This window comes from Malus sylvestris, chromosome 15 (assembly GCF_916048215.2).
Source record: "Malus sylvestris chromosome 15, drMalSylv7.2, whole genome shotgun sequence".
Taxonomy (NCBI): Eukaryota; Viridiplantae; Streptophyta; class Magnoliopsida; order Rosales; family Rosaceae; genus Malus; species Malus sylvestris.
The window spans coordinates 51518671-51581705 of NC_062274.1; the positions used below are offsets into that span (position 1 = coordinate 51518671).

Sequence of the window (63035 nt, forward strand, 5' to 3'; positions counted from 1 at the left end):
TATTTTAAGGAAAACTAATGAAAAAACTTAAAAATTTTGAGTTTTAACGATAAGGACAAAATAAAGGGTAAAATGAATAGTATCATGGTTGACTTTTTAGTGTAAAAATGTAGTTTTTCATTAAAGTGAATAATACTGGAAGTTTTTTGTTAAAGTTCTATGTATTTTATTTGTTTTAAGTTTTTTTGTTAATTACTACTAATCCCTATATCAGCGAGCCTGCAATGGTCTTTCTCCTTTTTCCACTTAGGATGATGACATGTATTTAATGTCGATATAAACGACACTAAATCGCAAGTTGTTTTAGTGCATAGTTTGCGTGGCTAGATAGCAGCTAGCTAGTTAAGCAGAGGCTGGCATGATTTCACGTAAACAACATAAAGCAATTTCAAGAACCGATGTCAAGATTATAAGAGTTGAGTGTATTTGTGGTACTCTTAAGTGTTTTACAAGTTTTGTCAAGAGCATTGAAATCTTTTCTTTTCTGTTATGTGAATTGTGAATGACTGAAGAGATAAACTTTTAGTACCCATTTGAATGGAGGAATTCCAAATCTATGGATTTTTTTGATAAAATTAAAAGATTAAATTGGTTGTTTCAACTATTACAATCATTATATGCGACTATTTAAATAAGTGAAGGAAGAAAACAAATGAGTTTCAAATAATTCCTTGCATATTGTTATTTCAAATTCATTTAAACGTACTACTTTGTGTGTAGTTGTAATCTTATTTGTCAATTCCAAAACGTTTCTCTTAAACTTCTTCCATGCGAAGAGAGAGCATTTTAATACTTCTCTTCAATTCTTAAAAGGTTTCCACAACTCGAAGCCTCTGGGCCAGTCAAAAAATGCAGAGAAGTTGAAGGTCAAATGGTCCATCTAGCTTCCGTGATATAGATGCAACATGATCGAAATTTCCTTTTGTTTGCTTTCAGGTCTATATGGTTGCGTTTGCATGTGCTGCTGTGCATGCACTTATATGTTGTCGGTGTAGTGACATTGTGTGAAAGCATGAAGGCAGTTGTATGAGTCATGTGGCTGCTTTTTCTACAGGATCTGAAGAAAATTCTCTCTGTCACCTCGCCATGTAAGGTTACTAATTTATTTATGCTATAACATTTATGTACTTATTCAAAATTATATTCTCTAGGTCCCTAATATTCATCAATTATGTTATTCATGTAGATGGTTTAGTAGCACTTTGGGATAGTGTCACACCACAAAGTTCACGATGAAGAGATTTTTTATTTGACGTCACTTCACCTGGAGGTCACAAATCTACTCATTAGGTTGTTAATGGATACCTATTAAGACTCATTTAGTTTAATTTCACCTTACATTATCGTCACCACTATCAATCTTACATTTATATTATAATGATATCAAATTAAACAGGTCTTAATGGATACCCGTTAACAATCTAATGAATTGACTAGCAGCCTCTAACTTCACCAAGTAGCTAGAGTTATCATTACTTACAACTATAACACATACATACTTATTTATTATATTAATCTTAAGTTCCAAATTAATCATTTATCATGTTCTTTATACAGCCTACAAAATTACATGAATTAGTAACATAGTCACACTACAAAGTTTCTGAAGATTCTCTTCTGCAATTTTGTACCTCAGCCTTTCAACTTGTGGGACATTCTGTTGACTCTTTGTATAACTACCCTAGTCAGCGAGATGAAGTAAAGCCAGACTTCTATGCATTTCACAACATAAAGCATAACATAGTATCAAGGCATGCATGTGGACACAATTAAGTATTCCGTTACATTTTGCAAGTGGTTTTGTACTGGTCCTAGCATATATGTTCACGAGCAGTATATAAAGTCGACATTATGATGAGATCCCTGGTTGATCTCTGCGGCTCTGCCGACATGTTCTTCACAGCTTAGGGTATTGACAAAGATAAAATATAGTTGTTTTTCTTTATTTTTATACCAGCACCAGTGTGGTGAAATTGAGCTCAACACATCCAATGCATATTAAATATTTTTAACCAATTAAGCTACGAATTTCTTACAATATTATTATTATATATTGTTAAAATTTTAGAAATGCGAGCTTAATGGTTCAACACCAATATTATTCTCAAGTTAACCATTTGTAGCCTAAGAGGTGAAAGATTTTTTCCTTAAGACCTCGGCGTACTTAGGATAAAACTATTGTACATAATTTGTAATATTTTGTCAAATCTTCATTGTGGGATTTCCGCGCTACCTCATGTGGAACCATATCTCCAATCGGCCACACGTGAAGAGAACTTCAACATTGGGAATGGAAAGACAAGCACGTGAATGTTGAATATAAGTCCCACATTGGAGAATTAACAATATATAAGTATATGAGTTCACTCCGAAAAATAAAGACGTCTTTGTAATAAAACCCAACAACCACTAATAGGTGATTCAATTAGGATAATATTGGCGTGGTTAGGAGTGGGCCAGTGACTGGTCTCCTTGATGATCAGACATTGTACCAAAGCAGGTTTGATTATGAGTCATGTGGGTATCATGCTTGAGTTATTGTGATTAATGTACCACCATGCTTCCACACTTAATCTCGAATGTGGGATCGGCTGCACTTGTGGCCCACTATGTTTTGGTCACATGAGAGGGGGCATGTTGAATATAAGTCTCAAATCGGGAGATTGTAATACCCCGTATTTAAAAAATTGGAGAACTTGAGTATGTAATTTTGGATATCTCCACTTTAGATATTTTTGTGGTATCTTATGTGGCAATTTGCAATCATCAGAAACTCATTATTATGGTGATTATTCACTACTCTATAGTGATGGAGTGGAAGTCTATATAGCATAAGTGCATGTGTCTAAGTGCATGAGTTTGGCTTTATTTTCTCACAAAGGCTAAGTAGAGTTTTGCCAACCATTAGAGAATAAAGAGGAGGGGTTAGTCACCACTCTAGATAGGTTGAGGTGAAAGTTGGTAATTAATAGAAGCTAATAATTAGGGTGTGGAGGTGGGAAGCCTTTGGCTTATACGTATGGCTAAGTGTTGAGTTTGGTTTGCTATTTTTTCCAAGTAGAAGTGAGTTGGCAAGTTGAGTTAATGTAGAGAGATTACTCACCCCTAAACATTTGAGAGGTGTGAGTCTATATAGAGCCATAGACTAGGTATGTGTATGTATTGGCATGCATGTGGCAATATGTTGTTGTTTTAGAGTGCTTACTCACTAGCCTAGGAGAATTTTAATTAATTGTCTATATTCTCTCTTCAATGCTTCAATCTATCATTCCAAATTTTCTAATGAGGTGAGAACGGGTGGGATGCATATTCCTTAGAGATGAACATGGCCTTGGATGCTTGTATCCACCTTGCATAATATTGATTAGCTTCACACATGTCTCTTTGCCATTTGAACACATATTAGAGCTAAGGTTTTGCTTAACATTTGTTGCCTTGTGATTGGAACAATTTCATGGTGATGATTAGGCTTTAAGCCATCCTCCCTTTCATATTACCCAATTACCTTTCTTTTACTTATTGTTAAGGCTTTAAGCCATCTTTCATTGTATTTGTATGACCCTCATATATAGTGAAATACAATGAAAGCAAACACCAATGGATGTAGTCGATTTGGTGAACCACTTAAATCTTGTGTTGTTTACATTTTGAGATCATTGTTATGAAAGCACTCTCACTAAACCATCAAAAATATCCATTTACTTCCCTTGAGAATATTGTAAAATAAGGGGGGAACAAATCCCAGAGAAATACATGAAACCTTGCCCAACCAATCTCCACCAAACTCCATCTATCAAAAGAAAGATATCCAAAAACTAGAAATTCGTCCAGCCTATTTAACAGACTAAAACACCATCATCCATAGATTATATCATAATACTTTCTTCAGGAGAGTTGTTTATCTGTCTCTCTACCATGATGTATCAAAATGTCAGTAAAATCCAACGGTGCGATCTTCCAATATGTTGAAATTACAAACTCAGTCTCTAATCCCGCAGGAAACTGGACAGCCAAGTTATGAGCACTAAAACCCCATTTTTCGTAGCTCGGGTCGAAACACTTCCTTAACAAAAGTTATTCCTTATCATCTCCTCTATAACATATCCAAAAACCACGATAATCTAATCTATGTGATGACTTATATTCCAGTTCGAACAGCTGACAGTTTCAGCTGTATTAAAGAAGAAGAAGTAGAAGTGGTGGGCTAAAATAAAAAATAAAAGATGATGTTTAGAAAGGGAAAAGCTAGAAACATGATTCCATGCCCTGTGGCCTTTGAGACATATATTTCACTCTAAAAATTATTTTCTCTAACATGGATGTCTATTCTTTTCTAATAAAAACAGGTTGCTTGACCAAGATGGATGAGACGTTGGAAAAACATATATTGAGTGAGCAACATTATATATGATGGATTATAAATTATTACTTTGTTATTAATATTATGATTATATTATTCTTGTTACTAATCAATTTGATTTATGTTGAAGCTTGTAGGCTTGTAAGATAAAGTGTGAGTATTGATATCTATGTGAACATGACATATACATATGCATTGCAAAGCAAGAAAAAGAGTTGTGTTGAGTTTGTAAGGTGTTTGAGTTGTGAGGATATTCAAGGGCTGAAGTTTGACTTGAATAATAATGAACCTTGTATATGTTAGGCGTAGGGTGCAAGGCTTGAGTATACAAATTGGTTGATTATAAAATAATGAAATCTTGTATATGTCAGGCATAGGGTGCAGGGCTTGAATATACAATTGGGCGTCAAGGGAAGTGCATGTTTAATAAAGTGGAAATTGAGAGTTTAATTACAAAAATTGGGTTTAAGTGATGAACGGGAGTTAACTAATATTCTAACGTACTCGGAGCCAAGTGGTATAAGCATGGTATGGGACGTGCATGCTTAGGTGCCTTAGGTATGTGTTGACGGGATTAGAAGGGAGTAAGTACATTCATCCATCTCATTTGCATATATTTTATGTATTCAAAAGAATTGTTACAATTTAATTATTATTTTGTTAGTAGTTTTTGTTGTGAATTAGTTTGTGCACTATAGTTATTCCGATGCGTATTATAAAAAAAATTTGTATGTAAGATTTTGTTGATGTATGGTGTAATTGTTATAATTTTTATTTTCCACCATATCTTGGTTGTAGAATTTATTCCTATAGTTAAGATATGGCTCACACCCTAGCTCGTGAATAGTCTTTATTCGCAGGTCGGGGTGTGACAAAGATTAAGAAAATAAGGTAGAATAAGTGTATGAATTCACTCTTAAAAATATCACGGCCTTTTGTGATAAACCCAATACTTAGTAATAGGTGATTAAGATGAGACAATGTTGTGAAAAACTCATTGGCGCCAAGTGCTATATGAAATATGAATATTAAGTAATAATAGTATGGCACTTCGAATTTGATATGAGAAATTTTTTTAACCCTTAATTTATGTATCAAAAGAGTAGTGTGAGATAAAAGGTTCTTTTGATTTTATCCCATCTATCAGGAGGCCTGTTTCAAAGTAATAAATTTTTTCGCACCAGGAGGCTCTTAAAAATATTTATGTTATGAAAGAACATGAAAATAAAAAATAAACAAATTCTTATTTTCTTAAAATCTGCTATATTTATTTGATATTTAAGTAAGGTAAAAATTCCAGATGTACCCGTTCAATTATATATTGTAACAAAGGAATACCTTTTTATGTGAAAAATGCCTGTATCAATAATTATGATTTTATGTATGGACAATTCCTTAATATTTTGTTCATTTGCAACTATATTTTCTTTGTGCGGCAGTAAAACAAATATACTTTTTTGGAGAGAGATACTATTTCACTAATCGAGTTACAAGTGTCCAACATATTCATACCTAATGATTTGCCACAAAATGGTGACGAACAGATAACTTGTACAAATCTTACATTTTCCAATTCGATCTGATCTATTCATTTGTAGAGCTATTTACTTGATTGCGGACATATATGGTACATTCCTAACAGAGGGATAAATAGTCAATTTTGAAAAAACTTATTGTCAACCTCTTTTAGATATGAATCTGTCTGATTCAGAAGGAAAGAACTTACATCAGTATCTCAATTTCAATTCAAACATGGGTTTGATTCACAATTCATGTTCTAAGAAATATTTATCATCTGAAAAGAGGAAAAACTGGGTCTTTGTCTAAAGAAATGCCTTGAGAAATGGCAGATGTATAGAACCTTTCAACGAGATTGTATTTTTTCAACTCTCAAAATGGAATATAACACAACATATATGTCAAGGTTTCATACTTCGACAGGATACAAACATCTAAATTTGATATTTTTGGAATCTTTTTTAGACCCGTTGCCAATACTAAGTAACAGCCAAAAAAATTGTATCAAATTTTTATGATATTATGCATGGATCAGATATATCATGGCAAATTCTTCTATATGAAGAAATGATTCATCAAAATAATGAGTCACCCTTGATATCGACACATCTGGGATCACCAAATATCTGAGAGTTCCTCTATTCAATCATTTTCCTTATTGCTGCTCGATATCTTGTTTGTACACATCTATAATGAGTTACAGATAGAGTTCAAAAAGTACTAACATTCTTTTTGAACAAGAGACACAGTATGGACAAATAAAAAAAACAAGAGGAAACAAAACGGAATTTTTTTCATATACTTTTTATACATAACATATATAAAGGGTGTATCTCCGACATTTAGATGAATAAATGTGTATCATGATTTACTGAATATGTACGTCGACTTCATATCAATTAATTTTTAGAAAATATTCATATAAATTACTGATGTGCCTGGAACTGAAATTGTGTAAAATTGCCTCTTTCACTAATGAATCATAATTACAGTACTGAAAGGACAAATATAGCATTTGCTATGTACAAAAGAACTCCTAACAACCTTATATAAATTACACACAATTGTAAGAAGGACAGAGATCCTAGCTGGATCTCCCCCACCAAGTCCTAAGGATCTGGAGATCTGGACCCTTGAAATTTGATCAAATGGCTACAATTATTATTACTTTTAGAAGGCCCCCTGTTTGTAGTTGTTGAATCAAATTTCAATGATCCGGATTTCCAAATCCTTAGGATTTGGTGGGGTGAGATCCGGCTGGGATCTTTGTCCTTTTAAGAAATCTACTTGCTGACTAGACTAGATAATAACAAATTATGATGACTAGGCATTTTCATCTCTAGTGCTAAATTTTAGCACGGCAGGGTTAGGGAAAAAAAGGAGGAAAAGGGGGAAAAGTACAACAAAAATAATAAAACCTTATATCATCAAGTGGGATCGGTTATATGAATCCTAGAACGTTATTGCGCTCGCATGTCTTTTGTTAGATCCAAGTATTCCAAATCTTTTCTTACATTCTCTTTCCAAGTATTCCTAGATCCTCCTCAACATTTTAGCATGCTATTCATAATGCTATAAAATGTCAAAATGCCACATTGGTTGAAAGGGTGAGTAAGAAAAGGGATGGGTGGGCCTAAATAAAATGAAATGACACTCCTGCACAGCAGCAGTAGAAACCAAAAAACCGACACCAGGCTGAGCAGCCATTAATTCCGATAGGACCAGAGGGGTGGAACCACGCTCTTGGGCTTGATTTCCGGCGAGGGGAGGGGCCCTGTCCCTCTGTAGCTTCGCCATTGTGGGTGGCATGTGTAGCATTATAACAACACAAAGGGAATAATTTCTACTCGATCCTTTCTTCTTCTGCGCACGCTGTTTTTTTTTTTCTCTTAATTCTTTCTTTGACTTGATCAATCCAAATGTCCAAAATAAATATGAATGCGGAGAGGCAAAAAAAAGTGTGAAAATCACTCAGACAAGAAACATCCGTTATCACTTCTTGAGAGTCAGTCTCCATCGAGTCCCCTTTGATTCTGTAATTTAATTCACAACAATTGTGCATTGCACCAATGTACTGGTATTTTCCCAATGCACCAATGCAGAACATCTTAAAACGACTGCCTTCTTGATTTCAGGTATCGAATTTGGAGCGCGCACAGACCAACTTACACAATCTAGTGGTGGTACCTCATAGCTTAGGGGCAGGAGCTGTGACTTTACGCAAGGCAACTGTTGTCTTTGAACCAGATGAGCGCCCCAGGTGCTTGCAGATAAAGTCCCCAGCCAACATGAGCTTTTTAAGATCTACATGGGTCTTCAGTCCAAGTCCATTAAGCATGTACACAACATCTTCCGTGGCAACATTTCCGGAAGCTCCCTCCTTTAGCATACGGACAACCCCCAAGACCTGATACTGATGAATCCACTGTGAGGATTCCTATCTGCCAAGATGAAAAATGTCATTCCAGTTCGATTATCCTTTTTTCTTAATATATGCAGTTCTATTATCCTTAAACATTAAGATCAGTCAGAATTCTAGAAGTATGGTCCGCTAAATCATGTAGTCACAAGAAAGGGAATCAACTTGTGTTGGAGTGGCCCTAAAAACCTATTGTCTCAAGTTTTAATTTATACTTTGGATAGTGCACCTTTTTCACGAGCTCCATTTGCTTATTTTGATGTCCATCACGCTCTACTGTGACAAGCTCAGCACTATGTAGATGACTTCCAATCCAATACTGCATGTTCGTACCAATTTCATTGAGCTTGTTAGTATGCACGTATCCACAAGCACTGCTAGCACTCCAAAGTATTCCTCTCAGACCATTGAGTAGGCAAAGGCGTATTGAGTACCCTCCTTTACTTGTCCCTCGATAAGTGCCAAATGTACTTTGGCTTCGTTTTCGTACTTGCCTTTTACTTTTTTAAATAATTATTATGGAGGCCTTTCAATCATGAATTGTTTATTGATAGTGGTAATTGGGTCGAAAATCCAAGACAAAAACAATCGTTTGAAGACTTATACTTTGATTTTGACTGATCTAATCATGTCAAAAATTGCAACTACCTACATTTGGTTTAATTTTCCTGCTAAATTCAAGAGCAGTGTGGATTACCTGGAGTGACGCTAGTATGTTTGAAATAGCTTGCCCATACGTGTCATGAAAATGGACAGCAAGCTTCAGTGGGGACCACACCAACAACAGCCTCAAGCATTGGAATGACACTATCTAGAGTGGAAAAAAAAAAAGAATTTTAACGAAAAATCTACGATACTGTTTAATTTAACGAAAAATCATATTTTTATACTAAAAAGTCAAACTTGATAACAAACAAACAAAATACACTACCCAATCCTCTTCCTCCGCATCATTAAGATAACAACGCAAACTACCATCACAATCACTGGACTTAAAAAGACAGGGTCTGAAGTTTTTACTGTTAGGAACTTATGACATCTTTTGGGGATGTTTTATTTTATATTTTCACAGCGTCAGTGTTTATCCCAGAAAGCATAAGCCTTGAGGAATACACCACAGCCAAATAGTGTCTACTATATGGGATAAACGCTAAACAAATGAGACTAGTCAAAATAAGTGAATGGCACACTACAAGCCGAGCCTCATGCTGCACATTTCTGTAACTTTTCGGTCTTGAACTTCTAGTTTGGCTTTCCAACTTCTTTGTTTACCCAAATGAAATTAGCCCAAGCAAAATTTAACTTTCCCAAAGTCAAAACACGCAATCACTGGCCGGCAAACCCACATCATAGCATGAAAGCTTAGAAAGTTTCTTTTTTCCTCCCATTTTGATGAATACGCTAAAAGCCTAATAGAGAATTTAGGATGGCAGAAGGAAGTAGTATAAGTTCAACAAGAGCCAAGGCATGAGCCAACTAAATCAACAAGAAGAAAGGCGGACAAAATTACCTGGAGTACCAACACCAATTGTATCACCAAGAGAAATTTCTGAGCAACCCATGTCATAAAGTTCTTTCGCCACATATGCTACTTGTGATGGGGATATCTTTCCTTCCACTGGACACCCCACAACACACGATATGTATCTAAAAGGATTAGAAAGGTATAATATTGGAATACTGCTCAGAAAAACAATAGAAATTAAATAGTTCCATATAAAAATATTATTTAGAAAGAAAGTAATTTAGTTCCACTGGGAGTGAGAAGAACCCATACCACCCTCCCCGACCCCCAAAGCGCAGAAAACAAAAAGTAGTTAGAAAATATACCCACAAAGAGGAATTAAAAGCTTTCTGGCAGCAATAGCAACATCACTATGACAAACGAGACTATCTTCAATACTGCAGTTTATATTTGATTTTGAAAAAGATTGAGAAGCCGAGGCAAATATGCCAACTTCTTTTGCACCAGAAGCAATAGCTGCCATTTCATCGGATGAGGATCCTCTCCGGATTCTCTTTGTGAGGATCTCGGAGATCCTCCAATTATGTTTGTTTATCGTATATTGTGAGACTAGAAGTACTGTTTATATTTAATTTTAAATAAAAAAAATTAAAATGATTTATGACCGTACGATATACGATGAACGGACACAATTGAAGGATCGCAGGGTTTCTCACAAAAAGGATCCTCATTCGTCTCTCTCTTCTTCAAATCTTTTCTTCTCCCATTTTAGTGCAGTTTAGAGTGGAAATGTCATTTGCAAAACTGCAAAGGGTTTGGTCTAATGAAAAGTGAGCAAAAGTTTGGAATTTCTAACTCGAATTTGAGCTCTCACAAATGCATTTTTTGAGCAACCGGCCCCTATTTTGGTGTATTGTTTGAACCGAGGCCAAAAGTTCAATAGCCTTATTATTCTTGCATTAAGTTCCCTGATTTAGTGAATCATGAGAAAAATAATATTGGATGAGACTATTCAAAACCCTAGAATACAGAAGTTGGCCTCATCACCTTGTCCTTCTTGTACGTTGGATTATATAGTCATTCATTTTACGGGGCAAGAGATTTGACATTTATGGATTAATCAACTGCGCTTCTAAGTTAGGTTGGACGAACGCACCGAAATCCCAAAGTGTCAGAGTGTCGGACACTCCGACACAGGTTGAACATGATCAAGACACTGGTCAAGGGGCGGGCATTTTTATAAATTTGAAAAATATTTAGAGTCAGTTTTGGAAACATAAAAACATTGAAAGATTTGGGGCAATTTGGAAATACAAAAACTAAAGCCTAAAAGCAACCCGTCCTAACCCAACTTCAATCTCTTATATGCGCCTCCTTCCACTTCTCTTCTTCCCCTCTTCGCAACCGATGCAGCCTCTTCTCTACGGCCTTCACTCTAGTTGCATTCTATTTTAATTGGTTGTTTAATTTGTTATTGAGCATAAACATATCTCTTCTTGTTTTTTTTTTTCTTTTTTAAAAGGAACAACTGGTTACAAGTCACGGTTATACATATTTTTTAGAAGCCGAAAAGACTTACATAGTCATTTCAGCTTCCCTCTAGCTTCTTGTTTTAATTATTATACTTGTTTTGTTTTAATTATTATACTTGTATTGTTTTAATTATTATGTTTTGTGTTATTTTAGTTATTATGTATAATGAACGAATTTGATAAACACAGTTATTTTGTTATATTATAATCCACTATTATTTTTAATATATGCAATATTTACTATAAATTTATTATATTTTAAACAATGTTTCCATGTCCTATTTTTTAAGATTTTTCATGTTCTTGTCGCCTGTATTCGTGTCCATATCCGTGCATCCTTGTAATAGTGTAGGATAACTATTTTGGAGTGGGAAATGTTTTGCCACTCTATCCCTTATCAAACTTTAACTTGAATTTTAACCATTGCTTGTTATTGACTAACATTTTGGGAATTCCAACTGGATCATCAGCTTCCAGACTCTGTAACCCTCCACCTCCCTAAAGGAAGAAATGGCAAACAAGTGAGTTCGAGTATGTAGTGCAGCTACATCAACACTTGAGCACGACAAACGTTACATAAGATCAACCTTTCCACCGTACGTCAGCTACATCATGCCTGCCTCCTTTCTTACTTCAAACATTCATTCATCGTATCCTTACTTGTTGTGGCCAGTCGACGGAATTTGGAAATATAGCATGCTTAGTTTGCGTCAATTTCAATAGGGATTCAACACAATCCAATCCATCATGTTAAATTCAGAAAATTTGGACCCCAAATAGAATTATAACTACCTTTTACATTTGCTATAATTATAACAAAAAATTGATATAAAAGTACTAATATAACATTAAAGGTTTTCTACAAGAACCAAAAAGCAAAATTAAAACGAACATCGGGTGTCTAGATCTTAGTGACACTTATAAGCTTCTTGTTGTTAGTAAAAGGAAGGCATTTTTCTGGTGTGGTTGCAGAAAAATGGATTGGGAAGAACTCTTCGAAAGTTGGAGAAGATTTGAAGGTCTTGCTCTCACAGTTATCTGGTACTCGAGGGCTTGAGCAATCACCAAGCGCTTTGTATGAGGAGTTGGAGGAAGAAAGAAATGCTTCTACAATCGCTTCAGATCAAACAATGGCCATGATTACAAGACTGCAAGAGAAGAAGGCAGTGCTCCATATGGAAGCACTCCAGCAATTAAGGGCTGATTTGGTATTGATGTGCTTTGAAAAAAAAAACTGTTTCTGCTGTGCTGTGAGAATAAGCAGCTGTGAAATAAAACTGTAGAGTATTTGGTAAACTTTTTTGTAAAAATGCATTTGAAAAAAAAAACAGTAGTATAGTATTTGGTAAATTTTTATGTAAAACAGATGTGAAAAAAATTCGGTTTTTCAAAGCTGAGTTTTGCAGCTTCTTGTTTTTGGCTTTTTTTCATCAAAAACTGTGAAAAAAAATCTAAAGCTGAATGTTTATCAAACACAAAATAGCTCCCAACTTTTTTTTATACCAATTTTTTTCAGAATCACCTTACTACCAAACCAGGCCTAAGAATGATGGAAGAGCAAGGCGAGTACGATAATGAACCGCTGCGAAAGATAGACAACCTTCTTGTCGAGAAGAAGGAAATACAAGATTTAGAAGCAGAGGCTGAGGGCACTCCATGCATACTGAGGGTTTCTTGAACACACGATTAACCCGATTCTCGTTTCTCTTCATACTTCCTTCCTCCACTCATCTTCATCCTTCATTTTTTATTTTGTCTTCATGTTGCACTCCATGGCTAATGAAAAAAAAAATGAAAACTAACAAAAAGTCCAAAAAAACTTCCCTTTTAATAAAAAGTCATTTTTAAAGGTATAGTGAATAGAATCAGGGAAAGGTATAAATCTGGTTTTTCGTTAAAAGTGAACAGTACCGAAAGTGTTTTGTTAAAACTGTAAACAGTAAACTAAAAAATGCACATGGAAACCTAATAGTAAGCCAACAAAAATGAATTCAGCCGTACATTCTATTATTCTTGAATCTTCAACTTGCCAGGGGTGGTACAATATATATTTGTTGTACGTTTGTTTATTTCTCTACTCTTTTTTGTTCCACATGAAAATAAATCTACATGAAAATTCAGAGGGAAGAGAAAATAGGAACACCCGGCAAGGTGGCTCCTGCATCAACAATATAAATGTTGCCAGAGACATATTCAGAAGAGTCATGTACCAAATATCGAACTAGCGATGTCAATGCTGGATCTGAAGTGCCAAATGTTCTTAAAGGGGCAGTTTTCATAGCCACATTGTGCAGCCAGTCTTTTTCCATTAGACGCTCCGTAATTTCCGATCTGAAAAGTCCAGGTGATATTGCATTCACTCTGATTTTGTGTACCCCCAGCTCCATAGCCATAGTCTGGTTAACATAACAAGATTCAGTATAGTACCATAGAAGCTTTCACCTACACTACCAAGTGCAGAGAACTACAGAACATATTCCTTAAGAGAATACTCATAATCAAATATAGATAATGAAACTTATGAGAGAAGAAGAGAAGAAGAAAAGAATAAGCAAAGGTAGTGTCGGTGACATGACAAAGTTGAGGATAAAATCTTAAAATGGCAACTGATAAACCAGCAGTTAAAATGTAAAACTTCGTTTGAAGTTAGATCATCAATTCATATGTCATTCCCAGAAATCCTCCGGTGCAACAAAAAGCAAAATGTGGTTGAGTGCAATAACACGTTGGTCAAAACAGTCTGTTGGTTATACGACAATAGAGCCGCTCAGACCATGAGCTTGTGATAACCACAGCCTTGCGTCAACACACTTTATTGACAGATGATAACAGCACATGAAGATGACAAGCATTTTGGCAATCAGACTTAGAACTAACGAACTAAAGAGACCAAGAATCAAAACCGGCTTATAATGGGGGTGATAGAATTTGGGTCAACGGGCCGAGGGCCCCACTCCAACAACATTGATATTGTCCCCAACTTGGTAATTACCACCTGTCCAATCCATCAGGTGTAGGGTTTTATCACAAAAGGTCTCGGTACTAGTTAGAGTGGGGGTAATCATATTTAAACTCTTTTCTTTCTTCTTTCTCTCACCTATGTGGGATAGCCAACAGGGGCATAAGAGAAAGTACACAGTATAGCCCACTAGCAATATTCCTCTACTAGACTAAAAAAGAACTGAAATACTCCTAGGCTGATTTAAGTCCCTAAGTCTATCTTTCCCAGGAAACTGTTATTGGCACTCCAAAAAAGTCATCTCGTACAATTTCTGCCTTATGTTTCCCAGGAGGCAGGCATCCCTTCAAGTTCTTATATTTCATTTAAAGGCCAAAAGGAACAAAAACATAATTCCTTTTCCTTACGCAATTAATATGATTTTCCTGATTAGCATGTTAAAGATAATACCTTTGTTAAGGTGTTTACACCAGCCTTTGAACAATTGTATGCTGTAGCTCCAGGCAAATATCCACGATTAAGACCAGCAATGGAAGATATATTGACGATTGACCCTCCCTGATCAGCATCTCGCATGCGTATAGCAACAAACTTTGATACCAACCAGGAACCCGTTAAATTTGTCCTGAAAACATGATTCCATTCCTCCTCAGACAGGTCCAATGCAGAACTCACATTACCTAAGAAACACAGATGGTAGTAAGCATTTATGATACACCAACACAGACCTATAGACCAACTAGTTGCGTGTGCCTGTGAGGTCAACAATTGGTGATTGGTACAAGACAGGAATCAGGATTGGGACTGAGTCTAGTCCAGTCCGAATCCGATAGTCCCACCCGCACCCCCTGTGGAGGTAAGAGGTAGAGAGCACATGATGATGTTGTATACAATACTTGGGACAGTAGTCCAATTCAATAGTCGAGTATCGTCATTGTTAAGTTCATGAACTGAAAGAACAGTCAAATAAGTAATTTGCATTACCAAACATATAATTGTAAAACAAAGGTATATTTGTTAATTCCCCCCTCCCCTAACTAACTTGTATAGAGCTGCAAATTTCTTCCTCAACTTTAATTTTTGACAATTACCCTCCTGAAATTCTCTAATTAGCCAATTTTCTCTTTGAATTTTAATGCCAATTAGCCCATGAACTTTTATAAATAGTCAATTTCTCTAGATTTTAAAAAATTCTCATCCAATTTTTCATCTATTTTGATCACGTGTAGAAGACGTGACAACTCTATGAGAGCAAAAAGAATGGAAAACTAACAACAACAACAACAACAAAATTTTTTCCCACTAAGTGAGGTCGGCTATATAAATCCTAGAACGTCATTGCGCTGGGTTCTATGTCATGTACTCCATTAGATCCAAGTACTCTAAGTCTTTTCTTAGGTCTCTTCCAAAGTTTTCCTAGATCTTCCTCTACCCCTCAGCTAGATGAATGAAAATTTTAAAATCTAACCCTAAGCGAAATTGGCTATTTATAAAATTAGAAAGGGCTAAAGTTAAATTCAGAAAGAAATTTGCTAATTACAAAAGCTTAAGAAGTAATCAGGAATAAATTTGAGGACAATCCGACAAATACCTCTAAAACAAATAATATAAAAGGCAGAAAGCCAGCCAAACCAACCTCTAATACCGGCATTGTTAACAAGGGCATCGATGAGCCCAAACGCGTCCCAAGCCTTGTTCACAGACTTCTCGATAGCTGGGCCATCGGCGCTGACATCCAGCTCCACGGCCACAGCCCTCGGGCCTCCACCAGTCCCACTATCAGCAACAGAAGATGATGAAGAAGGAGCGGTGATGGAGAGCTGGTTGATTTGATCGCACACGGACTGAAGGCGGTCGATGCGGCGAGCGGCGGCTACGATTCTGCAGCCGGCTTTAGCTAAGTCTAAGCACAACTCGCGGCCGAGGCCAGAGGAAGCGCCGGTAACCATGACGACTTTGCCGTGGAGGTGGCTCCAGGGCTCCAGGTTGTCCGACAATCGATGAGGATTCTCCATGTTTGATAATCTGTACTCAACTATGAGCTATGAATTATATAGAACAAGGAAGAAGAGACTTACATGTGAATGTGTGATACTGCGAAATCTTGACCGTTGGTGGCTTCGATATGGACGGTCATGATTTGGGGTGATATATTTGTAGTTGCTGGACGAAAGCATGTTTGGTGAGGTAGTCGGCTTGACTTGACCCACTTCGATTATAGGAACGGAAAGAGATGATATATTTGCAGTTGCTGGACAAAAGCACGTTTGGTGGGGTAGTCGGCTTGACTTACCCACTTTGATGATAGAAACTGAAAGAGATCCGTCCGGATCTCTTTCGCCAAGCTTACCAGATCAAGTGATCCAAAATTTTGAATTTTCATCTAATAGTAAAAAATTATTATAGTTTTTAAGGGATCAAAATAGGTGGATCGTTGAGAAAAATAATATTGGATGAGATTATTCAAAACCCTATAATATAGAAGTTGGCCTCATCATCTAGTCCTTCTTGTACGTCGGATTATATTGTCATTCCTTTTACGGGGCAAGAGATTTGACATTTATGGATTAATCAACTACGCTTCTAAACTAGGTTGGACAAACACTCCGAAACCCAAAGCGTCGGAGTGTCGAACATTCTGACACGCCGACGCGCCTCCAACACAAGTTGAACATGGTCAAGACACTGGTCAAGGGGCAGGGGCATTTTTATAAATTGAAAAATATTTTGAGTCAGTTTTGAAAACATAAAAACATTGAAAGATTTGGGGCAATTTGGAAATACAAAAACTAAAGCCTAAAGCCAACCCGTCCTAACCCAACTTCAATCTCTTATATGCGCCTCCTTTCACTTCTCTTCTTCCTCTCTTCGCAACCGATGCAGCCTCTTCTCTACGGCCTCCACTCCAGTTGCATTCTATTTTAGTTGGTTGTTTAATTTGTTATTGAGCATAAATATATATCTCTTCTTGTTTTTTTTTTTAAAGGGAACAATTAGTGACAAGTCACGGTTATACACGTCTTTCGGGAGCCGAAAAGACTCACATAGTCATTTCAGCTTCTTCTTGTTTTAATTATTATACTTGTTTTGTTTTAATTATTATACTTGTATTGTTTTAATTATTATGTTTTGTGTTATTTTAGTTATTATGTATAATGAATGAATTTGATAAACACGATTATTTTGTTATATTATAATCCACTATTATTTTTAATATATGCAATATTTACTATAAATTTAGGGGTGTGATATCTACACATCCCTTTTTACTTTTCCCACACATTTTTTGTTTTCTGTCATCGGATGTGATAATTGAAGAAAATCAACGGACATAAATTAATAAGGAGTGTGTGAGAAGTAAAAAGGGGTGTGCCACACACCCCTAAATTTATTATATTTTAAACAATGTGTCCATGTCCTATTTTTTAAGATTTGCCATGTTCCTGTCGCAGTGTCGTTGTATCCGTGTCCATATCCGTGCAACCTTGTAATAGTGTAGGATAACTATTTTGGAGTGGGAAATGTTTTGCCACTTTATCCCTTTCAAACTTAAACTTGAATTTTAACCATTGCTTGTTATTGACTAACATTTTGGGAATTCCAACTGGATCATCAGCTTCTAGACTCTGTAAGCCTCCACCTCCCCAAAGGAAGAAATGGCAAACAAGTGAGTTCGAGTATGTAGTGCAGCTACATCAACACTTGAGCACAACAAACGTTACATAAGATCAACCTTTCCACCGTACGTCAGCTACATCATGCCTGCCTCTTTTCTTTCTTCAAACATTGATTCATCGTATCCTTACTTCTTGTGGCCAGTCGACGGGATTTGGAAATATAGCATGCTTAGTTTGCGTCAATTTCAATAGAGATTCAACACAATCCAATCCATCATGTTAAATTCAGATAATTTGGACCCCAAATAGAATTATAACTAAAGGAAATCTGAAGGCAAAGGTATAGCAGGTTGATGAATTGTATAAGCTCAACTCAATGTCGAGTGAGTATTCATTCACTTCTTTATATAGAGTTACAAAAGATAAGGTTGTTACACTTGATAAACATTTGAATCAGAAAAATAAATACAAACAGGTTGAATCAGATACAAACTGACACGCCCCGACCCTGATATTCCCCGAATACCAGGACCGACACGTGCTGGCCGACACCCGGGGGTGACGAAAGCCATTAATTGATACAAAAGCTAAGAATAAGAAATAAATACAGGTTATGAATTTAAAAACAATGAATTAACAATTTAGGAACGTGTTCAGAGCATACAACTAAACCTAGTCACTAACAAGAATTAAGATAAGATTAAATGAACAAAGGAGTGGGTCCTACCCCGAGAGGACTCGAAGATGCCGCTGCGGAAGTACCTTAATGCCAGGATTCTATGCCTCGTTTCTAAGACCTGAATGGGGGCGCAAAACAAGGGTGAGTGGACCAAGTTTATATACATACATAGTACGAAAACAGTTATGAACATACTAACCCCCACAGTTTAATAATGAAAACTACTAGAATAATAAGTGATAAGCTTTTCAGAAACCTTTAGCATGCCATAAAACAATTCATATATCCATCTGCAAATCAATCTCAGAAAATCATATCAGAAATTATCTCAGCAATCATGTCAGGAAGCATAACACAAGTTGTGCTGCTAGTGAGTGCACTGAATAACAATACTCCCGGCCCAATGCCTGCACCTCAGTCTCTGTGCCCGTAGCCAGAGATATCTCCCTCCCGGCCCAATGCCTGTCTCCGTGTCCCTCAGCCTTTCGCTAGGGATTATTTCTCCCGGCCCCAATGCCAACACCAGATCCTCGCCCCAGGCGGCATAGTGTTCACTAGGTACGCACAAAACATAATTCATCTCTAAAATACAACTTCGTAGCATAAATTCATCGATCCTCTATACTACGAAGAGGTGTTCGAAAGTCATTTGAAACACATTCTTAGCATCCTATCGTCATCGATCAGATAGTCTACTAGAATGAGGGTTCTATAGAAAATACAATATAATGAAAATAATTCAAAACATATATATAATCACGTATAATCAAATCATCATGCTTCCTGTAAAGTATTTCTCAAATCAATAATTCTGCAAGGCATGCTATTAAATTATGCATTTCTATCAATAAAACATGCAATTTTCGAAGGTGGTCCACTCACAGATACTCCGAAGCAGCAGAATTGTGTGCAAAAAGATTAAGGAAGTCTCCACTAGCAACTTCACCTAAGCACGAAAATGTACAATTTAATAAACTACCCAAAAGATAGAATTTTAGGAAATGGAAATGGGTTTTGGGTTTGGGTAGGTTAGGAACAAGAGGGAGTTTTAGGCTTAAGCCTAAACCCACCCTTATACACACACGGCACACACACCACACATTCACACACATACCTACACCACACATACTCCCAGAGCTGCACCGCACAACGCACACACTGTACACTTCATATAGTACACAAACATACACAACACACACGTGCACCATACACCAACATGCCAAACACACCCACAGACAGCATGCACATATATATATATATATATATATATATACAAATATACACACAGAGGCAACATGCATATATATATATATATAGATACATACATATAAACACACACGCATGCACAGCATGCATATATATATATAAGCACACACACGCACAGCAAGCATACTTACACACACACACACACACGGTTCACGCACACACACTTGCACAACGTACACACTGCACAAACACACACTCACGAACTCGCCGGAGTTCGTCGTCGGAACCGGACATGCATGCACAAGGGATGGTAAGAGTTAGGGCTTGAATAAGGGGTTCTAAAACTTCACAAATATACCTAAGAACTCACCTGGACGCACTGCAGCAGGTTTTGGGAAGAGATGGACCTCGAACTCGTCGGAGTTCGTCGTCGGAGCTAGATTATTAGCACAGAGAAAAACTGAGATCAAAACCCTTGAGTTTTGTCATAAACTCATCATGCACAACCCAGAAATTTGAAGAAGGAACACAATCCTCACCTGGGTTCGCGTGTTAGAGCTTTGAAGCTCTCGGCTTCAATGGCAGAAAAGTCCACAGTGCTCTGATGGCGCATGCAAGGGTATCGTTGAGTTCGTTAAGTCTCAAGGATCCCAAATATATGGTTTTGGGGTTTGATTTGTGAGGGAAGTGAGGTGAAAGCTAGAGAGAAGCTCTCGGAGCTTAGAGAGTGTGAGAAAGAGAGAGAAGAAACCGAAAGAAAGAGAGCACTGAGATTCTCAGATGTGTTTCGGGCAGAGATGAAAGGAAAGAGGGATCTGAGAGCTGCCACATGGCAGTTTAAGATCAATAGCCTTTCTAGATCAAGGGTTAGGATTAAAAGAGAATAAGGGACTAAATTGATAGATAACAAATATGTTCTAGGGGAAAAATAGAAATAGAATGAAAAATGGGGGTGGGGTATAACACAAACATATTTGAGAGAGTTGTGCGGATAATGGACTGTGTTGTTATGATCCTTTCTGTTGCAGATTGCAGCGGGAAGGTTGTGGTTGAATTGGTGGTGCTGACTTGGACCTTTCTTTAGGGTTTGGAGATTTATCTGAACTAGGTTTGTCAATAACCACCTTTTAAATTTGCTATAATTATAACCAAAAATTGATATAGAAGTTAACATTAAGGGGGCGTTTGTTGTACCGGACTGTCTTAGACTGGACTAGCTTCAAGGACTAAGCTGGACTGGCTTAGACTAGACTAAGCTGGATTAACTTAGTGAAGCGTTTGGTGCAGTGTCGGACTAAAAAACAGGATAATTAACAAAACTGAAAAATTATATTATTTTAAAGCATATCTAGAATATTTTATATTAATTCTTCCTCTCTCTTTTTTTCTTCTAGAAACCCTTTTTCTAGAATGCTCCATCTTCTCTGCCTCACCACTCCCCCTTTTTTCTCCATCCGTCTCAATCCTCTCTGCCTATTGATTGTTTCCTTCAGCCATCTATTGCTTTCATGGAATCCCGTTTCCAAAAAAATCAACCAATGAAACACCTTTCAAAATCCCATCTCCTTTCATGCAATTCCCCAGTTCTTACTAATTACCATTCCATTTTCTTTTGTTTTCTCTTTCAATTTTCTAGCCAACCAAACACCTTTCAAAATCCCTAATTCCAAATAATTGCTCACCTTGTCTGGCGTACCAGATTCAGATTATGGTCCACTGAAAACAAGAGTCAAAAATTGAATTCCCACAACAGAACGTGACTGGTGGGGAAAGAATCAACGGAAGCAGGGTGGTTGGTAAGTGAAAATTAAGGGTGTTTCTAGGAGAGAGCGATGTATGTATGTGTGCGATCTGAGATACCAAAAGACCCAGATCGTGGAAGACCCCAAATCACCGAACCCAGATGAAAAAAATCCTTATTTTCGAGGATTGAGATCTTGTAAGTTGGAATGATGCACAAGGTTTGGATGAGGAAGAAGATGAAAATGGTTGTGGGAGCGAAGAAGAAGAAGCAGGGGCGAAACGAAAGAGGCTGAGCGGAGATGGTCTTAGCGAGCCCCGTGGTTTGTGGAGGGTCTCGCTAAGAACTTCTAGTGAGGCTTCTAATCCACGCGAGTCCCCTTTAGTCCCATTTAACTTAGTCCCAATACAAACCAAACATAGGACTGTAGTCCAGTCTAGTCCAGTCCTAGTTAATGAGGCCAAACAAACGCCCCCTAAAGGTCTTCTGCAAGAACCAACAAGCAAAATTAAAACGAACATCGGGTGTCTACATCTTAGTGACACTTATAAGCTTCTTGTTGTTAGTAAAGGAAGGCATTTTTCTGGTGTGGTTGCAGAAAAATGGATTGGGAAGGACTCTTCGAAAGTTGGGGAAGATTTGAAGGTCTTGCTGTCACAGTCTGCTACTCGAGGGCTTGAGCAATCACCAAGCGCTTTGTATGAGGGGTTGGAGGAAGAAAGAAATGCTTCTACAATCGCTTCAGATCAAACAATGGCCATGATTACAAAACTGCAAGAGAAGAAGGCAGTCCTGTTGTGCCTTGGCCCGTTCATTAGTGCGGAAACGAGATTCAGATTACAACCACACCTAAAATCACACCCAGTTAAACAGAATAAAATACAAGAAATAAAGACAACGAGAAATTTACGAGGTTCGGCAAAAACCTGCCTACGTCCTCAGAGAGATATTGCTCTTCACTATGAGAAAAACAGTACAAGTTACACATAAGTTAAATCGACATAACCCAATCCCATATCCCTTGTACACCCACTCACAGAATTTTCCCAAGAGCCTCACTCTACCCCAAGAGTTCTTTCACTAGAGACCTTTCACTCTAGCTCTCTTGATTTTTCTCACCCGTGCCCATACTTTCCCATGGGAGAGCCGAATGCTCTCCCCCTTGGATGCTCTCTCATGCCCTCTCAAGAGAGAGCCGAATGCTCTCTCTCTCTCTCTCCTTCTCCACTTCGGCTCCTTGCAATTAAATGGACAGAAAAGTGAGTTAACTTCTCCTTTTTTTCATAGACACAATGATGATCCATCATGCTCCCTTTTCTCAAAACCCAAAACCACTTTCGGCATGCAAATGGGAAATGAATAAAAAATGCCAAAACAAAAGGAATCCCATGAAACATCATCATTGTCTTCCACTATTAGCCAAAATGAGATATGGACATATTTGGCCACTATTCCGAAAGCATAACACACAAAGTCACTTAATTGTTAACAGCTCAAAATATGAGCCAATCACAACAATCTCCACCTTGGCGAATACACCATGCAAAAATCCTTGCACCCATCACCAAAGTCCATTGGCCTTACGTACCAGCATGCACACTCTGAATCCACCTCATTGGTCCTGTTCCGATTCAGTCACTGCCAATGCATGTGAAGCTGCTGCAAGCTAAAAATCACAATTTAGCTTCAGACAGGATCTCGACACATCCTCGTCTCCTCCAACAGTTTTTTTTTCCCCTTCTTTATTGTCTGCAACTTGGAAACTCGTCAGTGCACCCGTTTCCAGCAACAACCCATCGAGCCAGACAAAATTCCCCACACTTCTCTTCCTTCAGGACCATCTCATCACCTGTGAATCCCTTAGCTCCACCTGCTGCAAATCCCTTGCAACACTCGAGACTAAACATCACCAAGAGAAGTGTTGCTTCGAGTACCTAGAGGGCATACTCGAAGTCTTCCACCACAAACTTGCTACAACTCGGTCTAGCACCTGTAGCACTGTGGACCCTTGCCTCCGGAACCGGATCTGAACCTGCTGTCTCTCTCAGATCCTCTTTCCAATTTTCTTCCACGATTCCAACCTTTAATAACTTAAGGAGTCTTGTGCCCACCATTATCCATGGTCTCCTTTGTGTATCATTCCACACCAAAGAAGCTTGCACCTGCTCCAAACTTACTGTAACTTTCCATGCAGTAAAGTTTCACAAGGTTATAAGACAAATCTGAAAGTGAGGTAAGAAGAAAGAGGCCTTTGTCTTCTTCCTCAACATCAACTTTCGTAGTTGATCTAAGCATCCCTGAACACGGCTTCCATTTCTTCAGGCTTCCATTACTCTCCATTACCAAGAGTAAAATTGCCTCTCCCTTTAAACTGCTCAACTGAAAATTCCATGGTGAACAACAAATCTGGACCTCCAACGAACCAAGCTTCCAACGAGCTCTGATACCAATTGTTGTGCCTTGGCCCGTTCATTAGTGCGGAAACGAGATTCAGATTACAACCACACCTAAAATCACACCCAGTTAAACAGAATAAAATACAAGAAATAAAGACAACGAGAAATTTACGAGGTTCGGCAAAAACCTGCCTACGTCCTCAGAGAGATATTGCTCTTCACTATGAGAAAAACAGTACAAGTTACACATAAGTTAAATCGACATAACCCAATCCCATATCCCTTGTACACCCACTCACAGAATTTTCCCAAGAGCCTCACTCTACCCCAAGAGTTCTTTCACTAGAGACCTTTCACTCTAGCTCTCTTGATTTTTCTCACCCGTGCCCATACTTTCCCATGGGAGAGCCGAATGCTCTCCCCCTTGGATGCTCTCTCATGCCCTCTCAAGAGAGAGCCGAATGCTCTCTCTCTCTCTCTCCTTCTCCACTTCGGCTCCTTGCAATTAAATGGACAGAAAAGTGAGTTAACTTCTCCTTTTTTTCATAGACACAATGATGATCCATCATGCTCCCTTTTCTCAAAACCCAAAACCACTTTCGGCATGCAAATGGGAAATGAATAAAAAATGCCAAAACAAAAGGAATCCCATGAAACATCATCATTGTCTTCCACTATTAGCCAAAATGAGATATGGACATATTTGGCCACTATTCCGAAAGCATAACACACAAAGTCACTTAATTGTTAACAGCTCAAAATATGAGCCAATCACAACAAGTCCTCCATATGGAAGCACTCCAGCAACTAAGAATGATGGAAGAGCAAGCTGAGTACGATAATGAAGCGCTGCAAAAGACAGACAACTTCTTGTCGAGAAGGAGAAGGAAATACAAGATTTAGAAGCAGAGCAGAAGGCACTCCATGCATACTGAGAGTTTCTTGAACACACGATTAACCCGATTCTCATTTCTCTTCAATATTTAGCATACCCTAGACAGAATTGCACCGTTACAGTTTGAAGTTTGCTTTCTAAGTATTCTTCTCTCTAACATTTGCTGAAATTGGTATTCTGTCAAGTTTTCTGTTTTGATATCAATTGTGAAGAATGAAATTCCAAAACATTTTATCATACTTGCTTAGGCTATGTGTTCCTCAACAAGCATGCAAGCCAAGCTAAGGTAAGCTACCAATGTTATGTGAGACCTACTTCATACAAGACAACGAGATGACAGCAAGAGGAGAATGCACGAGAGAAAAACTTGAAACCGAAAACAACTTCAAATGTTTTTCGATTTTGATTTCTAGTTCTCATGCACTGTACCATTTTGTCGTATACATTTCTTCCACCATCCTTCCTCCACTCATCTTCATACTTCATTTTTTATTTTTGTCTTCAAGTAGGCATTCTACGGCTAATGTGTTGGAAAAAGTTATGAAAATTTGCTATATATTTTATTATAAATTATTAAATAATACACAATAAAATCTCTATAAATGCAAGAAGAACAAGGAATGGAAGAACCTTAAGAGATTGAGGGTAGAATTTGATTCTATAACCTTAAGACAAGATTGCCCCTCAGTGGTGCCTCAAGGTTTGCGTTGGCAAATGTCTCTCAGGATACAATGATCTTTCTCTTTGCGGAAGTAGCACTCGAATCCACAAAGAACAGCGAACCAAAAGTGTTTAAAACTCTCTCTTTGTTGAACACTAAACTACTCTAATTTCTATATGATTTCTGAATGCAAAGCATATTTAAAATGCTTGACTTGGTGGTCTATTTATAGGCTTTGGCATGCCCCTTTTCCAAAGGTTGTATCTGCTTCCAAAAGGCAAAGGACGCAACCCTTATTCAAGATTACATCTGCAACCGAAACACAAGGGTTGCGTTTGATTTCTCATAAGACAAAGATGCAACCTTTTCCAAAGTTGCATCTGTTTTCAAACTGACAAAGGTTGTGACCTTTGTTCAAACATGCATAACCCTTGAAAACTGCCGGTCAAACCCATCCATGACTATTTTAATTTCCATTTTAATTTCCATTCACTTGAACATTTAAAATTTAAATATTAATAATACTAATATTTAAATATTAAATTTCTAACATAATGAAGAAAAAACTGTAAACAGTAAACTAAAAAATGCACATAGAAACCTAATAGTAAGCCAACAAAAATGAATTCAGCCGTACATTCTATTATTCTTGAATCTTCAACTTGCCAGGGGTGGTACAATATATATTTGTTGTACGTTTGTTTATTTCTCTACTCTTTTTTGTTCCACATGAAAATAAATCTACATGAAAATTCAGAGGGAAGAGAAAATAGGAACACCCGGCAAGGAGGTTCCTGCATCAACAATATAAATGTTGCCAGAGACATATTCAGAAGAGTCATGTACCAAATATCGAACTAGCGATGTCAATGCTGGATCTGAAGTGCCAAATGTTCTTAAAGGGACAATTTTCATAGCCACATTGTGCAGCCAGTCTTTTTGCATAAGACGCTCCGTAATTTCCGATCTGAAAAGTCCAAGTGATATTGCATTCACTCTGATTTTGTGTACCCCCAGCTCCATAGCCATAGTCTGGTTAACATAACAAGATTCAGTATAGTACCATAGAAGCTTTCACCTACACTACCAAGTGCAGAGAACTACAGAACATATTCCTTAGGAGAATACTCATAATCAAATATAGATAATGACACTTATAAGAGAAGAAGAGAAGAAGAAAAGAATAAGCAAAGGTAGTGTCGGTGACATGACAAAGTTGAGGATAAAATCTTAAAATGGCAACTGATAAACCAGCAGTTAAAATGTAAAACTTCGTTTGAAGTTAGACCATCAATTCATATGTCATTCCCAGAAATCCTCCGGTGCAACAAAAAGCAAAATGTGGTTGAGTGCGATAACACGTTGGTCAAAACAGTCTGTTGGTTATACGACAATAGAGCCGCTCGGACCATGAGCTTGTGATAACCACAGCCTTGCGTCAACACACTTTATTGACGGATGATAACAGCACATGAAGATGACAAGCATTTTGGCAATCAGACTTAGAACTAACGAACTAAAGAGACCAAGAATCAAAACCGGCTTATAATGGGGGTGATAGAATTTGGGTCGACAAGCCAAGGACCCCACTCCAACAACACTGATATTGTCCCCAACTTGGTAATTACCACTTGCCCAATCCATCAGGTGTGGGATTTTATCACAAAAGGTCTCAGTACTAGTTAGAGTAGGGTAATCATATTTAAACTATTTTCTTTCTTCTTTCCCTCACCTATGTGGGATAGCCAACAGGGGGCATAAGAGAAAATACACGGTATAGCCCATAGGCCCACTAGCAATATTCCTCCACTAGACTAAAAAAGAACTAAAATACTCCTAGGCTGATTTCGGTCCTAAGTCTATTTTTCCCAGGAAACTGTTATTGACACTCCAAAAAAGTCATCTCGTACAATTTATGCCTTATATTTCCCAGGAGGCAGGCATCCCTTCAAGTTCTTATATTTCATTTATAGACCAAAAGTAACAAAAACATAATTCCTTTTCCTTACGCAATTAATATGATTTTCCCGATTAGCATGTTAAAGATAATACCTTTGTTAAGGTGTTTACACCAGCCTTTGAACAATTGTATGCTGTAGCTCCAGGCGCAAATCCACGATTAAGACCAGTAATGGAAGATATATTGACGATTGACCCTCCCTGATCAGCATCTCGCATGCGTATAGCAACAAACTTTGATACCAACCAGGAACCCGTCAAATTTGTCCTGAAAACATTATTCCATTCCTCCTCAGACAGTTCCAATGGAGAACTCACATTACCTAAGAAACACAGATGGTAGTAAGCATTTATGATACACCAACACAGACCTATAGACCAACTAGTTGTGTGTGCCTGTGAGGTCAACAATTGGTGATTAGTACGGGACAGGAATCAGGATTGGGACTGAGTCTAGTCCAGTCCGAATCCGATAGTCCCACCCGCACTCCCTGTAGAGGTCAGAGGTAGAGGGTACATGATGATGTTGTATACAATACTTGGGACAGTCGTCCCATTCAATAGTCCAGTATCGTCATTGTTAAGTTCATGAACTGAAAGTAATTTGCATTACCAAAAATATAATTGTAAAACAAAGGTATATTTGTCAATTCCCCCCTCCCCTGAAGGTTTAGGAAGAAATTTGAGGACAATCCGTCAAATACCTCTAAAACAAATAACATGAAAGGCAGAAAGCCAAGCCAAACCAACCTCTAATACCGGCATTGTTAACAAGGGCATCGATGAGCCCAAACGCGTCCCAAGCCTTGTTCACGGACTTCTCGATAGCTGAACCATCGGCGCTGACATCCAGCTCCACAGCCACAGCCCTCGGGCCTCCTCCAGGCCCATTATCAGCAACAGAAGATGGTGAAGAAGGAGCGGTGATGGAGAGCTGGTTGATTTGAACGCACACGGACTGAAGGCGGTCGATGCGGCGAGCGGAGGCTACGATTCTGCAGCCGGCTTTAGCCAAGTCTAAGCACAACTCGCGGCCGAGGCCAGAGGAAGCGCCGGTGACCATGACGACTTTGCCGTGGAGGTGGCCCCAGGGCTCCAGGTGGTCCGACACTCGATGAGGATTCTCCATGTTTGATAATCTGTTGTCAACTATGAGCTAAGAATTATATAGAACAAGGAAGAAGAGACTTCCATGTGCATGTGTGATACTGCTAAATCTTGACCGTTGGTGGCTTCGATATGGACGGTCATGATTTGGGGTGATATATTTGCAGTTGCTGGACGAAAGCATGTTTCGTGAGGAAGTCGGCTTGACTTGACAACACTTCGATGATAGGAACGGAAAGAGATGATATATTTGCAGTTGCTGGACAAAAGCATGTTTGGTGGGGTAGTCGGCTTGGCTTACCCACTTTGGTGGGGTAGTCGGCTCGGCTTGGCTTACCGGATAGAGTGATCCAAAATTTTGAATTTTCATCTGACTGTAAAAAATTATTATTGTTTTTAAAGAATCAAAACAGGTGAACCGTTAAAAATTCAAAGGTCCGAATCACTTGATCCTGTGATCTTGGTGGAAGAGATTTGGAGAGGATCTCTTTCGATAGGAACCAACAAACTTGTACTAAACAAAAGGAAGTAATTTTTAGTAGTACTGTTCGAGAGATCAAATTTCTAAATTATATTTTGTAACCTAAATTATGTGCATGTTCATGATTGAATTATTACTTAAGTATTGACAAACGTGCATATTTCTTATTAGTGACACATCATTTGGTTTGCAAATTTTTTTTTTTAAATTTGATCTCTCTAGCATTATCCAATTTCTAAACACTGTAGTTAGAGAGTTGCTAATAAAAGTAACTCTATAAATTTTCTGCCATCTCATGTTTTTACCATAATTTGTTATACTTTCGACATAGAAAATAACATTAAATTGTGAAGAGGTAGAGAGTCCAGAGAGAGTCTTACTTTGAGAGTCTTCTTAGCATTTATCTTTTTAGCTTCTCACACACATTTCTTCCTTCATTCTTTAATTGTTCTATTAAATAAATCAAACAGAAAGAACAAACATGATTAATCAAGGTGCATAAAAACCTAAAAGATGTGTGTTTATCATTCCCTAAAAAGGTATCATAACTAATTATAATATGATAGAGTGGCTTATGTGCATCCAAGTTTCGTATTTGGACACCCTTGTCACCCAATTTACTCTTACATATTTTTTAGACAGGCAAAATAGTTTACCAAACTTTCAAGAATCTCTTTTTATGCAAGTTGGAGTTACACGGAAATAGCTGTTTGATACACAATGAATTAATTTATGCAGAATGCTGTTTAGTTTTTTTTTTTTTTTTTTTTTTTTCTGGAATTTAAGATCAAGCGGGAAGATGTTCAGGATTTGAAAAATACCAAAAAGATCAAAAATAGCCCACCTTGTAAATCTCAAACTTGTAAGCCTCTGTCTTTAGTATTATTTATGTTTAAATATTTACCATTTTATGTTACTTAGTACTACAATTTAGTGATATTCATCTTCACTTGTAAGTGAGAGGTTTTAGGTTCGATTATTACCAAAAGCAAATTTGAATCATATTATTACTACCACATTATAAGTTCAGCTCATTCCCTTATCCCCTAATGTAGATAATATCGTTTGTATAAAAAATTATTAACCCTTTTATTTGCGGCATTAGCGGCTCCCATAATCACTTTAAGGAACTAAATTATGGAAACTAAAATCATTTTTAGGCAAAAGGAAAATACATCTCGATTACATTTCTTTCCTTCATAGACTTTCTACTTGACAAAGTCCTGAGATAAAACCAAAAAGGAAAATCAATCACAACTGATGCAATTTATCAATAAAAAATCACAGGAAAAACAGAACCCAAATTCCACAATAAGCAAAAGGTAAGGAAAAAAGTGGATATATTGAAGATTTTCAAATCCTACAGACACAAAGGTGAGAGAAAATCCTTCAAATAGTTGCTTTGTTTCAACATGACCATTACTTTATATGGTTGGACGCGATTGGTGGTAAGCTCATACAAAATTTGCAGATTAAACCACAACTACAATTGAAAAACAACGATATGGGATCACATTGATCATAAATTATTATTTGCAACTCAAAAAATAAAAAGAGAGAGAGAAATTATTATCTGCAACTTAAAAATAAAAAGAGAGATAGAAAATTGCCAAAAAAACAAAAACCCTCGCCGAAGGGAAGACGATTGGTGGCAAAGGGGAGTCCAATTCGCAATAGATGCAAAATTACAGATACACACACACACAAAACCTTAGACAATCCCTCTAGCTTAGGGGCATTCATATGTAGATTATACAGTTTCCTTCAATTCATCTTACAATGAACTAATATTGAACATGCAATACCTTAACGTATCTCCTAAGAGTGAGAGAAGTTGTTTCTAGGTAACGGAGAGGGCCAATTCGTCGGCGATCGCCAGGAACTGGGTTGCTGGAAAATATGTTTGAAACCCTAAATATTTGTTTCTCTGTTTTACAGTAGTCATGGTTGGGAGGCGTGGTGAGTTGCGCGCGCAAAGGAAGAGGAAGGGAGGAGGAAGAAACGGAGAAACAAATATTTGGTATATATAAATAGTGGCAAATTTGAAATAATAGAAACTAAGAGAGGGAAAAACCAAAACAACACTGTGCTCATGAACAGTGTTTCAAGGCAAATGGGTTTTTAGTGTATATTGAATTTGAATGGAGGAATTCCAAATCTATGGATTTTTTGAAAAAATTAAAAGATTAAAAATGGTTGTTTCAACTATTACAATCATTATATGCGACTATTTGAACAAGTGACGGAATAAAACAAGTGAGTTTCAAATAATTCCTTGCATATTGTTATTTCAAATTCACCTAGAGGTCACAAATCAACTTATTAGGTTATTAATGGGTACCTATTAAGAGTCATTTGGTTTAATTTCACCTTACATTATAATCACCATTATCAATTTTACCTTGATATTATAGTGATATCAAATTAAACAGGTCTTAATGGGTACCCGTTAACAATCTAATGAATTGATTAGCAATCTCTAACTCCACTAAGTAGCTAGAGTTACCATTACTTACAACTATAACACATACATACTTATTTATTATATTAATCTGAAGTTCCAAATTAATCATTTATCATGTTCTTTATACAGCCTACAAAATTACATGAATTAGTAACATAGTCACAGTACAAAGTTTCTGAAGATTCTCTTCTGCAATTTTGTACCTCAGCCTTTCAACTTGTGGGACATCCTGTTGACTCTTTGTATAAGAGCATCCTCAATTAGGGGCTCTATATGGGGCTGGAAAGTGATGAATATAACCTATTTTAGAGCTTCGAATAATCTTTGGGGCTTTATAAAAGAATATCTTCCAATGAGGGCTATATCTTTTGGGCTCTATACGGGGCTATATGCATTTATTTATGTAGTAATTTGATTAAGCGATGATTTTTTTTTTTTTTTTTTTTTAGTTTTTTCTTAAGGTGACTTTTGGAAGTGCTATCTTAAATTTTATTTTTTTTTTTTTGTGTGAACCCTTCAACCTAAAATGTTCAAATTGTGACAAAGTTAAATTTCATCACTTATGAATCGTTTGTTGAATTAAATTTTCTTATCTCAATCTCACCCATTGAATGAAGCAAACCCTAGTCAATGAGACCAAGTAAGCCAGATTTTTATGCATTTCACAACATAAAGCATAACATAGTATCAAGGCATGCATGTGGACACAGTAAAGTATTCCGTTATATTTTGCAGGTGGTTTTGTACTGGTACTCGCGTATATGTTCACGAGCAGTATATAAAGTCGACATTATGATGAGATCCCTGGTTGATCTCTGCGGCTCTGCCGACATGTTCTTCACAGCTTAGGGTATTGACAAAGATAAAATATAGTTGTTTTCTTTATTTTTATACATGCACTAGTGTGGTGAAATTGAACTCAAACACATCCAATGCATATGAAATATTTATAACCACTTGAGCTACGAATTTCTTACAGTATTATTATTCTATATTGTCAAAATTTTAGAAGGGCCAGCTTAATGGTTCAACACCAATATTGTTCAAGTTAACCATTTGCAGCCTAAGAGGTGTAAGATTTTTTCCTGAAGACCTCGGCGTATTTAGGATAAAACTATTGTATATAATTTGTAATATTTTGTCAAATCTCCAATGTGAGATTTCCGCGCTACCTCACGTGGAACCATATCTCTAGTCGGCCACATGTGAAGAGAACTTCAACATTGGGAATGGAAAGACAAGCACGTGAATGTTGAATATAAGTCCCACATCGGAGAATTAACAATATATGAGCATATGAGTTCACTCCTAAAAATAGAGACGTCTTTGTGATAAAACTCAATAGTCGGAAATAGGTAATTAAGTTAGGATAATATTGGTGTGGTTAGGAGTAGGTCAATGACTGGTCTCCTTGATGATCAAACATGGTACCAAAGCAGGTTTGATTATGAGTCATGTGGGTGTCATGCTTGAGTTATTGTGATGAATGTAACACCATGCTCCAACACTTAATCTCGGATATGGGATCGGTTGCACTTGTGGCCCACTATGTTTTGGTCACATGGGAGGGGGTGTGTTGAATATAAGTCCCAGATCGGGAGATTAAGAAAATAAGGTATAATAAGTGTATGAATTCACTCTTAAAAACACCGTGGCCTTTTGTGATAAATCCAATACTTAGTAATAGGTGATTAAGATGAGATAATATTGGTGTGGTTAGGGGTTGGCATGTGGCCCGTTTCTCTAATTATTTGATACTAAATATTACGCACTTGAAACAAACCAATAATGGGATCCAAAAAAAGTACAAACGCAATAATTGGGCCTAGAAAAATAGCTCTAATATCATATTAAAGTTTCAGAGAGATGAGTAGAATGACCCTATAGCAAGATTGACTCTAACTTAACCACATGTAGTCCAATAGATGTGAGAACTTATCCTAAAAGACTTTAATGTAAAATGAAACCATTTGTATATAAATCATAATATGTTTTGTCAAACCTCCAATGCGTAATTTCCAACATATAGTCCGACTATTATACATCAAAGATTTCCACCATGTAACTAAGAAGAAAAATAATGCATCAGCTATTAATTGGAAGACGTACCACAAGTTAATACCATAATATAAATTTAAGTACATGTGTTAGAAAGTTAATGGATTCATTTAGGATAACATTATATAATTGATATTGTATTTCTAGATAGTAGGATTTTCTTATTGTACAAGAAATACTCATGTATATATTTTCATCGTATCAATGAGAATTATTCATTCAAGCTTAAATAAATTTTCTATATGTTATACAGAGTAGGTTGCGAAATTCCAAGTTTATCTTCTTTTTTTTTCGCTTATTTGTCGTGTTCCTTTAACATGGGACCAAAGATGCAGATTTCAAATTGCAGCTATGGTTGTCTATTCCGATCACAGCCACAATCTAGTTTGGCAGCTCTCACTGTACTGATTATTTAGGGCATGTTTGGCATGCCGGATAACACACCAGATAGTACTATTTAATATTATCCGGTGTTTGGTGCCATTCGTATTAAATTAGCACCGGATTATTTTTGCGGTCCGACCTATTTTATACGACGTACGCCGGATAACTTATACACTCCAAATCGTCGGTATTAATTAGTCAGGTCGCTGAAAACAAAATCAAGCTGGCTCTTTTTCTATCTCTCTTGCTAGTTTTAAATTGTGAAACTCAGTGCCATAAATGTTCTTCAATCTCCTTTTGAGGAAGTAAATGAACATGATAATCTTTGATGAATTGAGTTTTTAATCCGGTACTGCACCAAATACCCGATTAAATAGTCAATACGCTCAACTAAATAGTCAGTACTATTCGATGACAAATTATCTTATCCGACTGAAATAGTCAGTACAGTCCGATCTACCAAACGAGGCCTTATATTGGATATGATAAATAGTTACCGGATAGTACTGACTAAATTAGTCAGGTGTTTGGTGCAGTATCGGACTAATGACCATATTATTTATACTGTGTTTGGTACTGAACCAGATAAGAAAAGGGAAGAAAAAAAAATTGACAAATCTTTATTCGTTTGTTGAACTTTTCGAGCTGGGTTTATGGAACTCCTCAATCTAGGGGTAGATTCAAGCATGCAAAACTCGAATGTTTTTGTTGGGACTCTCCTAAGTTGAATATATTGAGATAATGCTTTGAAAGAATATATGCAAAGTTGCAGATACACACACACACACACACACAAAAAACCTTAGACAATCCCTCCAGCTTAAGGGCATTCATATGCAGATTATACAGTTTCCTTCAAATATATATGAATTAATCAACCTTCTTCTCTCTTATGAATGCTTATTCTACTTATCATTGATATATATAAGTTCAGGCATTCTCCTCATTATGTCCTCAAATGTGGATTGGTTGATTTTCAATTCAACTGATGCAAAAAGTACTATATATGCTTTGAGTTTATCAACGTAAAGATGTAAATAATACTACATACATCAAACAGGTACGATGTATGCACTACGAATCATACATTTATTAAGTAGATGATTTGTCCTAAAAGAATCACAACCTCAAACAACTAAAGTTTAGAGAACAAACTCTTGAGTATCAGAGTACTTGACTCATCTCACTCTCTACATAAAACATTAAAAAAACCAAATGCCAATTATTAAAATGGAAAACTGAAGTACCTGGCAAAGTTTTTCTTCTTATACAAACATTCAAGATGGTAAACAATATTTTGAACACCCACTCTAAATATGACAAATATTGGCAACCCTCAACCTTGTAACCTGAATCAAGCTGGTTTCAAATAAACCAATGGAAAACCAAAATATCAATGTTTAGGAGTAACCTTATTTGAAATACCATTAAAAAAAAGAGTATACTTTTAGGCAAATATTGTTCAAAAACCGAAATATAATTCATGATACCTGCCAAAAGGAAAATACCTCTCGATTACATTTCTTTCCTTCATAGACTTTCTCCTTGGTAAAGTCCTGAGATAAAACCAAAAAGGAAAATCAGTCCCAACTGATGCAATTTATCAATAAAAAATCATCGGAAAAACAAAACCCTACAGACACAAAGTGGATTTATTGAAGATCTTGAAATCCTACAGACACAAAGGTGAGAGAAAATCCTTCAGATAGTTGCTTTGTTTCAACATGACCATTACCTTATATGGCTGGAGACGATTGGTGGTAAGCTCACACAAAATTTGCAGATTAAACCACAACTACAAATGAAAAACAACGATATGGGATCACATTGATCATAAATTATTATCTGCAACTCAAAAAATTAACAGAGAGAAATTATTATCTGCAACTTAAAAGTAAAAAGAGAGATAGAAACTTGCTAGAAAAACGAAAACCCTCACCGAAGGGAAGACGATTGGTGGCAAAGGGGAGGTCCGATTCGCAATAGATGCAAAATTACAGATATATACACACACATAAAACCTTTGACAATCCCTCTAGCTTAAGGGACATTCATATGCAGATTATACAGTTTCCTTCAATTCATCTTAAAATGAACTAATATTAAACATGCAATACCTTAACATATCTCCTAAGAGTGAGAGAAGTTGTTTCCAGGTAACGGAGAAGGCCAATTCGTCGGCGATCGGCAGGAATTGGGTCGCTGGAAAATATGTCTGAAACCCTAACTATTGGTTACACGAAAACAATGACAAAATTGGTGAAAGCTTGACTAAGAAGAGTGAGAGGGATCAGTTGGTAGTGGTTCGGAGGAGTGTAGTGGTTGTTTTACAGTAGTCGTGGTTGGGAGGCGTGGTGAGTCGCGTGCGAAAAGAAAGAGGAAGGCAGGAGGAAGAAACGAAGAAACAAATATTGAGTAAATTGTGGCAATGGTCCCTCAATTTTAATCAAATTGGAGCAATGGTCCCTCAACTAAAAATCCATTACCATTGATCCCTCCACTTATCAAAATGTATAGTTATAGTCATTTTCATCAATTTCATCAAAATTTTGTCAAAATAGGTTATATTGGAATAACCATTTATATAATTAAGGTCCTTCAACTTATCAAAGTGTGTAATTATGGTCATTTTCGTCAATTACGTCAAAAATTTTGTCAAAACGAGTTATGTTGGAATGACCATTGCTACAATTGGGTTAAAGTTAAGGGACCATTTCTCCAGTTGAATTAAAGTTGAGGGACCAATGGTAATGCATTTTTAGGGACCAATGGTAATGCATTTTTAGTTGAAGGACCATAGCTGCACATTTTGATGAGTTGAGGGACCAATGGTAATGAATTTTTAGTTAAGGGACCATTGCTCCAATTGAGTTAAAGTTAAGAGACCATAGCTACAATTTACTCACAAATATTTGGTATATATAATGTAACATCCCACATCGCCCATGGGAGTGGATCATGTAAGCCTTATATGTATATTCTCATCTCTACCTAGCACGAGGCCTTTTGGGAGCTCATTGGCTTCGGGTTCCATCAGAACTCCGAAATTAAGCGAGTTCGAGCGAGAGCATTCCCAGGATGGGTGACCCACTAGGAAGTTCTCATATGAATTCCCAGAAACAAAACCATGAGGGCGTGGTCGGGGCCTAAAGCGGACAATATCGTGCTAAGGTGGAGTCGAGCCCGAGATGTGGTGGATGCCCGGGTCGAGATGTGACAATTTAAATGTAATACCTTGAAAATTTTAAATATATGAATATGTGAAAAGAATTGAGAATTTATATTAATTCATAAAATTTTAATTTTAAATTAAACGAGTTACGAGGTTTAAAGTTTGGACATTAATTATTTAAAATACGTAGACCTTTCGAGGTCAAAATTTATATTTTTGAATAGAGCTTGATCTTACGAATGCATAGGCGCAAACTGTTCGTGAAATGGAGTTATAACGAAGAAGTTATAAACGAATAAAGTCAAGGATGAAATGGTCATTTGACCATAATCTGGATCTCTCCAGATATGTCTGGTGAAGCCACGTGGAGAGCAGGGAGAGGGAGAAATGGGCACTGCCCAATCAGAAAAGTGGAAGGGAGGGAAAAGAGAGGGGGAGAGATGGAAGGGAGGGAACCGGGTTTCCTCAACCCGCGTGACCTAACCTGTTTTCCCCATTTCTTTGGTGATTTTCGTTGGTTTTCCGACGAATCATGTTCATTATATCTTGGAAAATCATCCTATAACCTTCCCTTTACCCAATCCACTCCAAAAATGGAGAGAAAAGGGTATGAAAACCGTGAAATTTGCACGATGGGTGCGAGGTGCGCCTGAGATCCTTGGCGGCGATCCGCCATTTTCTAAAGCCAACTCCGACCACCACCACTAGCAATGGACTCCTTGTGAACCCATGAACATGTCTCCAAGTCTTGGATGGGGCGGTGGAGCATCGGAGGACATAGATCAAGGTCACCCAAATTCTAGGGTTTCGAACGGGTTTTAGTGGAATTGAGGTGTTTTCCGGATGAATTGGACTTTGGCCCATGTATGAAAGTTGTTCCTCTCATTGAACTCTACCTGCCTGTAAAATTTGGGAATTTTTAAAAATGGTGAAATTTTCCGGCGAGTTGGGACGGCCGACCGCCACCCGCGGTGGTGCGTGCGGCGGCGCGTGGCCAATGGGCCAATGCTGCCTCTTTCATGAAAATTTTGATGTTTTGAATCCATAATTGATAGCCTTTTGATTCAATTCGATTGTGGAAGTTAAAATGGAATTAGGCCGATACCGGAATATTTTTGGGAATAAAAATGGAAGGGAATTGTGAACTATGAATGGCTTGATCCCTGTTTAGTGTACGTAAGCAGTCTAATGAGACGTTAGATGCAGCCATAAAATAAGTTAGATTAAATAACTCGAGAAATAATTTTTAGAATGGGAAGTGTTTTATAAAAGGAAATACTGACAAAGTGAGAATAAATTTGTACGTTTGGTGTTTAAATTTTTAATTATGAATCATGGTTGTAAACAAGACAAATAATTAAAGGATTACGATAGGTGGTAGTTAAATATTTGAGAGAAATCCTTGGTGGTGATTTTGTACTAAAGAAAGGAATTTAGTAAAAACATATTTGAGTTTTTACCTTATGGTTATTAAATTAAAGGTGGGTTTTGAGTTTAATGTAAGGATTAGTGAATTGAATATAGAATCAATAAATAATTAACGGTAGTCAACTAAACATGATTTTTAGGTTGGGCCTGTCACCAATAATATTCCCGAAAATAACAAATATTTCAGGGCAGGGCGTTACATATAAACAGTGGCAAACTTGAAATAACAGAAACTAAGGGAGGGTAAAACCGGAACAACATTGTGCTTATGAACAGTGTTTCAAGGCAAAATGGGTTTTAGTATATATTTAATTTGAATGGAGGAATTCCAAATCTATGGATTTTTTGATAAAATTAAAAGGTTAAATTGGTTGTTTCAACTATTACAATCATTATATGGGACTATTTGAACAAGTGAAGGAAGAAAACAAGTGAGTTTCAAATAATTCCTTGCATATTGTTATTTCAAATTCACCTAGAGGTCACAAATCAACTGATGTGATGCTACTATATATATATATATATATCCAATGTCAACAACGCATGTGATTTTTTTTATTCCTATGGCCAAAAGCATTCTTTCGACCACTTCGGCCAAAAGCATTCCTTCAGCCAATTCGGCCAAAAGAAAACGGATAGATACTCGTTGGCCCCCTTATTTTCTTATGCATCATCGGCTCAAACAGCCAGATGGATAAGAACATATAAAAACTGAAATCTAAAATACGGGAATAAAAATGGCCGATCCATGAGAAGGAGGAGGCCAACGATACTTTATCCCAAGTCAAGATCTTTTTATATCAAAGTTTTTAATCGGATTTTGCTCCAGGCCGAATAAAGAATCATCTCCAAATACTTTTGACTTGGCGAAATATTTTTATTTTTTGCCACCGAATGTGTTGAACAATTATTATGCCCCCCCCAGGCATAATTTCGGCTTTTAATTCAAATAACTTGGCCAAATGAGATTTCTCCATATCAGCTTTATCACCAATAATCATATCGATTGGCGTGGTTTTTTTGGCTAGGCCTATGTCTCGGCCTTGTTCATCATTGGAGCATTCATCTGACGAATCATTTTCTAAGTTGATTTGTGGTTCAGAAACTTGAAATTTTTCTTCTAGGCCTACCACAGTTTCAATCTCGACTTAAAAAACAGGTGGCCTAGGTTCTCCTTCTGCTGTTTCGGCAATTTCCTGAGGCTGAATTTTGATTGTGGCAGGAGCAAAAAATTGGCCCCCCCCCCCCGGCCTTTGGACCTAACCATTTTTCAAATGGAATTGATCTGTAATAAAAAACGTAAGGGAAACTTTCTTCATCTAGCCAAGCATTAAATCGAGCCCTGTCTTCGTTTACCCATTGCTCTTGTAGGGTAACAGGAGCTTTTATTTTCAACATGTAGGTGAATGATTTTTTCCTGGTTCTCACGCCACAAAGAACTTTTACCGCTTCCCATGATTTTTTATCCTTCTCAAGGCATTTTCTATTCTCCTGAAGGCGTTTTGTACCCTCTTCACTATTTCTTTTCAATTGCGCAAGAAGCTCGTGCAATCAGCTAAATGGAGCCGGATTGGAATCTTGATCTATCATATGAACTTCCTCGTTTTAGCACTGGGTCCTACCAGGCGTGCCAAAATGTTGACCCTAAAAACTACCAAGCCTACGTGGCGCGCATGCCGAGTAACTAATAAGCTAACTATGTCCTTCGGTTATGTGCGGGGCGTGTCAACTCGACGGCTGAGCTCGGTCGGTAAGTAAAATATGTGGATGCGGTGTTGGGCACGTTGCTAACTTCTTGATCTTGCGACTACGGCCGAGGAAGGAACACATATCAGCTTTTGGGTTCTCGAGCCTGAAGACAAAGCTGCTAGTTCTGCGAAGTTCACGAATCGTCGGCGCCGAGCTCGGTCTCAGTTATATTAGTCGTGAAAATGTAACTACACCGAACCGGTACTAGATTATACAGACATAAATACTTGAAAGAGATAAATGTCTTGATGGTGAATGTAGTTCGGCCGTTGGCGTGCCGAACTCTAAAATGTACATGTGAGTATCCAATCATAAAACAACTCGGCGTTCAATGTGCCGAGCCTTGGTAAACTGTAACACCTCACCTCGCCAAAAAGGCTAATGAGATTACATCTGCCAATAAAGACCCGAAAGTCTTTCTCGACTGAGACTTGGATAGATAACCAGTCGACCTCGACGCAGTGCTGTTTATCTAAACTGAAGGTGTTTCGTGGTCAGCTGATTCTACGGCGATAGTGTTGTTTATCCAAACTAAAGGTATCACCGGTTGCCTTCACAGTGCTGTTTATCCAAACTGAAAATGTGTCGGCAGAAAAAGAAAATAAAAATCTCAAGGTTGTTTAGAGAGTTTGCGCATGGTAATTTGTGTGTTGAATTTGAGGGGGTCTTTCCGTTGTTTGTAGCCTTGTATTTATAGGGACGAGTATGCGCTGGTTGATAAGTTGGTAAAGACTACCATGTTATTAGAACTCTTCCATTAATTTGAGCCTCAGATAAGCCTTACTCCCCCCAAAACTCTGAACTTAGCCAAAAATACAACCAAATCCGATCCTTGTGTTTAGTCTTATCAGTTATCACATCGAATCCCCAAATAATCCGCATGCTTGTAGATGAACAAATAAATAGCCACCAATTATTATATATATATATAGTTAGCCCAGTCCACACGGCATGCAGACTATATGGCCTAATCCCATCATCAATTCTTATGGCCTTGTACTCAATCTGACAACACCATCATCATGCATTAAAAACCTAGTCTACCTAGGTTTCTCATCTCATCCTCACATCATCACCAAAAGCCATCACCTCCATTGTTGTGCATGCATTCAGATCAAATGAATTTCAAAATCATTTTAAGCCTCCAAGTGTTGTCAGACATCCCAAATCAATTCTAACTGTATTGCTTTATTTGAGATATGAATCGCATCCTATTTATCTGGTTTACAAAGATGTCAAGAAGATAATTATTACGATAAAATCCATAATATTGCCCTTTAGCAAAAATATCTCCATTTTTCCATCTGAAGGTTGAAAACCATGCCCACTCAACGACCTCAATTACTCAGGCCGATGGTGTAAAATCGGGTCCAAACAATTTCACATCATAAAGCATAACATTGTATCAAGGCATGCATGTGGACACAGATAAGTATTCCATTATATTTTGCAGGTGGTTTTGTACTGGTCATCGCATATATGTTCACAAGCAGTATATAAAGTCGACATTATGATGAGATCCCTGGTTGATCTCTGCGGCTCTGCCGACATCTTCTTCACAGCTTAGGGTATTGACAAGGATAAAATATAGTTGTTTTTCTTTATTTTTATACAAGCGCTAGTGTGGTGAAATTGAACTCAACAACAATGTTCACTTAGACTCCAAATCGAGTGATGCTACAACTATAGAGCAGATAAACGTAACACACTATGAAGATCCGGGGTGTGTCATCCAATGCATATGAAATATTTTTAACCAATTGAACTACAAATTTCTTCCAGTATTATTATTATATATTGTCAAAATTTTAGAAAGGCGAGCTTAATGGTTCAACACCAATATTGTTCCCAAGTTAACCATTTGTAGCCTAAGAGGTATAAGATTTTTTTCCTTAAGACCTCGGCGTATTTAGGATAAAACTATTGTATATAATTTGTAATATTTTGTCAAATCTCCAATGTGGGATTTCCGCGCTACCTCACATGGAACCATATCTCTTGTCGGCCACATGTGAAGAGAACTTCAACATTAGGAATGGAAAGACAAGCACGTGAATGTTGAATATAAGTCCCACATCGGAGAATTAACAATATATAAGTATATGAGTTCACTCCTAAAAATAGAGACGTCTTTGTGATAAAACTCAACAGCTAGTAATAGGTGATTAAGTTAGGATAATATTGGTGTGGTTAGGGGTGGCATGTGGCCCATTTCTCTAATTATTTGACAATGAATATTACGCACTCAAAACAAACCAATAATGGGATCCAAAAATAGTACAAACCCAATATTTGGGCCTAGAAAAATAGCTCTGATATCATATTAAAGTTTTAGAGAGATAAGTAGAATGACCCTACAACAATATTTACTCTAACTTAATCACATGTAGTCCAATAGATGTGAGATCTTATCCTAAAGGACTTTAATGTAAAATGGAACCATTTGTATATAAATCAGAATATGTTTTGTCAAAACTCCAATGCGTGATTTCCAACATATAGTCCGACTATTATACATCAAAGATTTCCACCATGTAACTAAGAAGAAAAATAATGCATCAGCTATTGATTGGAAGACGTACCACAAGTTAATACCATAATATACTAAAAATTTTAAGTACATATGCTAGAAAGTTAATGGATTCATTTAGGACAATATTATATAATTGATATTGTATTTCTAGATAGTAGGATTTTCTTATTGTACAAGAAATACTCATGTATATATTTTCTTCGTATCAATGAGAATTATTCATTCAAGCTTAAATAAATTTTCTATATGGTATATAGAGCAGGTTGCGAAATTCCAAGTTTATCTTCTTTTTTTTCTCTTTTGTCGTGTTCCCTTAACATGGAACCAAAGATGCAGATTTCAAATTGCAGCTATGGCTATCTATTCCGATCACAGCCACGACCTCATTTGGCAGCTCGGATTTGACTGACTATTTTTGTCGAATAGGATAAATAGTCACTAGATAGTACTGACTAAATTAGTCAGGTGTTTGGTGCAGTATCGAACTAATGACTGTATTATTTATACTCTGTTTGGTACTTAATCGGATAAGAAAAGGGAAGAAAAATAAATTGACAAATCTTTGCTTGTTTGTTGAACTTTTCTCATATTTATAACTATTCAAAACCACACAAATTTTCAAATTACAAAGAAAAGTAGTAAATTCCATACATCAAATTCAAAATATTTTCCAATAACATAAATTAGAAGGTTCACTAAACACAACTATAGTCGTTACGTTATATAGATTAATCCAACCATATATCCAAGTTCACAAAATATACAAATGCAAGTTGGTTTCAGTAAGAAACAAATTGTCCAAATAGCCAAAATATATGCATGCTGCTGCTTTGCTTTTAGTAAGAAGCAATTTGTCCAAGTCCCCAAAATATATACATGCTGCATCTTTTAACAAAAGATATGCATGACTTTTAACAAAATATATTGTTGTTGTTTTCCAAGTAACCAAAACATATATCACCTGCATATATGAATAGATAACTAAAGACCATGTGCAGGAAGACCTGTAAACGGGTCGGGTTTATCGGGTTTAGATCGAGTTCAATCCGACCCGTTAAGTTAACGGATCATCCGAAACCGACCCGTTAGCTTAACGGGGTCACCAGAACCCGACCCGTTAAGCTAACGGATCATCCGTTTCACCCGTTATCATCCGTTAACAATTATTATTATTATTATTTGCATAGAGTTTATTTTTTGTTGTTAAGACTTTATTGAAATTACTAAAACATCTTCAACTAACGGGTGCTAACGGGTCTAACGGGTTGACCTAAAGTGACCCGTTATTTAACGGGTTCACCCGCTAGCGACCCAACCTATTAAGCATCCATCCAAATACTAATATTAACGGGTCGGATCGGATCAGGTTAACGGGTCGGATCCAAAATGCCAAGTCAGTGCAGGTATCCATTTCACCCATTATATGACTCACAAAAGCTCATGTTTCAATAATGATAACTGTTTGGAGGAAAAAGACAAGGGATTTGTTCAAGGAAAAGGAGCAAATACCAGCACTGCATGAGGTAGGGGGTCCTTCTGCAAATCCTTGAGCTCCTTCAAGATGCGTTTAGATGCCATGACAACACCTACAAACACACACAACCTGCAAATCCTTGCGCTTCTTCAAGAATAAGAATAGAACGAGAGGGAATCCTACTCTAACTTTTTGTTCTGCAAATTTATTTGATGCCCAATCAAAAAATTCCATTCATACTAAGTAGGGTTGACTGTACGATGAGCCTTATCTCAAATACCCTAATACAAAATCAAATCTCAAAAATAAACAGATAAATTCCAACATATTCGTCATCCCTTGATTCTCACGTCGGTCGATTTTTATTTTGTTTCTACTCCATAGCACCAACAGAAGCAGAAATTCTGCTACCTCCCTACTGCCTTTTTCTCCGTTGCTGTGAGTGCCTTCTTCTCCTTCGCCGCTGCAGACTCCATAGCAGGAGGAGCAACTTCTTCGTCACGACCTGCAATCCGGTTCACTGTATCGGACCCCTCGGTGCCTTCAAATTTAGTCGCCATCGTATTTGGTTGATCGGGTTCAACGTTACTAAGAGAGAGAGAAGAGAAGGGATTGAGGAATTCGTGAGTGTTATTCTTCATTGCTTGTGTCTTTATTTATAGAGAAAGAAACTTGTTCTTCAAGGAATAAAACTTGTACGAGGAAACGTCTTTTTGATCTCATCAGATTTACACAACACTGCTAATGAAATTAGGGCAAGACAAGGAAAACCTACGCCAAATTAGATCCAATGCAATCAAATCCTTAACTAAATCAAATATCTAACAATACTTTTCTTTATATTTTTCATTACCACTAGCACAACTGATATTGTCCGAATTTAACGACCTATTACTAGGTATTATTTTTATCACAACAAGATCTCGATGATATTAGAGGTGAAAACTCTCATATTATAATTTATGTATTATTTTATAACACGTAAGGACCGATGTGGAATCCTAGATCGCTATGGCTTTGGAAATTTGTATTCATTAACTAATAATGCATGTATAACAACGGTATGTACGTCTTGAAAAGGAGCTTTAGATCATACTTTACAGGCACTCAGTAAATCAAAAGCTAGTACTAGAATAAATTGGTAGGTAATTGTTTAGTTAGGGCTAAGGTCAGCTGCCTAAACCCTAGCTCCTCTTTAGGATTTAGAGCAATTTATTTTCAAATAACTAAAATCGGTTTTAGCAATCACAGCATCGAGAGCGCTTGAAGTGCTTTATATGTTTCTTTCAGAAAACACTTCCAAGGATCGTAGAGTCCATGAATGAGTCAATTGTAGGTAGCTAGCATCACGCTCGGGGCTTCTGAAAATTTACATTCTCTTAGTAACTTGAATTTAAAACCAAAGAGCGATTCGTGAACCGTTTTCAGTTACCTTACTCTTTTCTCTTTCCATTTCTTGTACTCGTACGGTGTTTCAATACATTTTATGACGTGCTATACAATTGCTACAATGCTACATTTATCAAAGATAATGTGGTTCCACCCCTTAATTATCAAGGGCTGTACTATTCTATACGAAAACTAGTCGGTCTGACCTGTATGCGAAAAGACATGACAAGATTCTCAGTAATTGACACTAACCAAGAATGTTATGCATCTTCAAGGCCAGCAAATAGGGGTCTCTACGCCGGTCTACTGAGCTACGCCAGCTAAAGAAGTGTCATCTTTAACTATTTGGTCGACGGGATTTTCCATAGCCCATACCGCTGCATCTTTATATCCAAGCTCAAAGAGCCGGTCAAGAACATCATCCTCGGCTGGCTCAAGTGCCCAATTGAAAAGCTGAAATAGTTGGGAACAGATAGTCGTCATCTTATTCTTAAATGATGCGTTATCGTTCAAATGCAGAAGTACAAATTTACCTGTCGAGGGGTAGCCCTGTTATCAGGATTACAGTCCGGACTGATCCCGATTTCTCCAAAAAACCCTAATCGACTGGCTGGGAAAGCACAAACTCGTACCTGTAAAGATACCATTATCAGGAGCATACCAAAAAAGGTTTCATCTAGGAATTACAGCGATTATACAATACGGACACCCCGAATTATTATGAAAGGAAACAAACAATTATAAGGTCTCATCATTTAAGGATAGTACCGTCTCTGTTGCAGACGTTGGTGGCATGAATAATGTCAAGCCCCCATCAATGCAAAGCCGATTCCGGAACATCGTTGCTGGTCTTGGAGCAAGATATCTGTACTGCAGTACACTTTTAGTTCAAGCTTCATACATTAATCAACACAGCAGCAACTGGAAGACAAAAATGGTATACAATAATCACCCTGGAATAAAGGAAGAAGTAAAAACAGCATCAATGAGATCCTCCTTGGAGTCAAACTGATCCACCAATAAACCCCTCGGTCTCCATAGAAGCTGTGTTACTGCAACTGAGGCACAATATCAAAAATACCATAAATCTGGGGTTCTGTTGCAGTCACAAGAATAATACAAATTTATTTTAGACGAGCAAAAGAAAACAAATATGGTTAAACAGAAATAACCAAAGTGGTGAAACAAATCGTCCCTACATGTTACGCTATGAAACTCAGAAGTCATAAACATGATTGAGTTAGGATTATAGACAAACAAAGAATTCACACTATCTAAGCAGGAGATCCCAGGTATGGATTCCTAAAATTGCAACCTCTCAACGTTTGTTCAACTACACATGTTGGGCCCTATAAGAGGTTCACATGTGAGGACAGTGTTAGAATATAACAAACTTTGTCAGAATGAAATACAGTAATCCTAACAACTTGAGCTTTTAGGAATAGCGGTAAGTCAACAAACTTCGTCAGAATGAAATAAAGTAATTTTAGACATATTCACCGAGTGGGAAAATTAACTCAAAAACATGTCATATTTCATACCAAGCTCTGCCTTTAACAGGCCATTATGCCCAGGATACCTTTCTCAAACTCTTTAATCCCGAAATCACTACACAAACTCTGGGGCCACAAGTCAGCAATAGGTCTTTGGGAAGGGAAGGGTGGGGTGGTAAGACCGTGAAAGTGCAAGAAAAATAATTAGTTAACAAGGAGCTTTGTCTAGTTTCATGTTGAATATAATAATTAAATTTGGGTGCTCTTAGACACTACAAAAAAGTCATCGTGCACTCCTCCAATGTGTATCTTCTCTCCTATATATTTTTGTTTGGAGTGCCGTTAACAGCTCCCTTAAATTTTCTTTTGTAGATAATATTTTCATTTGTCACAGTTTTTGTTAAATTGTTAATGTTTGGATCTAGTGAGAGACAGCAGCCATTTGCATTTGTGATAAGCCCAATAGGCACAGGTCATTCACAGTTCAAACACCTCAAAAGTGGTTGGCCAATTAAATTTGAAAGAAACCCATACCTACTTCGGTTACTATGAAATCATCACAAAATTGATGGTACCAAATAGATTACAAGAAGCAATCCTACCCAATCATAAGCACCAATAAATAGTCACACATTTGACAGATCATGATATTAATAGGCATATCTAAATACCTATACCGAAAATTTGTAAACCCAACTCTACAAACTATATTTATTGCAGGTGGACCTAGACAAAGTTAACTAAACTCTAGAAAGAAAAAAATATAGAAGGATATTTCTCAACTATATAATATTCTTTTTTGTGTAGGGAGCGTAAAAACCCACTTACCTCGAACCCTCCCATTAGACTTGATATGAGCATCGTCAGGCAAAAACCTTTGAAGAACTTCTCGAAGAACAGCCTACACAAGTAAAAAGTGGATAAGTTAAGTGACACAGGAGAGGGAAAACTATAAAAGAGGAGAAAGAAACAGGATAATATTGAAATAAAAATTACAAAGAAGAAGAAAACGTGGTACTGGTGACCACATTACATAGGTTTATTCAGAGGAACTTCAAGACACAAAATCAGCAATACAAACGAATTGAGCTAATTAATAAACCATAAGGTAATCAAGGTAGTCAAATTTTTAATGAGACTCTATTGTATCAAAGAAGAATAGAAGAAATGAGAGAGCACACAGAAGAGACAGAAATGAGCGGCGTGGAGAGAAGAAGGGAAATATCAATATGCCAAAACTGAGATCCAGTTACAAGACCTATGCCCATAGGCAATCTAACAATGAAATTCTACCAGAATGAGGTAAAATAAAGCAATAACCCATAAATGTTTATAAATAAAAAATTCTAATATAAGTCTGTCATTAAGGCTAAGATTTGATGAGTAAAGGAAATCTCTGTGAAAGTCTTTGGGCTCTTTCTTAGACAAAGATTTTGGTTTACATCATATTTAAAAAAGCTGCACAAATGTGTAGCATCAATGTAAAACTAAAGTCCATCAAATATATACTTGATCAGATAAGAAAATTGATTGAAAGATTAACCTACGACAGACCACTACCTAAAATCAAATTCACAGCTTCAAGTGAATCCGAAACAAACCTCAAGTTAATGAATTGATATCAAAGTATATCATAAATTAAACCTTAAGTGAATTGCTAGTAGAAAATACAGTATTGGTTTACATGTATGCGACATATATGAGCATCACAACACCTTAAGGAACAAATTATACAAGATTACATGTTACATTACCGAGAAGGAACAATATCTTAATCTCAAATACCCTTACAAAGAATTTTAAGATATATTCTAGTATGCATATATTTCCTAACTCTAATGTGAGCAGATAATATGCATTCCACTTTCATATACAATTGTAGCTATTGGTGTATGGAGTAGCGTTCCAGTGTGCTGCATCAATGAATTTGGGCCACACATATAGTCCAGATTTGCAGTCTGAAAAACCAATATGACAGACTGTTTTGCAAGAGAAATTTCCTCTAGTGTACCAATCTCATGATCCTCATGGCACAGAATAGGAGTTCGACATTACAGTACAGAAGAAAAAACCATGAATGGTTGTAATTTGGTGCTTACCTACATTTTAAATTTTTACCCTAAAAACTGATCATGAAGTATCACAAGTTCAAAAGAGAAGCAAATGTACTAGTCATCGGATTGCAGTACAAGTAAATAGAGTATAAAAATATACCCCAAGTCGAAAAGCAGTCCCTCTGTTCCGGCAATCTTCAGCAAGTATTTTGGTTGCTTGTAAAGCCTCTTCCATGCTGGCTCCAGAGGCAACCACAGCACAGACAATTGCGCCCGCTGAGGAACCGGCTAATGGTGTAGTTTCCTGCACAAACAACACACATTCTACTTCTGAATACAGATCACAGACACAGAATAAAAGATAATGACTGTTCTTCTAAGATACCATCATACCAGTAACCCAAAATTTGAGATGAAAGTATTAATTTAAGCGTTCGTTTCTAATGCTTTACCGATACACAAATGCGCAAAATCGAAAACAAAGAACATAAATGTATTGAAGAAAATGAGGGAAAATTGATAAAGGACAGACCTTGATATAACCATTCTGAATAAGGAACTTAGCGGCGCCTAAATGATAAGGAAAAAGAAGTCCGGCGGCGGAGAAGCTAAAGCCGGGACTAGTAACGACGCGCCGCTCTTTCTCAGCCTCCACATCCTTGACGCGCTGCTCCCAAATAACCTCCGGCTGAATATCATCCTCTATTACCTTCCCAATTCTCTCTTCAAAGTACTTACCGGAACTCTCAAACATGGCGACCGACGAGGCCGCCGCCTTGCCTTCTGGGTCTCCATTCCGGCGCTTGATAATCCTAGAAGCCAAGCCCAGAAAGAGCTCCCCCGTGGCGACAGCAAAGGACTTCTTGGTAGGAGGAGGAGGAGGAGGAGGAGGAGGAGGCGCGGAAGAGGAGGAGGAAGACGATGAGTTTTGGTTGGTATCGGAGTTGGGGTTGGAGTGAGGGGAGACGGAGTGGGTTAGGAATAAGGGGCGGAGAGGAATGGGGTAGCGGTGGAGGAGATTAGGGTTAGGGTTAGGGTTAGGGGAGGAGAAGGGGAGGTGGAGGTGGTTGGGGTGGAGGAGAGAGGATAAGGAAGCCATGAGTGGTGGGGAAGAAGAACAAGAGGCTACCCTTGGTTTCCTGTTGAAAAGCAGCTGTAGCTTCATCTCTTTCACGTTTCTTTTTGTCTGGTAACAAATTTTAATTTTTCCATTTAAGAAAAATCAAAAGTCCCGTTCAATATCACGTAGCACTTAGTCGAAGGATAATTTAACTGTTAAATTTGATTTTCGCGAACAAATCTCTATTTTAAATTTTGATTACTTATTTTTAAATTACAAAGTGCTTCCGATACTTTAATTTTTCTAAAAGTGTTTTTGTTAAAATTGATTTTGATTCTAAAAATACTTTAGGAATGATCAGATATGTGATTATTGCAGTAAGCACTTAAAATATTTTTATCAAAATCCATTTGAATTCGCCTGATGCGTTTCAAGATATTTTCACAAAAAATATTTTTAATTATTTTAAAAACACTTTCAAACAAATTTTACTTTATATTAAGCCATACTACGTAAGAATGATAGCAATTGTAAAAGAAGATAAAAGCTAAGATATATTTTCACTCTTTTTCTTTTGTCTTTTGAACTATTTTTATACTGTTTTGTTGGTTTGTCATTTGGAAACACGTTGGTGTTGATACGTGGATTTTGCCGCCGCGGAGAGAGAGTCGGAGGAGAACAGAACCGGATTTGGATCCTCGCCGGATTCTCTCTGGAATCTTAGGGATCAATGCATACAAACTGTTAATAAAAAATCGTGTAGTCCCAATTAAATGTTTTTTATATTTTTAAAAGTAAAGTAGTGTCGTTTTACGTAAAAAATATAAAAAAGAAAAAAATTATGATTGTACGATTTTTTATCAACAGTCTGTGTGCGTTGATCCTAAGATCCCTATGAAGGGGATCCGGCGAGGATCCAATTCCAACAGAACCGCCTAAAGCATAACTCCAACTGATGTTTCTAGAAGTGTTATATTTTAAGCTTAAATGATTAATTAGTAAATTGATCACATTTTATCACACTAACAATTAGGAAACTTCTTAAAGTGACACTTCGACTCCATATAATTAAAAGAAAACTAATAAAAAGAATTTGAAAACCTTGAGTTTTAATGATAAGGACAAAATAAATGGTAAAGTGAACTGTATCATGATTAATTTTTTAGTGTAAAAATATGGTTTTTTGTTAAAGTGAACAATACCGAAACCTTTTCGTTAAAGTTCTTTATAATTAAAGGCCTCTCTATTTCAAAAGATGGAACTTATAAGTTATAAAATTATATTAGATTTTGTCACTCAGTACTACGATTTGGTGGTATCTTCCCCATCTAGGAGTGAAAGGTCTTAGGTTCAAATCTCGTGGATGGTGAATTCGATATCAAATTAGGCTGCTCATTATGTGACTTAGCCAAACTCCCATTTCCTTAATGTAAAAATATCGATGTAGTAAAAAAAATATTATATTAGATTTTATATGTGGATGTAGTAGTGCAAGTTATAATATAACACAAATAGAGTCAATTTTAACTTTTTAACTGTAAATTTATACCCAAAATCAAATGACTATGCATATAAATCACCACGGCATGGCTTAATGTTTGGGAACGAATTCCAGACCGGTATTCTACACAACACACATTGTGTTCGATTCTTGACGCTATATGAATACACGATGGTGGCGAGAGAAATAATGAAATGCTTTTGTGAGCCTTTCTGACCCTCGATATGGTGTACTGTCATGGTGAAGCCATCATCTGATCCACTTTTTTTTGGAAAATGAGTTTGCATATAGCACCAAAGTCATAATTGACCTCATTTTTCAACGTATTAGAGAAGAATTACGCTTAATTAGAGCCAAATATAACTTTTGACTCCTAATTAAATGATATGTTTACATATAGTGTGACAATTCAAAAAATTAAACAACTATTCTTTAAGATATTACTAGCCTACAAACATGTAGGAGACCCTTTCGTGTAAAAATGAACAATACCAAAAACTTTCATTAAAATTCTCTTTTAATAACTCCGCTACGCGCGACGTATTGATTTCAATCACAAGAGTTAAGCGTGACTTAATTTATTCGTCCACATACTACTGCTCTGCATGCACAAAGCTGAAATATTTTTGTGTGCGCGTATACACAATGCTGGCGATATTTTTCAAGTATGTGGCATTTGTTGAACGAAAAACACAAAGTAGGTCGTCTCCATGTGGTTGGGCGACTGGGTGCATGTGGTTGGGCCACTGGTCCATTGGTAGTTATTCACTTACTATATTCATATATTGGTCTTTTACTTTGTATTTTGTTTTGATACAAACGATATTTTTCATTAATTTTATCTACAGGCATATTTGTTAATTTGCTTCCTAAATTTGTATGGAATTGTCAACTCTTCCTCTAAACTTTAATTTTAGCCGATTACCCTTTGAACTTTTTAAATTAGCCAATTTTCCCCTTGAACTTTAATTTTAGACAATTTCCCCTTTAACTTTTATAACTTGCTAGTTTCCCTTGCTTTAGATTTTAAAATTTTACATCCAATTTTCTTCTTGATCAAAGAAACAACACATGGCAACTATATGACGGCAAAAATGATGAAAAATTGAATGAAAGTTTTTAAAATCTAAAGCCAAGGGGGGATTGGCTATTTATAAAAGTTCGGGGGTAATTAGTTCAGGAGGAAAATTGGCAGCTGCATACAAATTTAGGTGGTAAATCGACAAATACCTCCTTATTTAAATTATGAGAAGAAGGACTCGAATTTAGGTGCAGAGTGCTAGGTTAACTCGAATAAATGCCTGATTTAAATAGAAATGCTCTAAATGCTGTTCGCGTCAGGAATTTCCGTCGAGAATGGTTCCTGCCGACGAGCACACAGCTCCCCGGGAGGTTGGCGCCGGTTGAGGGCAGCTGTCGGGCTTCTATTTCATTATCGGGCTTGGTCGGGCAAGTCTCGTCGGGCAAGTCTTGGTCGGGCAAAACTCGTCGGGCAAGGCTGAAAGAGAAGGACAAAGTTAATTTGAAAGGTGCCTTTGTGGGGCCTTAGTTGTAGGCCTTGAGGCTCACAATCAAGATTAACTTTGAGGTGCTCAGGCGTGCCACTGCCATCTTTAGTATGGCAGATGTAGAATGGATGTCGCGTTTTCGTTGCAAATATGCATATACCCGAGCAACCGTGTTAGATGTGACAGGTGCCTTTGTGGGGCCTTAGATATAGGCCTTGAGGCTTCCTATCAAACTAAACCAGTGTTCGAACGCATCATATTTGGTCTCGTGATTGCAGGAGCCTTGTAACTATTATACTTCTGATTACCCGAGTCTGAGAGGTAGGACGAACCCAAATAAGTGCCTTTATGGGGCCTTAGGTGTAGGCCTTGAGGCTTCCCATTAGAGTTCGTTCTAATACTCAAACATTCTAGATCGCAGGACGGAATGAATCCAAATAGGTGCCTTCGTGGGGCCTTAGGTGTAGGCCTTAAGGCTTCCCATCAGAATCCATTCCATGCTTAAACGTTCTATGATAATCATAATATAATAGAAACAAAACAAAGAGGTAGGTCGATTACTTGCGCTCCAAGTAACTTCGAACTTCTCGTTTATCAAGGACTGTCGTGGATGGGTTAAGTCCACATAAAGTTCTTTTTTATGCCTTGAGGCCAAGGACTTTTAACTGACCAGATTTACACGCCCGAGGGCTTAGGACTTTGGATCTGGTTTGAACACTGAAGATATATTCAAATCGGATCCAAGTACTGAGAAAGCTTTTTAATAGCTATCTTGCTAGAAATAACTTGCATATAACTGGAAGTATACAACATATTACTAGGATTTAAAGCATGAAAAGACAAAAACAAAACAAAGAAGGTCGGGCAAGGTTAAACCTTATTGGTTAAGGCTGATCGTCTTGCAGGTTCCTATCTTTGTAGTTTTGTCAAAGGTCTGAAAGCTTAGAAAGAGAGGGAGGTAGAGAGGTACAAAAAGTGAATTGATACTACACCAAGTTTGGACAGGGTAGTAGAGCTATTACAAAGGTTTGAAGGAAAGGTTATTCCGCGAGGGATGAAGGCTTGTCCCGAGAAGGATAAAGGCTTGGGCTGACTACAGCTTCGTTTTGAAAGCAAATCTGGCTTTGAGCAGAGTTTTTGCTTGCATTTGTTTGTTTGATTAAGTGTCCTTATTACTGGCTTCTCTTTCTCCTTTTATAGACAACTCGGTTTGGCCTCTTGTAGCAGCAGCCTTGCCCGAATGCGGTTTGAGGGTGATGACTCATCAGCTATTTTACATGTGATGCCACCATAAAGTACTTTATGGGCTGTGTAGCTGGTCAGTCTATACCACTTGGTCCTTGGGTAGGTAAGCAAGTGGCCTTCATGAACTGTATCAAGTCAAAAAATGCCATTTTTTGCTTTTCTAGGTTTCGGCCGGGCCCTGATCAACTATTCCTTCAGGCCTCCTTTTGGGCCAGCTCCTTTCTTGAGCCCAAAGTCAAGTTTTAATCCAAACAGTGCCCCCTTCAATTAATGTTAAGGTTGGAATCCCAGGCGCCATCATTGATTGAATATCCGCATGCATGTATCTCAACCTTTTGGAACTTGTGCTTTCTGTACGCCTTGCTCTTCTCACGACCTTTGAACTGTCCTCTGGGCCCTATAAATTCTAGCTCGGGACCTCTCCTGTCAAGCCATCAAATCCCCTTCGGCTTTCACTTCCCTCCTCTTTGAGCGTTCTTGTCTCCTTTTAGAAACTGAGAAATGGGTTCCTCAGGATTTGAATGGAGTTTCCTAAAACTCCCTTTTCGTGAGAAAAAAAGGGTTCACCCAATGACTGCTATCTCCAACACCCTTGGTCAACCACCCCACTATCTCCAACACCCCTGGTCAGGCGGTTTCCTCTCGACGGTTTGTTTTCCCGCAAGTTGCGGTGATAAATCAGGCTTCACCATCACATATGGTGACAGTCCTGTCGGAGGGTCCTCTACCAGGCACATGTTGGCCGCACAACCCGATCACCCGATTGGGTTCCATTCATGAAGACATCGGGAAACCAGCTGAAGGCATCACCATATTCAGAGAGAATCAAATGTAATACGTAGGAATTGAATCCTTTGTTAATTTCACCAATTTGTCGACATGAAAGAAATATTATTTCAGCAATTTCTGTCTTCTGTCTTCTTTGAATGGTTGATGAACAAAGCACTGCATATGAAACTCCCGAAACCCGCTTTACTTTGCCCCATCTTCAATGTAACAATCCCTAACATCCCATAATGTAGGACAATATTTTTTTAAGAATTTAACATTAATGGGATGTTTCTGCCCATTTCCTTCGAGGTCCGCTAGGTAGTATCCTCCTTTATTCAAAACTTGACTAACAATGAAATGACCCTCCCATGTCGGGCTCCACTTTCCAAAGCCCCGAAGCTGAGCTCCTAGCGGGAGGACTGTTTTCCATACTAAATCTCCCTCTTTGAAAGACTTTATCTTCACCTTCTTGTTATAAGTTCGGGCAACAGCTTTCTTTCCTTCTTGAATCTGGTTCAAGGCTTCAATTCGGACTACATCCAGGTCTTCAATTCCTTGACACATGGCTTTGATGTATTCTTCACTATGTAGCCCAAATTGGTTTTGAATTCTTACAGAACTAACGTTAATCTCCATGGGGAGCACTGCATCTTGCCCGAACGTCAAAGCATAAGGAGTTGTCCCCGTTTCTGCCTTCTTGGAAGTTATGTATGCCCATAACGTATTCCCCAGCCTCTCATGCCATTTTTCTGGACTATCTATCACCATTCTTTTGATAATGTTGACCAGGATCTTGTTGCTAGCCTCTGCCTGACCATTTGATTAAGGATAGTACGGACTGGACTGGATCATTTTTATTTTGTACTTGCTTGCAAACTCCTCAACTTCTTTTGAAATAAAAGATGACCCACGATCCGTTACTATAGTTTCAGGCACCCCATATCTATGCAGAATCTTGGACTCGATAAAATTCTTGACTACGGCTGAAGTTATGGATTTTACTGCCGATGCTTCCACCCACTTGGTGAAGTAATCCGTTGCTACAATTATAAAAGTATGCCCTTTACTAGAAGCTGGATAGATTTGCCCGATGAAGTCCATCGCCCACCCTCTGAACGGCCAAGGCTTGACCACTGGATTCAAAGGTACTGAAAGCACGTGTTGGAGAGGTCCGTGCCGCTGACATTCTTCACAACCTCGGGCATAAGACTTGCAATCTTTTTCCATATCGGGCCAGAAATAACCGTACCTTCTAAGCAACCATCTTACTTTGTCCATGCTTGATGTGCTCCACATATTCCCTCATGTACTTCGGCCATCACTCTCATGGATTCCTCTTGGCCTAAGCATTTTAATAGTAATCCATCTGGGGTCTTCCTTAGCAGGTTCTTCGCCCATAAAACATATTTGGTTGCTTGCTGTCTACTTTTCTTACTTGTAGGCGAAGAAGGATCCTTCAAATGATGAATGATAGGTGACCTCCAATCTTCCATCTCGGTCTCTAGAACCATCACGTCCAAACTGAATCCCCTTTCTAAGATAGAAGGAAGGTTTCTTCTTTGGATCTCAACATCTACCCCATATTTTCTCTCCTGTATTGGCACTCCTGAGGCTAGTTGTGCCATCTCGTTGGCCGCTAAGTTAGATCCCCTGGGAATATGATTGACTGATATCTCGGACTCCTAGAAACTCAATAATTGCGTTGCTGTCATGTAATACCCCGCCATAGTGATATGTCTGCACTTGAACTCACCATTCAGCTGGTTTATTACTAACTCTGAATCACCAAAGATCTCTACTTCTGCTGCCCCCAAATCCATCAGGATTTCCAGACCAATAATCAGGGCCTCATATTCTGCCCGATTATTAGTATTTTCTTGGTAATCTAGAAGAAATGAGTAATAATGATAAACCCCCTGAGGATTTACAATCACAATCCCAGCCCCTGCAGCCCTCTGAGTGTGGAATCCATCGAAATACAGCTTCCAAGGAGTGATCCAGAGACCCGTTACTCTTCTTATCTCTTGTTGGACCCAATCTTCTTTGCCTGAAACATCTTCTCTTGGTGGGATCCAAACGCTAGTAACCTCCAAGCTCCCCGGGACATTGATTACCTCACTTTGAGATTCTTGATGCTCAGTCAGGAAGTCAGCAATTGCCTGGCCTTTGACTGCCCTTTGGGGTACATATTGAAAACTGAATTCTGATAGTGCTAGAATCCACTTCCCAATTCTTCCTGTTAGCATTGGCTTTGACAACATGTACTTGATCACATTTGTTTTGGCGATGATGTGCACGTGACAGGGCAACATATAATGCCTTAGCTTACTGGCAGTAAAATATAGAGCCAAACATAATCTCTCTACTGGAGAATATCTTGTCTCTACCTTGGTCAGAATTCTGATGAGGTAATATATGGCCTGCTCTTTCCCGCCTTCATTATTTTGGGCTAACAAACTCCCGATTGATCTTTCCGAAGCAGAAATATATAGCTTTAAAGGCTTTCCCCTTTGAGGTGGCACCAGCACTGGTGGCGAAGTTAAATAGGCCTTGATGCTGTCAAAGGCCTGTTGGTGGGGCGGCCCCCACTCGAAATTCTCTTTATCTTTCAATCTTAGTAGAGGAGTCAGCGGCTGGATCTTGCCCGTTAAATTGGCAATGAATCTCCTCAAAAAGTTGATTTTGCCTAGGAGCCTTTGGAGTTGTACTTTATTAGTGGGTGAAGGTGACTCCATTATTGCCCGAGATTTGTTCTTGTCCACTTCCACACCTCTCTGATGCACCAGGAATCCCAAGAAGTTGCCCGCTCTCACTCCAAATGCGCACTTCTTTGGATTCATCTTCAATTTGTGGACCCTCATTCTTGTCAATGTTTGCTTGAGGTCTACTAGATGCTGCTATTCTGTTTTAGATTTTACCACGATGTCATCGATATATACTTCCATGCTCTAGCCAATTAGATCGTGAAAAATGGCATTCATTGCCCTTTGATAGGTTGCGTCAGCATTCTTGAGCTCGAATGGCATGACCAGATATTCATATGCCCCCACGTGACCGGGACACCTAAAAGCTGTTTTATGAATATCTTCTGGAGCCATCTTTATCTGATTATATCCGGCATTTCCATCCATAAAAGATAAAACTTTATGTTTTGCCACTGCATCTATGGATAAATCAGCCATGGGCATGGGATACTCATCTTTTGGCGTATCACTATTAATATTTCTGTAGTCAACACAACATCGTACTGCTTTTGTTATAGCTTTTAAAACGGGTACAATGTTGGCCAGCCACTCCACATATTTGGCTGGTCTGATAAAGCCAGCTTTTACCAGCCTTTCGATCTCTTCTTTGACCTTTTCTTCTATCTCCTTCGACATCCTTCGTGGTGCTTGCTTAATAGGTTTATATCCCTCCTTGATGGGCATTCTATGTTCTACCAAGGTTGGATCTAACCCTGGCATCTCGGTATAATGCCAAGCAAAACAATCTTTGAATTCTTGCAAAAGACAAATAATCTTTGCCCGATCATCAACCCCTAATAAACCACTGATCTGTATTGGTCTCGGATCCTCCTCTGTGCCTAGATCAATAAATTCCAGAGGATCCTGGACTTTTGGTGGTGGCTTATCCGGTTCTGCACACAAAAATTCGACCAACTCCGGGCTCTCGGGCAGGTCGTCTGGCTCGTCTAGATCATATATGCATTCAGCCATTTGAATGGCCCTATCCAATTCTTCTTTGCAAGATTCCTCCTTGCTTCCATGCTGGTTAGTTGAAGCTTCTTCCTGCCATTCCTGCTCTTCATTATCTAAGAGCTCCATTTCTTGACTGCCATGACCTGATCTTTCTTCTTTTGTTCAGTCATTGATGGTGTAGGGGGTTTGGGATGATACAGGGTATATCCCACTCCTCTTTAGTAAGGAGCATTCCTTGTTCCAAAAGCTTTTGGGCCGTCACCTTGGTAGGGCGGCCGTTCTTATCAGCTCCTGAACATTTCAAGATTCCTACGTTGGGGTTGTAGAAACTTGCTTCTGCAACATTGGCTGTGGGGAGGAACGGCCGTGATTCGGCCTCTACTATCTCCCAAAAGCCTGGTCCTTTTGTATCTGCCTCGTGATAAACAGCTACTTATTGATGAAGAGTGGAGGGTATGGCTAAACTTTGGTGGATCCAATCTCTTCCGAGTAAGGCCCCATAAGTGAAGGTGCAGTCCACTACAAAGAATGCCAGCATTATCTGTTTGGATCCCAAATCCACTTCTAATGGCAGTATCCCATGAGTCTTGGTGATAGCGCCTGAGAAGCTAGAGACCGTGAGGTCTGTGGGAATAAGATCCTCCGTGCCTCTCCCCATTTTCCTCATCTGCTTGGCTGGTAACACATTAACAGCTGCTCCTCCATCAATTAGAATTCTTTTAAAGGGCACACCCTTCAAGTGAGCTGTAACATATATGGGCTTTAGATGGTTGGCCAACGAGATGCTTGGGCGGCTAAATACCATCTCATCTGTATAAATCCTTAAATAACCACCTTTGGATGCTTCTGAGGGTTCAGTTTTGCCCGAGTCTTCCTCTTCAACTACCTCCACATTGACATGTGCCATCATGGGCTCAGTGGTCAAGTAATCACCCTCCATAGTAGCGGGCTGATCAGGCTTGGCACCAAACGTGGCGGATAATACGTGTGCCATGTTAATATGGAAATTACTAGGCTTGAGCAAATCTTCCTTCTTGCTCCCAATCTGGTCCATGAATTCATCCAACCAGGCCATCGCATCGGCGGGAAGTAGTGGTTCTGGTGTCCTTTCCTGTTGCTGTTGATTCATACCCGCATACAGTGTTTGTTTTGGAACTTCACCAAAAGGATCCACCAATGGCAGAGAATGTGGTCTCCTTTCAGATGGAACGGTTCCAACGCAAATAGGCTCCGGCTTCCACCTAGGGGTTGGCACCATAATCAGATCTTCTTGAGCTCTCCTCAAGATTCTGTACTTTCCAGGGTGTTGGCTCTGCGACACATGATTCCCTTCGCCCTCTGTTTTGCTGTTGGCATTTTCCACCTCTTTCTTACTTCGCCAACAGAACTGACTACTACCTTCAGATGCTGTTTTCTCCAACTTTTGGTTTTTTGAGGCTTCGGATGTGGTGAGGGTCTTCAGGGAATTCATGTAGGCTTTGTGCTGCCTTTGAACCCTCCTGACCATGGAGGCTCCCATCGGTTTGGTAGGCTGTCCGTTCTTTCCGACTACATACCATTTTCGCCCGAGGTGTGCAGGATTCCCTTTTCTAACAGGATTAGTTATCCCATCAGTCCTCTTGATTTCCCTCCCCATCTGGCCATTTTGAGGATGATCTGCACCCCTCCGTGTTTTGGCCTCCATATCTTCTGCCTCTTCAGAAGCTTCATGGTTTCGAAACACTTCTGACAAAGCCTTGGGTTGGGAATCACCTCCTAATCGTTGAAAAACGCTTCGGGAAGTGTCCTTCTTTGTTGCCTGCTTAATCTTTTCGCGGGCTTCTCTTCTTATATCTTCTTCCTTTCTCCTGATCAGTTCGTGATCAATGAGGATTCCAGCTGGGGGAATTTCGAGCTCACATTCGCACTGGCACTTACTACACATAACCATCCCCTTGATTATGGTCGCTTTTGGATATTCGGGCGATTTGATTATCCCCTCTGTAGGTCTTTTAGCCAGTCTTTCTTCCTCTTCTTCTCTTGTAATCTTTCCTTTTCCTTTCTCCGCCCATGTCATATTGATCATATTTATAGGGGCCTCTGAGAAGGGAAGTGCAGGGTTGGCCACTACCATCTCTTCGGGAGGAACCAAGTCTATATCACTTCTAGAGCCTGTAGAGGCTTTCTCCAATCTTTGCAGCATTTGAAACAATGTGGTTTGCAAATCTTCTGGCATTTTTGTCATTTATCTTCTAACCAGCATGGAGGTCCCACTAGGCGTACCAAAACTATGTTTGTGTCAGGAATTTTCATCGGGGATGGTTCCTGCCGACAAGCACACAGCTCCCCGGGAGGTTGGCGCCGGTTGAGGGCAGCTGTCGGGCTTCTATTTCATTATCGGGCTTGGTCGAGCAAGTCTCGTCGGGCAAGTCTTGGTCGGGCAAGACTCGTCGGGCAAGGCTGAAAGAGAAGGACAGAGTTAATTTGAAAGGTGCCTTTGTGGGGCCTTAGTTGTAGGCCTTGAGGCTCACAATCAAGATTAACTTTGAGGTGCTCAGGCGTGCCATTGCCATCTTTAGTATGGCAGATGTAGAATGGATGTCACGTTTTCGTTGCAAATATGCATATACCCGAGCAACCGTGTTAGATGTGGCAGGTGCCTTTGTGGGGCCTTAGGTATAGGCCTTGAGGCTTCCTATCAAACTAAACCAGTGTTCGAACACATCATATTTGGTCTCGTGATTGCAGGAGCCTTGTAACTATTATACTTCTGATTACCTGAGTCTGAGAGGTAGGACGAACCTAAATAAGTGCCTTTGTGGGGCCTTAGGTGTAGGCCTTGAGGCTTCCCATTAGAGTTCGTTCTAATACTCAAACATTCTAGATCGCAGGACGAAATGAATCCAAATAGGTGCCTTCGTGGGGCCTTAGGTGTAAGCCTTGAGGCTTCCCATCAGAATCCATTCCATGCTTAAACGTTATATGATAATCATAATATAATAGAAACAAAACAAAGAGGTAGGTCGATTACTTGCGCTCCAAGTAACTTCGAACTTCTCGTTTATCAAGGACTGTCGTGGATGGGTTAAGTCCACATAAAGTTCTTTTTTATGCCTTGAGGCCAAGGACTTTTAATTGACCAGATTTACACGCCCGAGGGCTTAGGACTTTGGATCTGGTTTAAACACTGAAGATATATTCAAATCGGATCCAAGTACTGAGAAAGCTTTTTAATAGCTATCTTGCTAGAAATAACTTGCATATAACTGGAAGTATACAACATATTACTAGGCTTTAAAGCATGAAAAGACAAAAACAAAACAAAGAAGGTCGGGCAAGGTTAAACCTTATTGGTTAAGGCTGATCGTCTTGCAGGTTCCTATCTTTGTAGTTTTGTCAAAGGTCTGAAAGCTTAGAAAGAGAGGGAGGTAGAGAGGTACAAAAAGTGAATCGATACTACACCAAGTTTGGACAGGGTAGCAGAGCTATTACAAAGGTTTGAAAGAAAGGTTATCCCGCGAGGGATGAAGGCTTGTCCCGAAAGGGATGAAGGCTTGGGCTGACTACAGCTTCGTTTTGAAAGCAAATCTAGCTTTGAGCAGAGTTTGTGCTTGCATTTGTTTGTTTGATTGAGTGTCCTTATTACTGGCTTCTCTTTCTCCTTTTATAGACAACTCGGTTTGGCCTCTTGTAGCAGCAGCCTTGCCCGAATGCGGTTTGAGGGTGATGACTCATCAGCTATTTTACATGTGATGCCACCATAAAGTACTTTATGGGCTGTGTAGCTGGTCAGTCTATACCACTTGGTCCTTGGATAGGTAAGCAAGTGGCCTTCATGAACTGTATCAAGTCAGAAAAGGCCCTTTTCTGCTTTTCTAGGTTTCGGCCGAGCCCTGATCAACTATTCCTCCAGGCCTCCTTTTGGGCCAGCTCCTTTCTTAAGCCCAAAGTCAAGTTTTAATCTAAACAAATGCAATACTCCAATTTTTTTTTTACAAGCAATAGAATATCTATATTAAACTATAGAGAGGAGGATTTGAAGACGGGACCTTGGATGCAAGAACGAATGCTCTTAACCAA

The 63035-nt window shown here is 38.1% G+C and overlaps 4 protein-coding genes, 1 long non-coding RNA gene and 1 pseudogene across 5 annotated transcripts; all 6 read right to left on the reverse strand.

Annotated features, from left to right (window-relative positions):
- Positions 1-8016: 8016 nt before the first annotated feature.
- On the reverse strand, positions 8017-10285 carry LOC126603083 (hydroxymethylglutaryl-CoA lyase, mitochondrial-like; annotated as a pseudogene).
- Positions 10286-11509: 1224 nt separating this feature from the next.
- On the reverse strand, positions 11510-20833 carry LOC126602445 (uncharacterized). Its single transcript, XR_007616121.1, has 4 exons — positions 20295-20833; positions 20126-20191; positions 17894-19495; positions 11510-11788 (listed from the first exon to the last, which is right to left on the reverse strand). It is a non-coding gene; the product is annotated as an uncharacterized LOC126602445 (long non-coding RNA).
- Positions 13281-16445, reverse strand: LOC126602443 (uncharacterized). The gene is made up of 3 exons (XM_050269308.1): positions 15890-16445; positions 14704-14933; positions 13281-13690 (listed from the first exon to the last, which is right to left on the reverse strand). The coding sequence occupies exons 1-3, from the start codon at positions 16266-16268 to the stop codon at positions 13412-13414; spliced, it is 888 nt and encodes a 295-aa protein (XP_050125265.1). The 5' UTR covers positions 16269-16445; the 3' UTR covers positions 13281-13411.
- A 5223-nt stretch (positions 20834-26056) lies between the features above and the next one.
- Positions 26057-28561, reverse strand: LOC126602444 (uncharacterized). The gene is made up of 3 exons (XM_050269309.1): positions 28158-28561; positions 27501-27730; positions 26057-26480 (listed from the first exon to the last, which is right to left on the reverse strand). The coding sequence occupies exons 1-3, from the start codon at positions 28534-28536 to the stop codon at positions 26202-26204; spliced, it is 888 nt and encodes a 295-aa protein (XP_050125266.1). The 5' UTR covers positions 28537-28561; the 3' UTR covers positions 26057-26201.
- Positions 28562-45667: 17106 nt separating this feature from the next.
- Positions 45668-50389, reverse strand: LOC126604565 (uncharacterized). The gene is made up of 7 exons (XM_050271859.1): positions 49726-50389; positions 49354-49497; positions 47968-48040; positions 46599-46704; positions 46415-46511; positions 46180-46278; positions 45668-46099 (listed from the first exon to the last, which is right to left on the reverse strand). The coding sequence occupies exons 1-7, from the start codon at positions 50356-50358 to the stop codon at positions 45950-45952; spliced, it is 1302 nt and encodes a 433-aa protein (XP_050127816.1). The 5' UTR covers positions 50359-50389; the 3' UTR covers positions 45668-45949.
- A 4873-nt stretch (positions 50390-55262) lies between these two features.
- Positions 55263-56046, reverse strand: LOC126603084 (uncharacterized). Its single transcript, XM_050269837.1, has 2 exons — positions 55555-56046; positions 55263-55304 (listed from the first exon to the last, which is right to left on the reverse strand). The coding sequence occupies exons 1-2, from the start codon at positions 56044-56046 to the stop codon at positions 55263-55265; spliced, it is 534 nt and encodes a 177-aa protein (XP_050125794.1).
- Between the last annotated feature and the right edge of the window lie 6989 nt (positions 56047-63035).

Coding starts and splice junctions, on each gene's coding strand:
- LOC126602443 (XM_050269308.1), bottom strand. CDS start 16,268: ATGGAGAATCCTCATCGATTGTCGGACAACCTGGAGCCCTGGAGCCAC. Junction 14,934..15,889: donor TAACAATGCCGGTATTAGAG/GTTGGTTTGGCT, acceptor TGTGTTTCTTAG/GTAATGTGAGTTCTGCATTG. Junction 13,691..14,703: donor GTGTAAACACCTTAACAAAG/GTATTATCTTTA, acceptor TATGTTAACCAG/ACTATGGCTATGGAGCTGGG.
- LOC126602444 (XM_050269309.1), bottom strand. CDS start 28,536: ATGGAGAATCCTCATCGAGTGTCGGACCACCTGGAGCCCTGGGGCCAC. Junction 27,731..28,157: donor TAACAATGCCGGTATTAGAG/GTTGGTTTGGCT, acceptor TGTGTTTCTTAG/GTAATGTGAGTTCTCCATTG. Junction 26,481..27,500: donor GTGTAAACACCTTAACAAAG/GTATTATCTTTA, acceptor TATGTTAACCAG/ACTATGGCTATGGAGCTGGG.
- LOC126604565 (XM_050271859.1), bottom strand. CDS start 50,358: ATGAAGCTACAGCTGCTTTTCAACAGGAAACCAAGGGTAGCCTCTTGT. Junction 46,705..47,967: donor GTCTAATGGGAGGGTTCGAG/GTAAGTGGGTTT, acceptor ATTGTGCCTCAG/TTGCAGTAACACAGCTTCTA. Junction 46,279..46,414: donor CAACGTCTGCAACAGAGACG/GTACTATCCTTA, acceptor GTATCTTTACAG/GTACGAGTTTGTGCTTTCCC.
- LOC126603084 (XM_050269837.1), bottom strand. CDS start 56,046: ATGGTGATAGATAGTCCAGAAAAATGGCATGAGAGGCTGGGGAATACG. Junction 55,305..55,554: donor GGCAGAAACATCCCATTAAT/GTTAAATTCTTA, acceptor TGATGCCTTCAG/CTGGTTTCCCGATGTCTTCA.